A 72,089-nucleotide genomic window follows, 5' to 3' on the forward strand; every position below is an offset into this window, starting at 1 on the left:
AAGAAACGAATAAAATGAGAACATAGGTAGGATCATATATGATAAGCAAAGAAATCACAAATTCTTTGTTCTCTTCCATATGACTAAGCATAAGGATCAAATCAAGAATAGACAAAAAACACAAAAATGAGGAAAGACGTGAATGATAAGTCTATGTTCCCGAGCGCGAGTGTTGATAAGTGCCCAAGATTCTTCAACGAGCCCATAGCTTGGTTTCCCGCGAGGTAGAAGACTAGAATAATATGCTCATTAGCCTCAAATATTCAGTTGCATGCGATTTTCATAATGCGAAAGCCCTTCTTCCATAAGAAGAAGAAACTAGAGGCTAAAATTGAATATACAAATTAAAAAAGATAAATAAACTAAAGTCAAATCAAGAATTGAAAAGGAATTAACTGGTCAACAACTCTCATGGTCTCAAATTTTAAGAGCCAGCTTAAAAAAAATAGGAGGAAATTTATGTGGGCCTGCATAACAACACTTTGATCGAAATTACTTCATTATATGCATCCCAAACTTCAAAATGCTCGCACTCCCATTTGTATTATGCTTGAATTTATCAAAAACAACCTGATTTCTCCCTTACGTGTGTGGATTTACATCTCGTCCTGCTTCACCATCAAGCTAAGCCCCAATGCCATTGGTCAAGCTTGTCAATTGCATTCGCATGATTCCTTAGATATATCCTTATCATCAGAAGTCCTGATGCCTAAAGGAATAAGGAAAGATTTAGATCACAATGGAGCAAATCTTAATTCAGAATATTTAGGCGTGCCTCGATTCTTGTCATTCTTTCTTTCCTCTAAAAGATTCATTTGTGATCATAAATTGAATCATATCAATACTTTATTAACTAATTTTATTTCTTTGCATTTGTCCAAGCATTGAATCGGTGCCTATGATTGTCGTTTCTATACACTTTCACTTAACACTTGTGTTTATACTTCCCGAATAAAACCAAACCATCATACTAAACAAGAGGCACAAAAGAAACAAATAAAATGATTTAAACACAAGGGTAGACAATAAACACTAAAGAAAGGAAGGACGTGAGTGATAAGTCTATGTTTGGTAAGTGCCCAAAGTTCTTTAATGAACCCATATCTTGATATTCCGCAAGGTAGAAGACTAGAATAATATGCTCACTCGCCTTAAATATTTGGTTGCATGCGGTTTTCATAGTGTAAAAGCCTTCATTCCATAAGAAGAAGAAACCGAAAGCAAAATATGAATAAATAAATAAAGAAAGATGTATAAACTAAAGTTAAATCAAGAACTAGAGATCCCTTGTAGTCCCAAATTTTATAAGGTAGCTTAACAAAATAAGGAAAATCCGCATAGGCCTACCTAATAATACTTGGTCAAAATATTTCATTATATGCATCCCAAACATCAAAACTCATGCATTCTTGCTTGGATTAATCGAAAGCAACATGATTTCTCCTTATGCACAAATCTGCGTCTCATCTTGCTTGATCATCAAGTCACGCTCTAGTGCCGCAGATCAAGCTTGTCAATTGCATTCCATGATTCCTTATGCCAATCTTTGTGTCATCAGGAGTACTCATGCCTAGAGGAATAAAGAATAATGGATATCCCAATGGCGCAAATCCTAAATCGAAATATTGGGCAATGCCCCCATTCATGTCGTTCCCGCTTTCATCCAAAAGATTCGTCTGCTTTCATTTGGACAATGACATCAATACTCTATCAACTAATTTTCTTTCTGTGCATTTGTCTAGGCATTGGATCGGTGTCTATGATTGTAGGTTCCATGCACTTTCACTCAATACTCATGTTTATGCTCGCCAAATAAAATAAAATTATCATACTAGATAGAGATTAGAAAGAGATGCACAAGAAAATGAACAAAATGAGAATATAGGTAGGATTACTGATAAGTGTTATAAGCACTTACTTGTGAGTCTTATTTTATCTTGATTTCATCCTAAATTCAGTTTAATTTGTTTGGTAGAGTTTATTTTCAGTCCTTTTTAGGTACTTGGCAAAGCTTATATGACTAGAACAAGTTTTGGCATCAAAATACATGGAAATCAACCTAAGAAACACTTGTTTATTAGGAGATGGGAACCATACAGGCACAATACGAGAAGAACTTGCTCGTGTGGCCTTCTCGTGTGAAGTTCAGAAAGTGGCAGATTGAAGGAATTTGTCACACAAGAAGCACACGCCCGTGTGGGCTTTCCATGTGAGTTGTAAAAAATGGCAGTTTGTTCAAGGCACAACATGAGAGGAGGACATGCCCATATGATCTACCTAAGTGACCTAGAGGATTGTTTCAAGAGCGATTATAAGCTAAGGATGTCACACGGCCATGTGGTGCCCATGTAGCCCCCGTGTGGCAAATAGAAAGATACTATTTAAGGGGACTTGTGGGTTCTTTTGAAGGGGGTTCCATCACATTTTCATTTCTAAAGCAAGAAACACTTAAAAAATTCCTTTTCCTTTCATATTTAGGGTTTTGATTAGTTATTTCTCAAGGAAGAACATCATTTCCTTCATTACTTTCCACGATTAGAGATTCAAGATCGAAGGCTTTCATCTCTACTCTTTCATGAATAGTTTGAGATTTTCTTTCCCTAATCTTTATTTCTTTATTGTAATGTTTAGGAACTAATTTTCTTACTATTTGAATTTTGATGAACCCTAATTTGTTTTATATGGATTGATTCAAAGTTAATGCAATTAAATATTTTATATGAGTTGTTTTGTTCCTTTGATTGCTTAATTTATCTATTTCATTTGATAAGTAGACGTATTAATTGGGATTTATTTTCATAAACTGATTAAAGATAACTTTTTATGAATTGATCACATCTTAGGGATTGAAGATTGATTGGGATACTAGAGATGGATCTACAAGATCCTTTGGTTCAATGGTTCCTTAATCTTAATGCATGACCTAAGTGAATGTGTTTGAGAAGAGATTCCTCTACCTCCTCTTAGGAATTAGGGGTTTAATCACTTGAGACAGGTTTAAACCTAATTTTGTGTAATGCCAACTCAATTCATTAATTGAATTAATTATTATTTATTTCATGAAATACTTAACTTCTTAGAGGGATTCAATACCTAAATAGGCTTTTATCCTTGACAACTCTCATATTTCTAAATTTTAAGAGCTAACGTAACAAAAAGAAGGGAAAATTCGTGTGGCCCTACCTAATAACACTTTGAACCAAATTACTTATTATATGCATACCAAACATCAAAATGCTCGTATTCCCAAACATCTAAATCATCAACATACAATTCTTTTATATATTAAAATCCTATAAACTTAGAATCAACAGTTTTAAGAAGTGCATACCTTCAAGATAAAGCATCAGCAACCACATATTTCTTACCTTTCTTGTACTGGATCACGTATGGAAAGGTCTCAATGAATTCCACACCTTCGAGATTCAGCTTGTCTTGCCTTTTGAGATGCTTCAAAGATCCATGATTTGTGTGTATTACAAACTATTTGGGCCACAAATAATGTTGCCAAGTTGATAATGCACGAACCAATGCATATAGTTCCTTATTATATGTTGGGTACCTCAATGCTGACCCATTCAATTTTTCATTAAAGTAACATATGGGTCTTCCCTCTTGCATCAAAATAGCCCCAACTCCAATGCCACTAGCATCACACTCAATCTCAAAGGTCTTATCAGAGTTAGGTAAAATCAACAAAGGTGCATTACACAATTTATCTTTAAGTAAATTAAGTGTATGTTCTTGTGCATCACCCTAATGAAACCCAACATTCTTTTTCACTATCTTACTGAATGGTGCGGATAGCTACTAAAGTCTCTAATGAACTGCAAATAAAAGCTAGTCAAACCATGGAAAATTTTAACTTGGCTAATATTTTGAGGTGTCGGCTATTCTTTGATAGCTTTAATCTTTTCTTCATCAACCTCTAAACCATTAGAACTAACTACAGAGCCAAAAGCATGACTCGATCTAAACAAAAGATGCACTTTTTAAGATTAGCAAATAGTCTATCCTTCTGTAAGAACTTCTAAGACACATCTAACGTGAAAACATGATCATCAAGATTCCTAGAATAAATCAAGATGTCATCAAAATATACAACTATAAAGTTATTAAAAGATTCATGCAACACATGGTTCATTAATGTCATAAATGTACTTGGTGCATTTGTTAACCCAAATGACACTCATATAGCCATATTTGGTCTTGAAAGCCGTTCTCCATTCATCCCCAATTTTCATGCGAATTTGATAATACCCACTTTGCAAATGTATCTTAGTTAAAAGAGATGCACCATGCAGCTCATCAAGCATATAATCTAACCTACGGAGAGGGCGATGATACTTTACCATTATTTTGTTAATTGCACAGCAGTCTACACACATTCTCCACGTGCCATCCTTCTTTGGAACCAAAATTACTAGAAGTGCACAAAGACTCGAGCTCTCACGCATAATACCCTTTTTTCATTCGCTCATCTACTTGCGATTGAAGCTTCTTTCTTTCCTCGGAATTGTTTCAATAGGCTATTTTTTTGGTATGGCAGCCCTTGGCATGAAGTTGATTTGATGTTCTATACCCCTTTCTGGTGGTAAAACAATTGGCATATCTTTAGGGAAAACATCATCAGACTCTTGTAAAAGGTTAGCAAACATACTCAGCAAGGAAAGATCAAGATCAGCAGTGTTCAAATATACATCCTTGTAAGTAACCAAAAACACTACCTTGTCAGTATGCAATGCATGCCTAATCTTACCTTCCCTAGCCAATAAACTTCCACTTTTCAGTTTTAGGTTTCTCACTTGCTTGATTACCACTATCTTTACCATTCTTTTGTGGTTCAATAACACGCTTGGCATTTTTTAGTGTAAACCCTTTCTTTCTCTAATTTACTTTGGTCATCATACACTTCCTTGGGAGAAAGAACTGTCAATGTAACTTTCCTCCCTTCCTTCACAAGATTATACCTATTAAAAAAGCCATCATGATGAGCTTTGCTATCAAATTAACACTGATGATTGCTATCTATGCAGCTACAATCTAAGGCAGTGTACCTATCGATGCAGTCTAGCACTAATGGCGAGTATCAAGGTCGTATTCCTCGGGAAAGTGAAAGCCCAGAGTTACTCCTTTGTTCTTTGTTATATTAACCTAAAATGAATGATGAATAATTTCTAAACTAACTAATGGCTACAAGCTAAGTTCTAAGGGAGATGCAAGAGTAAATGGATAAATGAAACAACTAAGACAAGAAAGCAAACCCAAAGGGAACCTAAACTAGTTGGCAATCAAACAAAAGATAAAGGATTGATGACTCCAATTATGCTACCCATGGATGAATACTTAACTGAATTCGGTTTGTCTCTCTCGATAACCTAATTCCTAAACTTAATAACCTAAAGTAGGAATCTCTTCCTAATGATTGATTCTTAAATTAGCATTAAGCTTTAATCCGCCTCTATTAAGCTTTATTAATTCTTAATCCGACTAGTTAATTATCCTTATCTCTAAGTGATTATTAACTAGTTCTTACTATTCAAAATTCCAATTGCCAAATGGACTTCTCAATCACATAAAGCAATCTAAACACCATAATTCACAACGTCTCATAAATAATGCATTATCTTATTAATACTGAAAGCAAGAAGAATACAAAACTAACTCAAATAATCCAATAATATAACATTAAGCCAACATAGTAAAGAAATCCCAATGGATTAAATCAATCTAGCTAAACATGTTCATTATCAAAACCCATAAGAATTCAATTACAACAATGAGTAAAGGTAGAGAAACCCGATTACACCCTTGGATGAGAGTAAACAGCCCCAATTCCCCTTACTCGAATTGAATCGATTATTGTTCCTCTTGCTCAGATTGAAACTAATCAATGAACCTCACCCAATCTTCAATCTTTTAAAGGAATCTAATTGAAACCTTGGTCCAACTCTCCTTTTTCCTTGGTTTCAGCTCAGAAAACCCTTAGAGAGAGAAAAATTACGGTTTGGGATGTTCTCCCCCGCTTTTTTTTCCTCTTGCTCTTTCTTTTAATTAATTTGTCCTGTCGCTGTGAACATGGTCGTGTTGATGCCCTTGTTGGGAACACGGGCTGGTGTTGATGGGCGTGTTTGGAACACGGCCCCATGCTAATGCCCGTGTTTCTCTCTGTGGCCATGCTCCTTAACGTTTCTTTTTCTTTAATGTGAATGCACCCAACATGGCCCGTTTTGGTGCCCGTGTTGCGAACACGGCTAGTGTTAAAACCAACACGGCCATGTTCAGATTAGGGATGCGCAAACTCGACTAGTCTCGACAACTTTGACGTCCAATTCTGCTCCAAATCTTCCCTTTTTCACTCTTTGACTTCTTTTACTAAAGCACACAAATAAACGCATAAAGTGAGTGTTGGGACCAATTCATATCCAAATGTATATAAATTCTACGCACATCAAATAACCTCACACTCAGCTCATTGCTTGTCCTCAAGCAATCAAAAGTAAAATAAGGAAAATAAACCACTAAGGAACAACACTTAAACTGACGGACAAACTAGAGAGCTCCTACACATATCCTTAATAAGCATAAGTCAAGCAAAAAGAAATGAAGCAATCAATTTAATCATCACGACCAAGATGCTATTGATTCACAAAATACTATCTCAACAAAATTATTCAGAACCAACTCCTTACAAGATTCACTCTAAGTCATTCAAAGTGTTGAAAGGATAGTGTTAAATCGCTCAATGCATCAAATACTGCCTTACTTACTATATGCTTGCTCTTAAATCCTACTCCTACCACTTATGGAGAGTCAACAACCATGTCAAGAGGTCTTTATAAGGGTTGTAATGGGGATTAGGTAAGGGTAAGTAAATTTGGTAAGAGTTGAACCTATTGTGTTCTACAATGAGATAAATGACCTGCACACAAGCCACAATAATCACAAGGGGTAAACAATGGACAGTAGTCCAAGGTGGGAAATAGGAATCAAGTCAAAATGTAAACTCCGAAAAGCAATTAAATAATTAGCTTACTTACTTTCTTTCTTTTCATCACCCTTCCCTCTTATTCTTCTTACTATTTTTTCTTTTTCTTTTTCTTTTTTTTAATTTTTTTAATTTTTTTTTTATTATTATTATTATTTTGAATAAGGGAATAACATTCACATAATAGAGTGAATTTCTTTTAGATTGAAGGAAGCTGCTACAAGATTCTAATGCTATTCCCAAGAAAAAAAACTCCCAATAAAAACAACTCATATGCAAAATCATAACCCAAAGCAGAATAAAACTAAGTGGTAATGAAATATGATAAAAAATTTGGCGAAAGAGGGGGTTATCTGCAAAATCAATAAACGAATGAAGGCTATTTGGCTAGAATGAAAAAACTAAGTGCCTCTATCATACCAAAGTGTTAAACTCTCCTTGTGGCCCTCATAAGCATTATCGAGCAAGTTCTAAAAGTAAAGACAGTAATTGGCACTCTCAACAAGAAATAAATACAAGCATATAAAGTGTATGCTTACAATTTAGGCTCAATTTCTCACAAGTGTGCTTTTGAGTAGGTTCCAAACAAAAATCATCAAAACAGAATTAAATAAACCAAAGCAACTGAGTGCAAAACTCAAACTAATTATCTTACATTCTTTCGCAAGACTCAACACTATCAGTTTTACCCGATCAGATGGACATAAACAGGATTTCAAAAGCAAGTCAACAGTAAGAGCATCGAAACAAAGTGAAAAATTTTCAAAATATTAAAAAAATTGCACAAAGAATAAACAAATAACTGAGATGGGATAAATATCACCCACCCTACACTTGAAGGACACACTGTCCCCAGTGCAAAATAAAAAAAAATAATATAAGAAATGAAAAAGGAAAAAGAACTAATACTGCCCTGAGTATGGCTCCAGAGTGAAAAGAGGTGCATCATCAAGGATATTAGGGTGCTGGCTATTCTGTGGTAAAGGAGTGGCTGCAAATAATAAAATAAAGAATTAAAATCGAAACTGAAACAAAAATTAAATAAAATATGAAAACTAAAACTAATAAAATGTTTCAAAACAAAAGGTTAAAATATTAGAAATTAAAGATAGAAATTGGGGTGCCTCCCAAAAGCGCTTCTTTTTTATGTGATGAGTCTTCTTAGCTGGACTCATGATACAAAGCAAAAGGTGGGGATTAATGACCATCCATCCTTCTTCCAAGCAAATGGCTTCAAGTATCCGCTTAGAGGACTAATCGTCAAATTCCTCTTCCCGACGGTCAAGCAAGATGCCAGTATAATAGGCAAAACTCGCTCCTCATATATTTGCACGTAGTCATGATGCTCTAGAGGCTCTTCCAATTTGAAAGCTAGAGTTTCACTAATTGGAAGGATCGACGGCTGGGCAATTTCTTCAAGAATGTCGATGGTTTTCTCCAGTCCTTGGCTTTATTCACTTGCTAGAAGAAACTCGAGCTCCTCCAAGACTTCTTTATTGGATAACTCATGCTCATCTTCCATCATCGAAGGGACGTGTGGAAAATCCACCAAAAATTCCTCTAACTACAACTCAGCATCATCAACTGTACATTCCTGTTGGTAGTCTTTCAGAGGAATCATGTTTGCCTCTTCCTTTTTTGGTTCTATCTCCATGTTCAAGGAGTCGTCTTGCACATAAGCATCATCGTCAAACATAATAGATAAACCAGAAAAATTCTCACCTGAATGCAAAGTGACGGCACTCAAATGTTCATCGGATTTAGTAGCGTTTGATGGAGTTCCCAATTGCTCTTCAGCTAGTAACTCAAAGATCAAGCCTACTTGATGCTTTATGTTCTCAATCGAGACTTCTTGACCTTTAAGTATCCTTTCTATTTGTTGGAATCTATCCTCAAGACTTGTAAAGAACCTCATCATCAGCTCCTCTGACACTAACTCTTCATCTTGAGTTGAAGGTGCAAGTTTATGCTGCTGATGTGGTTGCTGAGATCCTGGTGGTTCTTGGCCATCTAAGCTCCATCCAAAGGGTGAATGAGTGCTCTACTCTTGATTGTAGGTGCTTTCATACGAGTCTTTTGGCCAACTTCCCGTATAATTCACCTGTTCACAATTATAAGAAGAATGAGTAAAATCATTGCATAATGGACAATCATTACTCAAATGTAAACCACAACAAAATTCATAAAAAACTTGAGATGAAAGGATAGGAGTGGAGAGTTGATCGTTAGCCCTTCAAAACGATTCCACTCGAGCTTCTAAAGATGCACTGGTATCCCACTTTTTAGCACTCTCTTGTTTCCTGATTCCATTTTCCAACATGTCATACAAAGAGTTTAAATTTAGTATTGAACCTCTTTATCATTCACTACTTGAATCATAAACTTAAACTAAATAGATATGTACAAATAAAATAAAATAAATAAATAAATAAATAAAAATAAAAACCATAAAATAATAAGAAAAAAAATGGCTAAATTAACAAATAGAAAATTTCACTCTAGTTTTCAAACAGTTTCCGGGCACAGCGCCAAAACACTTGATGATTGCTATCTGTGCAGCTACAATCTAAGGCAGTGTACCTATCGATGCAGTCTAGCACTAATGGCGAGTATCAAGGTCGTATTCCTCGGGAAAGTGAAAGCCCAGAGTTACTCCTTTATTCTTTGTTATATTAACCTAAAATGAATGATGAATAATTTCTAAACTAACTAATAGTTACAAGCTAAGTTCTAAGGGAGATGCAGGAGTAAATGGATAAATGAAACAACCAAGACAAGAAGCAAATCTAAAAGGGAACCTAAACTAGTTGGGAATCAAACAAAAGATAAAGGATTTATGACTCCAATTATGCTACCCATGGACGAATTCTTAACTAAATTCGATTTCTCTCTCGAGATAACCGAATTTCTAAACTTAATAACCTAAAGTTGGAATCTCTTCCTAACGATTGATTCTTAAATTAGCATTAAGCTTTAATCCGCCTCTATTAAGCTTTGTTAATTCTTAATCCGGCTAGTTAATTATCCTTATCTCTAAGTGATTATTAACCAGTTCTTGCTACTCAAAATTCCAATTGCCAAATGGACTTCTCAATCACATAAAGCAATCTAAACACCACAATTCACAACGTCTCATGAATAATGCATTATCTTATTAATACTGAAAGCAAGATGAATACAAAACTAACTCAAACAATCCAACAATATAACATTAAGCCAACATAGTAAAGAAGTTCCAATGGATTTAATCAATCTAGCTAAGCATGTTCATTATCAAAACCCATAAGAATTCAATTACAACAATGAGTAAAGGTAGAGAAACCTGATTATACCCTTGGATGAGAGTAAACAGTACAATAATCTACTTATTCACCTTAACTGCACCATAATTGTTAAGCCATAGCAATCTATATGGTCTAGGATGAGGTATCAAGTCTAATCCTAGTTTTTCAACCATTGTAACACTAGAAAAATTAATACAACTTCCATTATTAATGTTAAGGATATAAGTCTTACCTTGTACATAGCACCTGGTCTAGAAAACATTGTTCCTTTGCTGCTGCACATCACCTGCATCCTTCATTCACGCACTAAGTGTATGCCTAGCAACCAAAAGGTCACCCCTCATTGGCTTTTCAACACCATCATCATTGCAATCTCTTAATTATAGAATTTCATCCTCTTCATGGTCACTATCCTCACTTTCAGATTCAATCTCCCCATGCTATCTAACCATCATAGCTTGCCTATTTGGACATTTGGAAGTAATGTGTCCAATTCCCAAGCATTTAATGTCTCTGTTTTTGCTTTTGTTCAATTCAGGTTTAGTTTGTACTTTAGTGTCTGAACTCCTTTCTACTTTGTTATCCTACAAAATAGATTTATCATCATCTTGTTTACCTCTCTTCCAAGAGCAATTCCAATTCGGTTTGGAACTAAAACTGCTCTTGGCGTCATTCTTTGCTGGCCATCTCGGTTTGAGTTGTTTTTCTATTTTGATGACAATGTGCACCATCTCATCAATCTCCATAAAATATTGTAACTCAACCCTATCAATAAATTCTTTGTTCAAACCTCTAAGGAAACGTGCCATTATGGCTTCCCTATCCTCCCCTAATTCTAGCCTAGTCATCAACATCTCCATTTTCTTAAAGTAATCTTCAACACTCTTCGTACATTACCTTAAGTATTGAAGTTTTTGATGCGACTCTCTTTGATTATGCAAAGATACAAACCTCTTCTTTATGATATTCTTAAGAGCCACCCAACTATTTATTAGCTCTTCCTTATTTCTTCTCCTATTCATTGCCATCTGCTCATACGACATAATAGCATAGTCACTAAAATGACTAACCACCAATCTCATTTGGTTATCATTAAAAAACTTATGACAATCAAAGATATAATCAACCCATTTTTCCCACTCCAAATAGGCTTCAAGGTCATATTTACCGACAAAGTTGGGTATCCTAAGTTTCATACTACCTAGGTTTCAGACAACATCATTATTACCATATGAGTAAATTATATTAGGAGAATTACACTTATTACGGCTTTTTCAAATAAGTAGACTAAGTCCTTGAATAGAAGAATTGATATTTTAGCCTATGATCATGATTACAATTGGATGGAATTAGCACTCTTGAATTGGAAATTCGTTAAGATTGATTTTTATTCACTTTAATATTCAGCCTTCATTATTTTATGTTTATTTATAATTTTGATTCAAACATTCAAAATCCCCCCATTTTTATTTTACTTTGAGAAGCTATCCACATTGGTTCCCTTGGGATTCGACTTGGTTTCACTATTTCTACAAGTTAGTTTAGGAAAATCAACAATTTACTTTGAAGGGTTTCGACAACCCGTTCAGTTATCTTTTGTTTGATTGCCAACTAGTTTAGGTTCCCCTAACTTTCTTGTCTTGGTTGTTTCATTTATCCATTCATTCCTACATTTCACTTAGAACTCAGCTTGTAGTTATTAATAAATTTAGGAATCATTCATCATTTATTTCAGGCTAATATATCATAAAACAAAGTAGTAACTCTAGGCTTTCATTTTCCCGAGGGATACGACCTTAATACTCGCCATTAGTGCTAGACTGCATCGATAGGTTCATTGCCTTAGATTGTAGCTACATAAATAGCCTATCAAGCGATAATCATAGGCACCGATACAATGCTTGGACGAATGCGAAGAAGGAAAATTAGTTGATCGAGTATTGGTACCATTGTCAGAATGATCATAGATGAATCATTTAGAGGAAAGAGGGAACGATGAAAATCGAGACACCCTTAAATATTTGGATTCAGGATGTGCATCATTGGGATCTCCATCATTCCTTATTCCAGTATGCATGAGGACTCCTGCTGACACACAAATTAGTGTAAGGAATCATGGGAACATAATTGACAAGCTTAACCACTATATTGGGGCTTAGCTTGATAATCAAGCAGGATGAGACGTAAATCCATATGCGTAAGGGGAAATCATGTTATTTTCGATTAATCCAAGTGCAATACAAGTGGGAATGCGAGCATTTTGATGTCTGGAAAGTAATAATGATGTAATTTGGCTCGAACTTTTATTAAGTAGGCCCACGCGAATTTACCGTTCTCTTCGTTAAGCTGGCTCAAATAATTTGGGACTATGAGAGTTGTTGACCAGTCAACTCCTCTTTGGTTCTTGATTTAAATTTAATGTATGCATTTTTACATATTCATATTTAGCTTCTAGTTTCTTCCTCACATTGAATGAGGGCTTTCACACTATTAAAACTACATGCAACCGAATACTTGACGCTAGTGAGCATATTATTTCAGTTTTGTACCTGGCGGGAAATCAAATTATGGATTCTTTTAAGAACTTTGTGGACTTATCAACACTCAGGCTAGCAAACATAGACTATTGCTCAAGTCCTTCCTTTCCTTTATGTTCTTTGTTTATCCTTATGTTTAAACCAATTTGATTTAATTCTTACGCTTAGCTGTATGGAAGAGAACAAATAACTTCTAATTTATTTCCTTATCAGATTTGAAATCCTATCTATACAATCATTTTGTTTGTCTCTTTTGTGCTTCCATTTCTAATCTGTATATAGTATGATGGTTTGGTTTTATTTGCGGAGCATAAACACGAGTGTTGAGTGAAAGCACAAGGAAGCAGCAATCATAGGCACCAATCCAATGCTTGGAGAAATGTGAAGAAAGAAAATTAGTTGATAAAGTATTGATATCATTCTCTGGATGATCGCAAATGAATCTTTTAGAGGAAAAAATGAACGACGAGAATTGAGGCATGACCAAATATTACTATTCCATATTCCTCTAGGCACTTGGATTCTTGATGGCATAAGGATTAGCATAATATGGTGAAGTAGTTTGGGTTGAATGTTATTATGTAGACCTATGCGAATTTTCTGTTGTTTTCATTATGCTGGCTCTTATAATTTGGGACTACGAGTGTTGTTGAGCAGTCAACTAATCTCTAGTTCTTAATTTGAATTTAATTTATTCATCTTTCTTTATTTATATATTCATATTTAGCTTTTAGTTTCTTCTTCTTATGGAATAAGGGCTTTCATGTTAGATGTATGTCCTAAAAGCCAATTGGATTTTTGCTTTTTGGTTCATACATTGTGATATTATTATGTAATGAATATATTTTTATTTAATGGCACTAGTCTATCATTCATTATTGTAGTAATATAATTATTGAATGAGTCCAATAATATTTATTAAAGACTCCATTCTCAAGTGTTGAGAATATGAGTGACGGCTGATCTTTAGAATATATATAATAAAATAGTTCTTGGTCATAGGATTAAACATTGGACATCTTTAATCTAGAATACCAACATAATACGTTTAACCTATGATTAGTTTGAGATACTAATATATATAGGATGGTGAGTCTCATGCCATTTAGTATAACTTATTAAGTTAATCATTATGGGTCGCTTGTGAGACGAGTGGACTGAACATGATTGAAGAAATAATGAATCACATGGATGATTTACTTAAGTCACTGATTCATTATTAAGTTATGATGGTGTAACTAATCCTCAGACTTGAGGTTATAGAGTTGTCTCATGAATATGTAATTGGAATTTGCTTATGCTTTAGGTATCCGTTCATACCTAGAATGGGTAGTTGCAAATAGTGGCTCTAGTTGTATATGCATGCAGATAGGTGTTCATCAATAAGGAATCCATTACCTTGAGTAAATAAAGGGAATATCCTATGTGATCCGATAACATCTTGACTAAGGAATCCTTGGCTGAGGTAATTATGATTAATGGAAAAGGGGTTTTTGCATTAATCATATTTAGTCGAGATGTATCCTGGATTTGGTCATAAAATCAAGTTAGTAGATTTGACTATTCCATGATCCTTACTTGATCAGGATATTGTTCACACGGTAATCATAAATAAAAGGTTCATGGATAATCAATACCTTTATTATTAATTGAATAATTATAATATGTTGCTAGATCTCACTTATAATATATGGGATCGATGAAGGGACAATTGATTAATTATTCCCTTAGTTGACTAAAGTGTTTTTAATTAATATTAAAGAGTTTAATATTAAATTTCAATTGCCAATTAATAATGAACCTAGAAAGTCACACACATTAAGATCAACTCAAGCACGGCGATGGACTTGACTTGTACCTCGAGTAGGAACACTAGCATTTTTCGAAGTTAAAGTCCATCAATATCTAACTAATAATAATGTACAATATATAAGTGTTATATATTGAAGGAGATTGACACATGTCATCATAAAAGAGTTTGCAATGACATGTGTTTATGCAGCAGCTGGACACATGTCATCACAAAAAAGATTTTATGATGACATGTGTTAAGAAAGTAGCTTAACACGTGTCATCATAAAAGGATTTATGATGACATGTGTGGAGAAAGCATCTAGACATGTTTCATCACAAAAAGAATTTTATGATCACATGTGTTAGGGAAGCAATGTGACACGTGTCATCACAAAAAAAGGTTTTATGATGACATGTGTTAAGAATTAAGCTTGACACGTGGTCATCATAAAAGAGTTTTAGGATGACATGTGTTAATACTCCTTGAAACATGTCATCACAAAAGAGTTCTATAATGACATATTTTTCTACAACTGTGTTAAGGATTATGAATCCTTAACACTATATAAGAGAGTTTCTTAGTCCTATTATCATAAGAAGAATAAATATAATCGACATACTTACTATGATAACAAGGTTATTCTAGTAGGAAACTTGAAAGAGGAGAAGAAGTTCTTCTTTTTCAAGGATTGAGTAGCTTTGCTTGAGATTAGTTGTGTGAGATAATCTAGAAGATTTGCAATTGCGAATCTCTAGTTGATTATCTAACAGAAACATCATCAACAATCAAGAACCTTTTTCTTTTTGTTCTTCACGTTCATAAAAGAAAAGTTATTTCCTTTTTCAACTTAAATCATCAATTACAACTTGTAACCTTAATTTCTATGAGATGTGAAACGTTTAAAGCTTCCATTGCACCACTACATGTGTTTTTCCAAAATTTCGCACTGTAAAACCGCATGCAATCGAATATTTGAGGGTAGTGAGCACAATATTTCAGTTTTTTACCTTGAGGGAAATAAAGTTATGGATTCTTTAAAGAACTTTGCGGACTTATCAAGACTCGCAGTAACGAACATAGATTTATCGCTCACATACCTCCTTCCTTTTGTGTTCTTTATCTACCCTTATGTTTATAACAGTTCTATTTGATTCTTATGCTTAGTCATATGGAAGAGAACAAAGAACTTTTAATTTCTTTCCTTATTAAATATGAAATCCTATCTATGTTAGCATTATATTTGTTACTTTTGTTCCTCTTTGTCTAGTATGATGTTTTGACTTTATTTAGGGAGCATAAACACGACTATTGAGTGAAAGCACGTGGAAGCGGCAATCTTAGGCATCAATCCAATGAATGGATGAATGTGAAGAAAGAATATTACTTGATCTAGTATTGATATCATTCTCCATATGATTTCAGACGAATCATTTGGAGGAATGAGGGAATGATGAGAATTGAGGCACACCTAAATATTCCGATTCAGGATTTGCTCCATTGGGATCTCCATCATTCCTTATTCATCTAGGCACAAGGATTCCTAATGACATAAGGATTAGTGTAAAGAGTCATAGGAATACAATTTATAAGTTGGACCGATGGAATTGGGGCTTAGCTTGATGATAAAGGAGGACGAGATGTAAATTCATGCTCATATGGAAGAAATCATGTTGTTTTCAATTAATCCTAGGGTAATACAAGTGTTTTGATGTCTGAGATGCATATAATGAAATAATTTAGGTTATAGTGTTATTATGTATTCCGACGTGAGTTTCCCCTTTTTAAGTTGGCTCTTAAAATTTGGGACTATGAGAGTTGTTGACCAGTCAACTCCTCTCTAGTTTATTAATATGACTGTAGTTTATTCATCTATTCACATTTAGCTTCTATTTTCTTCTTCTTACGGAATAAGGGCTTTCGCACTATAAAAACCTCATGCAACCGAATACTTGAGGCTAGTGAGCATATTATTTCAGTTTTCTACCTTACAGGAAATCAAGTTATGGGTTTTTTCAAGAACTTTATGGATTTTTCAACACTCGTGCTAGTGAACATAGACATATCGTTCACGTCCTTCCTTTCTTTTGTGTTCTTTATCTACCATTGTGTTTAAATCAATTCCATTTGAACCTTATACTTAGCTGTATAGAAGAGAACCAAGAACTTGTGATTCTTTTCTTATCAGATTGAAAACCCTACTTGTGTTCTCATTTTGTTTGTTTCTTCTGTGTCACTATTTCTAATTTATGTCTAGTATGATGGTTTGGTTTTATTTAGAGAGCATAAACACAAGTCTTGAGTGAAAGCGCATGGAAGCGGCACTCTAATGCACTGATCCAATGCTTGGAAAAATATGAAAACATTGATATAATGCTCTAAATGATCACAAACGAATTTTTTAGAAGAAATAGGGAATGACGAGAATCGAGGCATGCCCAAATATTCTAATTCAAGAATTGCACCTTTGGGATCTCCATCATTCTTTGTTCCTCAAGGCACGAGGACTCTTAGTGGTATAAAGACTAGCATAGGAAATTATGGGAGTGCCATTGACAAGCTTGACGAGTGGTATTGGAGCTTAGTTTGATGATAAAAAAGGACGATATGGAAATCCACCCACATAAGGGAGAATTCATATTGCTTTATGTTAATCCAAGCAGGAATGACAACGTTTTAAAGTTTGGGAGGCATATAATGGAGTAAATTGGGCTGAAGTGTTAATCGGTATGCCCACTCGAATTTTCCCTTGTTTTCCTTAAGGAATCATGGGAACACAATTGACAACTTGACCGGTGGCATTGGGGCATGACTTGATGATCAAGCAGCACGAGATCTAAATCCATGCGCGTAAGGGAGAAATCATATTGCGTTCAATTAATACAAGCAAGAATGCGTGCGTTTTGATGATTGGGAAGAATATAACGAAGCATATTGGGTTGGAGTATTATTAACTATGCCATCGAATTTTCCCTTATTTTTGTTAAGAAGTCATGAGAACGTAATTGACAAGCTTCATCAGTGGTATTGTAGCATAACTTGATGATCAAGCAGGACGAGAAACATATCCAGACGCGTGATGGATAAAGCATGTTGTTTTCGTTTAATCTATGTGGGAATTTGCACATTTTGATGTTTGGGATGCATATAATGAAGTAATTTGGTCTAGAGTGTTATTAGGTATGGCCATGCGAATTTTTCCTTATTTTTGTTAAGCTGTCTCATAAAATTTGGGACTGCGAGAGTTATTGGCCAGTCAACTCCTATGCAGTTCTTGATTTGACTTTAGTTTATACATCTTTATTTATTTATTTTCTCATATTTAGCTTCTAGTTTCTTCTTCTTATGGAATGAGGGATTTCATACTATTAAAACTGCATGCAACTCAATACTTAAGGCTAATGAGCATATTATTTCAGTTTTCTACCTTGCAGGAAATCAAATTATGGACTTATCAACAATCGTGCTTGCGTACATAGACTTCACTCACGCCTTCCTTTCTTTTGTGTTCTTTGTCTACCATTGTGTTTAAATCAATTCGATGCTTATGCTTAGCCGTATGGAAGAGAACAAAGAACCTATGATTTTTTTCCTTATCAGATCGATAATCCTACCTATGTTCTCATTTTGTTCGTTTCTTTCTTTTTTAGGAGTATAAATAGGAGTGTTTAGTGAAAGCACGTGGAAGCGGCAATCGTAGGCATCGGTCCAATGCTTAAAAAATGCAAAGAAAGAAAATTAGTTGATCGAGTATTGATATCATTCTCTGAATGATCATAGACGAATTTTCTAGAGGAAAGAGGGAATAGGGAGAATCGGGACATGCTCCAATATTTCGATTCAGTTTTTGCTCCATTAGAATCTCCATCATTCCTTGTTTTTCTAATTTATTGTTCCTCTAGGCATGATGATTTTTTATGACACAAGGACTAATTTAAGGAATCATGGGAACACAATTGACAAGTTTTACTAGTGGCATTAGGCGTGACTTGATGATCAAGCAAGACGAGACCTAAATCCATGCGCGTAAAGGAGAAACCATGTTGCTTTATATTAATCCAAATATGAATGCGGGCATTTTAATATTTGGGAGACATATAATGAAGTAATTTGGGCTAGAGTGTTATTATATAGGCCCATGTGAATTTTCCCTCGTTTTCATTGAGCTCGCTCATAAAATTTAGGACTACGAGAGTTGTTGACCAGTCAACTCCTCTCTAGATCTTGATTTGACTTTAGTTTATTCATCTTTATTTATTTATTTATTCAAATTTATTTATAGTTTCTTCTTCTTGTGGAATGAGGTGTTTTGCACTATAAAAACTACATGCAACCGAATATTTGAGGCTAGTGAGCATATTATTTGATGCTTACACTTAGCCATATGCACGAGAATAAAGAACTTGTGAATTGTTTTCTTATTAGATCTGAAATCCTACCTATGTTCTCATTTTTTCATTTCTTTTGTTTGTCCCTTTCTAATCTATGTTTAGTATGATGGTTTGGTTTTATTTGGCGAGCATAAACATGAGTGTTGAGTCAAAGCGCGTGGAAGCAGTTCATAGGCACCGACCCAATGCTTAGACAAATGTGTTGAAAGAAAATTAATTGATTGAATATTAATAACATTCTTCGAATGCTCGTAGAGGAATCTTATGGAGGAAAGAGGGAACACCGAGTATTGAGGCATGCTTAAATATTATGATTTAGGATTTGCACAATTGGGATCACTATCATTCCTTGTTCCTCTAAGCTCTTGATGATGCAAGGATTGGCATAAAGAATTATGAGAGCACAATTGACAAGCTTGGCCGATGGCTTGGGGCGTGACTTGATGATCAAGCAGGACGAGACGTAAATCCACGCACGTAAGGGATAAATCATGTTGTTTTCAATTAATCCAAGCATAATACAAATAGGATTGTGAGCGTTTTGATGTTTGGAACGCATATAATGAAGTAATTTGGGTCAAAGTATTATTAGGTAGGCCCAAATGAATTTCCTCTTGATTTCATAAAGCTAGCTCATAAAATTTGGGACTATGAGAGTTGTTGACCAGTCAACTCCTCTCTGGTCTATGATTTGACTTTAATTTCTTCATCATTCTTTATTCATTTATTCATATTTAGCTTCTAGTTTCTTCTTCTTATGGAAATGAGGGCTTTCGCACTACAAAAACCTCATGTAACTGAATACTTGAGGCTAGTGAGCATATTATTTATGTTTCCTACCTTGTGGAAAATCAAATTTTGGGTTCATATAAGAACTTTGTAGACTGATCAAGACTCATGCCTGTAAACGTAGAGGAAAAAAGAATGATGGAGATCCCAATAGAGCAAATCCCGAGTCAAAATAATTAGGCGTGCCTCGATTCTTGTCTTTTCCTCTTTCCTCTAGAATATTCATCCGCGATCATACAGAGAATGATATTAATACTCGATCAACTGGTTTTCTTTCTTCCATAAACTTTCAATCAACACTTGTGTTTGTGCTCCACAAATAAAATCAAACCATCATACTAGACAGAGATAGAAAGAAAGGCACAAAAGAAATGAATAAAATGAGATCATAAGTAGGATTTTGGATCCGCAAGGAAAGAAATCACAAGTTGTTTGTTCTCTTCCACACGGCTAAGTATAAGGACAAAGAAAATAAAAGAAAGGAAGAACGTGATCGAGAAATCTATATTCACTGGCACGAGTGTTGATAGATCTGCAAAGTTCTTCAAAAAACTCATAGTTTGGTTCCCTACAAGGTAGAAGACTGGAATAATATACTCATTAGCCTAAAATTATTCGGTTGCATGCGATTTTCATAGTGCGACAGGCCTCATTCTATAAGAAGAAGGAACCAAAAGATAAATATGAATACATAAATAAAGAAAGATGAATAAACTAAAGTCAAATCAAGAACTAGAGAACCCCCGTAGTCTCAAATTTTATGAGGCGTCTTAACGAAATAAGAAAAATTCGCATGGGCCTACCTAATAACACTGTGGTCAAAGTACTTCATTATATACATCCCAAACATCAAACTCATGCATTCCCGCTTGGATTAATCAAAAGCAACATGATTTCTCCCATATGCGCAGATTTGCATCTCCTCCTGCTTGATCATCAAGTCATGCTCGAGTGCCGCCGATCAAGCTTGTCAAATACATTCCCATGATTCCTGATGCCAATCTTTGTGTCATTAGGAGTACTCATGCCTAGAGCAATAAAGAATAATAGAGACCCCAATGGTGCAAATCCTGAATCAGAATAATTGGGCATGCCTCCATTCATGTCATTCTCGCTTTCCTCTAAAAGATTTGCCTGTGATCATTCAAAGAATGATATCAATACTTCCTCAACTAATTTTCTTTCTTTACATTTGTCCAAGTATTAGATTTGTATCTATGATTGCCGCTTCCACACGTTTTCACTCAACACTCGTGTTTATGCTCCCCAAATAACCAAACTGTCATACTATACAAAGATTAGAAAGAGAGGCACGATAAAGACGAACAAAATGATTACATAGATAGGATCTCAGATCTGATAAGGAATAAAATCAAAAGTTCTTTGTTCTCTTCCATACGGCTACGTGTGAGAATCAAATCAAATTGATTTAAATGCAAATGTAAACAAAGAATACAAAAGATAGGAAGGACGTGAGTGATAAGTCTATGCTCGCTAGCGCGAGTGTTAATAACTCCACCCTTATGTTTAAATCAATTCGATTTGATCGTTACACTTGGTCGAATGGAAGAGAATAAAGAACTTGTGATTTTTTCTTATCGACTCGATAATCCTACCTATGTTCTCATTTTGCTAGTTCTTTTGTGTCTGTCTTTCTAATCTCTGTCTAGTAGGTTTGGTTTTTTTAGAGAGCATAAGCACAAGTGTTTAGTGAAAGCATGTGGAAGCGGCAATCATAGCCACTGATCCAATGCTTGGACAAATGTGAAGAAAGAAAATTGGTTGACTGAGTATTGATATTATTTTTCAAATGATCGCAGATGAATCTTTTGGAGGAAAAAAGGAACGACGAGAATCGTGGCACACTCCAATATTCTGATTTAAGGTTTGTACCATTAGAATCTCTATCATTCCTTGCTCCTCCCATTTCTAGTTCCTCTAGGCATGAGAATACTTGATGACACAAGGATTGGCGTAAGGAATCATGGGAACACAATTGACAAGTTTTATTGGTGGCATTAGGACATGATTTGATGATCAAGCAAGATGAGACCCAAATCCACACGAGTAAGGAAGAAACCATGTTGCTTTATATTAATCCAAGTGGGAATGCATGTGTTTTGATGTTTGGAACACATATAGTAAATTAATTTGATCTGAAGTATTATTAGATAGGACCATGCAAATTTTTAGTTATTTCTATTAAGCTCGACTCATAAGATTTAGGACTACGAGGATTGTTAACTAGTCAACTCCTCTTTAGTTCTTGATTTGACTTTAGTTTATTCATCTTTATTTATCTATTTATTCAAATTTAGCTTGTACTTTTTCTTCTTATGGAATGAGAGATTTTTCACTATGAAAACTGCATGCAAGCGAATATTTGAGGTTAGTGAGCATATTATTTGATCCTTACACTTAGCCGTATGGAAGAGAATAAAGAACATGTGATTTCTTTTCTTATTGGTTCTAAAATCCTACCTATGTTCTTATTTCTTCATTTCTTTTGTTCGTCCATTTCGAATCTAATTTTTGTCTGATGGTTTGGTTTTATTTGGCGAGCATAAACATGAGTGTTGAGTTAAAGCCTGTGGAAGCAGCAATCATAGGCACCGATCCAATGCTTAAACAAATGTGAAGAAAGAAAATTGGTTTATCGAGTACTGATATCATTCTCCGAATGATCATAGAGGAATCTTTTAAAGGAAGAGAGAACGCCAAGTATTGAGGCACATCTAAATATTCTGATTCAGGATTTTCACCATTTAGAGAAATCTTGTTGTTTTCAATTAATGCAAGCATAATAAAAGTGGGAATGCGAGCGTTTTGATGTTTGGAATACATATAATGAAGTAATTTGGGTCGGAGTATTATTAGGTAAGCCCACACAGATTTCCTCTTGGTTTTGTAAAACTGGCTCATAAAATTTGGGACTACGAGAGTTGTTGACCATTCAACTCTTTTCTATTCCATGATTTGACTTTAGTTTATTCATTATTCTTTATTTATTTATTCATATTTAGCTTCTAGTTTCTTCTTTTAATGGAATGAGGGCTTATACACTATAGAAACTGCATGCAACTGAATACTTTAGGCAAGTGAGCATATTATTTATGTTTTCTACCTTGTGGGGGATCAAGTTTTGGGTTCGTACAAGAACTTTGCAGAACGATCAAGACTCATGCTAGCAAACATAGAATTATCATGCTAGGAAATGAACAAATGAGAACATAGGTATGATTATGTATCCGATAAGGAAATAAATCACCAGTTCTTTATTCTTCTCCATGGCTAAGCGTAAGGATAAAATCAAATTGATTTAAACACAATGGTAGACAAAGAACCCAAAAGAACGGAAGGACGTGAGCGATAAGTCTAGTTCCGCTAGTGGGAGTCTTCATAAGTCCGCAAAGTTCTTGAAAGAACCTATAACTTAATTCTTTGCAAGGTAGAAAACTGAAATAATATGTTCACTAGCCTCAAATATTCGGTTGCATATAGTTTTTATAGTGCGAAATCCTCAGTCCATAAGAATAAAAAACTAGAAGCTAAATATGAATAAATAAATCAAGTAAGATGCATAAATTAAAGTCAAATAAAGAACTAGAGAGGAGTTGACTGGCCAACAACTCTCATAGTCCCAAATTCTATGAGCTAGCTTAAAGAAGAAAAAAGAGAAATTTATGTGTGTCTACCTAGTAACACTTCGGCTAGATTACTTCATCATATGTGTCCCAAATATCAAAAAGTAAGCATTCTCGCTTGGATTAATTGAAAGCAATATGATTTCTCCATCGCGCACGTGGATTTGCCTCTCATCCTGCTTGATCATCAAGTCATGGTCTAATGATACCGATGAAGCTTATCAATTACATTCTCATGATTCCTTAATGAAAATAAGAGGAAATTCGTATAAGCGTACCTAATCACACTCGAACCGGATATACTTTATTATATGCCTCACAAATATCAAAACACATAAATGGAGGTGAGTGATAAGTCTACACGTGCTAGCGCGAGGTAGAAAATTGAAATATTATGCTCACTAGCCTTAAGTATTTGACCGCATACGGTTTTATAGTGTGAAAGCCGCCATTCCATAAGAAGAAGAAACTAGAAGCTAAATATGAATAAATAAATAAAGAAAGATGAATAAACTAAAGTCAAATCAAGAACTAGAAAGGAGTTGACTAGTCAACAACTCTCGTAGTTCCAAATTTTAAGAGTCGGCGTAATGAAAACAAGAAAGAATTAGTGTGGCCCTACCTAATAACACTTAAAACCAAATTACTACATTATATGTGTTCCAAACATCAAAATGCTTGTAATCTTGATTGTTATTAAAGTGAAATCATGAACAAGAGAGGAGTTAACTGGTCAACAACTCTCGTAGCCCTAAATTTTATGAGCCGGCTTAATAGAAACAAGGAGAAATTCGTGCGGACCTACCTAATGACACTCCAACCCCAGATTACTTCATTATATGCATCCCAAACATCAAAACGCTCACATTACTACTAGTATTATGCTTGGATTAATTGAAAACAATATGATTTCTCCCTTACAACTGTGTATTTACGTCTCGTCCTACTTGATCATCAAACATACCACAATGCCAATGGTCAAGCTTGTCAATTGTGTTCCCATAATTCCTTATGCCAATCTTTATATCATTAGGACTCCTCCTACATAGAGGAAGAAGGAATAATGGAGATTCTAATGGTGCCGCCATTCTCGTTATTCCCTCTTTCCTCCAAAAGATTCATCTACGATCATTCAAAAAATGATATCTATACTCCATCAACTAATCTTTCTTTCTTCACATTTGTCCAAGCATTGAATCAGTGCGTATGATTGCCACTTCCATGTGCTTTAACTCAACACTCATGTTTATGCTCTTCAAATAAAACCAAACCATCATACTAGATAGAGATTAGAAGGAGAGGCACAAAAGAAACGAACAAAAAAAGAACATAGGCAGGATTTCAAATTCGATACAAAAAGAAATCACAAGTTCTTTATTCTCTTCCATACGGCTAAGCGTAAGATCAAATTGAATTGTTTTAAACACAAGGGTAGACAAAGAACAGAAAAGAAACGAAAGACGTGAGCGATAAGTCTATGTTCGCTATCACGAGTCTTGAAAAATTCTGTAAAGTTCTTAAGAGAACCTATAACTTAATTTCTCACAAGGTAGAAAACTGAAATAATATGCACTAGCCTCAAATATTCAGTTGCATGCAGTTTTATAGCGTGACAGACCTCATTCCATAAGAAGAAGAAACGTGAAGTTAAATATGAATCAAAAAATAAATAATAATGAATAAGCTAAAGTCAAATCATAAATGAGCTTACTTAATAATAGTCCGACCCAAATAATATGAATCCTACAAGCACAAGGAATCCTACTCTAACTAGGAATCCTACTTCCACTAGGAATCCTAGTCCCACGAGGAGTCCTACTCAAACTAGAAATCCTACTTCCACTAGGAATGCTAGTCCCATGAGAAGTCCTACTTCAACTAGGTATCCTAGTCCCGCAAGGAGTCCTACTCTAGCTAAAAATCCTAATCCAACTAGGATTATACACGAGCCACTCAAAAATAATGGACCAATGACTAAAGCTCGCATGAAGAAGTTCAAGGATGCTTTAAGAGTGTTCGTAAAGCAAGAGTTGAAGCTTAGGTTAGAGATCCAAAGTCCAAGTGAGACTGGGCTTAATCAAGACAATGGCCCTCAAGATAATCTTATCAAATTAATTCAACATATGGAGGCATGAATAAGTCAAAGTAGGCCCAAGATAAACAAGTCAAACTATTTAGAGTTCAATACTCAACCATGTGCTGCTTATTATATGTCACTTAAGCCCAAATGTTATGTTTATTTTATAGGCTAGGGTTGGACAAATTTTAAGAGTATCTGCTCATTTAAAGAAGTCTTTTAATATTTAAGAGTCTTATTTTAAGTTATCTTCTTAGTTTAGGAGTTCTATTCCTAGTCTTATTATTGGTTGCTTCATTATTATTATAGAATTAGTTTTTTCTAAGGCCTATATAAGATAGTACGAATTTCTATGTAAAGGTTGTTGAATATTGATTATTTTGGAGTTAATTCTCTTCTTTTGTTCTTTACGAACTTGGTGAATTTATCAAGTGAAAGCTTGGTATCTTACAAACTTAGTGTAATCTAAACCTTTACTTATATTAAACAGCCTTTAATTCCTTATAATTAAAGTTCTTAAGTACAAGTTATTTAAGGGTCTTATTGGGAGTTAGAGTTTCTTTACTTGATTAGGTGAATGATCCTTGGTGAAGACATCAACATTGAAGACAAGTTTGGCAATAGTTAGCCACGTTCCTTTGATTTGGTATCGATGCTTTGGCTTATCAATCAAGTACATATCCTTTATTTTTCAGTTGATTCATTTTCTTTAACTCGTCAGTCAAGTGCTTTGGTATCGGTGCTTTGGCTCATCAATCAAGCATATACAGGCGGGAATGCGAACATTTTCATGTTTAGGATGCACATAATGAAGTAATTTGGGTAGGAGTATTTTTAGGTAGGCCCGTTTGATATTTTTCTTATTTTTTCATTAAGCTAGCTCATATAATTTGGGACTACAAGAGTTATTGACCAGTCAACTCCTCTCCGATTCTTGATTTGACCTTAGTTTATTCATCTTTCTTTATTTATTTTTTCATATTTAGGTTCTAGTTTTTTCTTCTAGTAGAATGAGAGCATTCGCACTATAAGAACTACATGCAAATGAATACTTGAGGCTAGTGAGAATATTATTTCAGTTTTTTACCTTGCGAAAAATCAAGTTTGGGTTCTTTCAAGAATCTTATGGACTTATGAACACTCGTCCTAGCGAACATAGACTTATTGCATCACGTCCTTTCTTTCTTTTGTGTTCTTTGTCTACCCTTATATTTAAATCAATTCAGTTTGATCCCTACGCTTAGCCGTATGGAAGAGAACAAAGAACTTGTGATTTTTTTCCTTATCCGATCGAAAACCTACCTATGTTCTCATTTTGTTTGTTTCTTTTGTATCTTTCTTTCTAATCTCTGTCTAGTATGATGGGTTGCTTTTATTTAGGGAGCATAAACATGAGTCTTGAGTGAAAGGGATATGGAACCTCCACAACTAAGCTTGAGAATCCTTTTTGAATTGCGGACCCCCAGCACATTAATATGAACAACCCAAGGACCAATTCGGCTCAACCTTTAAGAAATGTTAGAAAATATATTACTTAGAAAGATGATCAAGAATCAGAACCTAAGGAAAACTAAGTCCCTTAAACCACAATTCCAAGTACGCCACAAGGATAGATCAACTCCTTGATAAGTAAGATTTGCATTCAAACAAGAACACAAAGATAAAGCAAACAAACTTTAAGGTAAAAATACTAATTATCATTCAAATTCAACTTCAACTTTACATCAAAATTCCTACTAGCCTCATATAGTCCTTAGAAAACCCTATATCTTAACTAATAAGATTTACATCTCATCTAGGATAAAGATAACCTTCCTAACTAAAAGAGATAACTTAAACATAATCCTAATTAGGTTAAAATACATGTGTGGCTGCCCATAATAAGCCATAAAACCCTAATTTACATAAGTCATATAGATGATCCTTATAACATAAGCCAAGTTAGGCCCAAAGTCTTCATATGCTCCAATTTAGCTTTTTTAGTCTTTTTAAGCCCAATTAGATTCATTGAAGCCCAATATACTGAATTAGATTAATGAACCTTGAACTTAAATCCAATTATGTGTCCTTAGCCTAAATGTCTTGGATAAGATCATTGACTTGTAATTTGAATCAAACTGGGACTCCTAGTTAAATTAGGATTCCTTTTGTTGCTTGAACTCCTAATATCATCAGGACTCCTTGCTGGATTAGGATTCCTAGTTGAGTTAAGACTCCCAATTGGATTAGGATTCCTTAAGCTAGTAGGATTTGCATCATCAAGACTCTTTCTTAGAGTAGGATTCGTTGTGCTAGTTTGGTTCGTATCAGCGCTAGTGAGCATAAAATTATTGCTCACGTCCATGTGCGTGTTTTGATATTTGTGGGGCATATAATGAAGTAAATATGGTTCGAGTGTGATTAGGTATGCCCATGCGAATTTCTCCTTATTTTTATTAAAGAATTATTGGAACGTAATTAATAAGCTTCATCTGTGTCATTGGACCATGACTTGATGATCAAGCATGACGAGAGGCAAATCCACGCTTGTGATAGACAAATCATATTCCTTTGATTAATCTAAGCGGGACTGCGTACATTTTAATATTTAGGACACAGATGATGAAGTAATTTGGCTAGAGTGTTATTAGGTAGACCCACGTGAATTTCTCTTTTTTTTTCGTTAAGCTGGCTCACAAACTTTGGGACTACCAGAATTGTTAGCCAGTCAACTCCTCACTACTTCTTTATTTGACTTTAGTTTGTTATCTTACTTGATTTATTTATTCATATTTAGCTTCTAGTTTCTTCTTCTTATGGACTGAGGGCTTTTGCATTATGAGAAGTTCATGCAACCGAATATTTAAGGCTAGTAGGCATATTATTTCAATTTTCTACCTTGTAGAGAATTAGTATATAATCAAAATAAATAACAACAAACCTTTCTAAGAATACACACAAAACATACAAAAGGCATAACTAACCACTCATATAAACCATATTTTCTTTTAAAAGTGGTTTTCATTCATCACCCTCTTTCATCCTAATTTGGTGATAACCCCTCTTAAGATCAACCTTAGAAAATATACATGCACTATGCTATTCATCAAGCATATCATCTAAATGAGGAAAGGGATGTTGATACTTTACCGTTATTTTATTCATAGCGCTATAATCAATACACATCCTCCAAGTTCCATCCTTCTTGGACACTAATAAAACGGGCACGGCACATGGACTCATACTCTCATGAATCAAGCCTTTATCCATTAGCTCCTCCACTACCATTGTAACTCCTTTTTCTCCTCAGGATTACTTCGATAAGGCAGTCTATTTGGAATTTTCAAACTCGGAATGAAGTCAATTTGGTACTCAGTCCCTTTTAAAGGTGGTAAACCTTTTGAAACTTCCTCGAAAAATAGATCTTCATATTCCTTCAAAAGAGACAAATATACTAGGCAAAGAGTTGTCAAGATTGTTAGTAGTAAAACATGCCTTTTTGTATAAAATTACATAGGCATGTTAGAAAAATGAGTTCTCTAAACATTACTCTTTTTTGCATAAAAGCTCACTTTTCGATAAGGCTAGTGGCCAGACTTACTATAGACAAGTATATCATCAAAATAAACAACATAAAATTTTTCTAAGAATACACGCAAAACATGGTTCATTATTCTCGTAAAAGTACTAGGTGCATTAGTTAATCCAAAAGGCATAACTAACCACTCTTAAGATCAATCTTAGAAAATTATACATGCACCATGCTACTCATCAAGTATGCAATCTAAACGATGAATAAGATGTCGATACTTTAATATTATTTTATTCACAGCACTACAATCAATGCACATCCTCCAAGTTCTATCCTTCTTAGGCACCAATAAAACAGGCACGACATATAGGCTCATGCTCTCACGAATCAAGCCTTTATCCATTAGCTCCTTCACTTGCCATTGTAATTCCTTTGTCTCCTCGAGATTACTTCGATAAGGCAGTCTACTTGGAATTTGTGAACCCGGAATGAAATCAATTTGGTGCTCAATCCCTCTTAAAGGTGGTAAACCTTTTGAAACTTCCTCAGGAAATAGATCTTCATATTCCTTCAAAAGAGAAACAAACACACTACGCAAAGAGTTGTCAAGACTGTTAGTAGTAAAACATGCCTCTTTGTATAAAAGTACAATCATAGGTGTTAGAAAAGTAAGCTCTCTTAACATCACTCCCTTTTGCATAAAAGCTCATTTTTTTCTTTTTCCCCTCAATCTCTCCTTTTGCGTGCACCTCTTCTCTCTTTTGCGCATCCACTATTTACTCTCCTTTTTCCACTCTTTGCTCACATCTCTCATTATTTTTCATACAACTCTCCTTTTGACGCGCATCCTTTTCTTTTTCTCTCACATGCGTGTGTTCTCTCTCTCAAAATTTTTTGATCATGATTCACTTCCTTTGGTGATAAAAGTGAAAGTACAATATTTTTCCATTCATTATAAAAGAATACCTATTAGAGTATCCATCATACTTTACCCTCCTATCAAATTGCCATGGACGACCCAAAAATACAAGACTAGCTTGTATGGGTACAACATCACAAATAACTTCATCAACATATTTACCTATAGAGAAAGAAACTAGACATTGTTTGGTAACTCTAACCTCCCAACTATCATTTAACCATTGCAAATTATATGGCCTAGGATGCTTAAATGTAGGCAAGTTAAGTTTTTCCACCAAATAAGTGCTACAAGCATTAGTACAACTCCCACTATCAGTGATTAAGCAACATTCCTTATCTTGAATTTGACACCTTTGATGAAAGATATTGTCACATTGCTCATCCTCTTCTTCCTCCTTTGCTTGCACACTTAAAGAATGCCTTGCAACTAGAAATTTTATTTCATCAACTTCCTTTAAGTCATCTTCTTGTCGCTTGCATCTTCAATAGGTGGCATCTCATCCTCCTCATCTTCACTATTATACTCTCTATTAACAAGAATCATGGTCTTCTTGATTGGACAATCTCATTGCATATGCCCTCTCTCTTTGCACTTGAAACACTCAATGCTGCTTGTCTTGGGTTTAGGTGTCTCAAATTGCTTTACATTCCCTCCTTTCTTGCCCCCTTTATTATTATCAAATTTAGGCTTGAAGGTGCTTTTGTCTCCACTTTTCCAATTTTGCTTCCAATTAGATGTTGTAGTAGACGAACTAGCTTGGAAGGTCTTTCCTTCAATTGCCTTTCCACTTTAAGTGTCATATGGTACATGTCTTCTAACTCCACATATAGATGTAATTCCACAATATTAGAAATTCCTTGTTTAGCCCACTCAAGAAAGGAGCCATGGTTTGCTCATGGTCTTCCTCAATCTTAGTAAGGATGAACATCATTTCGACCTCTTGAAAATACTCAACACTTCGCGAACCTTATGTAAACCTTTAAAGTTGGTTGTGCAAATCTCTATAGTAGTGATTCGACATAAACCTTTCCCACATGACATTCTTCATCACTCGTGTTTTACTTAATTAGGCTTTTACCCCTCTAGTGAACTTACCTCTCGCCTTTCATCAGTCAATCACTACTCTTTGGTTCTTATAAAGGCTAAGATAATAAATTATCAAACAACTAGAATTGTAACTATTCAATAACCAATAAATCAAATTTAAAACACACACAAGAACACCGAAATAAGAAAACTAAACTAGACTTGATGAACAAGATTAAGCATATACACAATGAAAGACACAAGAACAAAGGTAATAAAAGACTAACTAAGCTTAATAAGTGAAGAAAACAAAAGGCAGAAATTTATTTTTTGAGCACCAGTCATAGAGCCGATTGAGGATGGTAACTTTTTTTTATTTGATTTTTTTCTTGGCTCTTTTTCCTGTTCTTTTTGTTTTTTTGAAGGCACTTAAGTAAAGAATTTGGAACAAGTAAAAATGTGATTAGAATAATTAATCACAAACAATCATAAAACATATTTAAATAAGATCACAAGAATGAAACTGATTTATTTTTTTTAATTTGAATGAGATTTGGATAGAGAAGAATGACAAAAGAAAATAACAAAAAGAATATGCACAAATTAAAGATATCTAACCTGATTTAGAAGCCAAACTCTGATACCAAATGATATGAACCTAACCTATATTAAAGGATTAAACCTGTATGCAAGTTTGATTTTATTGCCTAGATCAATCTAGAACTAGATCAATAGAAACCTTAGACGCTTATTAAACTATCAAACCTAAGGTATTGAAGGTAGAAGATGTCGCAATTTAGTTTGGATTCTAAATTGATAAGTTAGATTTGAACACCACAAATAATGAATTGCTTGATAAGTTTGAATTAGCTCTAAACAAGAACTAAGAATAGAGTATAAACTCACAAAATATATTAATCATCAATCAATGAACTTGAAAATATGTACTAGGCTTTTATAGCCTTTAGAAAACACTAATTCTAAGCGATTAAGGAATTACAACTTTATATGCATAGTTTTAAACATATTTGCTGATATATTATTGCGAATTTTCTTAGCATTTATTGTGTTTTTATTCTAAGATTACCCGTATTTTGTGTCCTTTCATGTTTTAGGAGATTTTATAGGTCCATCTTCAATGCTTTAGCAATTTTAGATCAATTTCGGGCGAAAACGGATGGAATCAGAAGCTTTTTGACCTTGGATTGACTTTTAGGAAGTCAACACAGCCTGTGTTGGAGCCCATGCAGAAATTCCAGGCAGTGTAGCTTAAGCACTTTGAAGCAGCACATTTTCCGAGGGTACCACACCCTAGAGCATGACCCGTGTTGGTTAACACAGGTCAAAACACGACCCGTGTTTGCTAACACAGGCAAGAACACGGCCATGCTCAATTCAGTTCATTCTGTCAATTGAAGTCCAACACGACTCGTATTGGGGGACACGGGCTGGAACACGCTCATATTTGCATAATGAATAAAATAAATGAGCCAAAAAGAGAAAAAGAGAGTTTCGAATTGGCGATTTTGTCTCTTCATCTTTCGTCGTAATTTTGCTGGACTTATTGTTAGGCATTTCAAGGGGCTTCTAGAAAACTGATTCCATCTTGGAACATCAAATTCATGATCTGGGTTTTGGATTAAGATTGAGGAGGAGTTTTGGAGCAAATCAAGAAGTAATTTTGGAGATCGACTGCAGTGTAGATCAAGACTTTGAGCTGTTCATCCAATTCTAGGAAAAGGGTACGTATGTTTCGATTTCTTTATTCTTTCATTGTAATTGAATTCCTATTTGCTTTAGACATGAACATGTGTAGATAGATTGCTTGAACCCATTGGGGTACCTTGCTATATTGGCTTTGTACTGAATTGTTGAGATTGGTTGAGTTTACTTTCTTGTATTCTTTTTGCAATTAATAACATAAATCTAGTCTTTGTTACATTGATTGTATGGATTACTATTGTAGAACTCTTTTAGCAATTGAGAAATTCTAATTGAGTTCGAAAATTTAATTGCAAGAACAGGTTAATTGATGTGCGTAAAATACACACATCTAAATGGGGTTTTTAAGATCGATTTTATAGATATTTGGATGTGAATTGGTACCAACACTCATCCTATGCGTATGTTAATGTGCATTAGGTCCAAAAGAAGTCAAAGAATGAAAAAGGAAAGAATTGGAGCATAATTGGACGTCAAAGCTGCCGAAACGAGCTAAGTATGCCCATGCGGAAGGTTAACACGGCCTTGTTGGATTCAACACTGGCCGTATTACCAACACGGCAACCAACACAGCCGTGTTGCATGCGTCAAACATGAAAGAAAAAGAAGCTTTTAGGGAGCACGACCAGGGGGGTATTAATTAAAAGAACGAAGAGAGGAAAAGGAGGAGGCGGCTAGGGTTAAAACATCAAAAACTCATCTTTTTCTTTGTCTAAGGGTTTTCTGAGTTGAAACTAAAGGAAAAGGAGACTTGGATCAAGGTTTCAATCGGATTCTCTTCAGAAAAAGAAGAGAGCGGGGGAGAACATCCCAAACCCTAATTTTTCTCTCCCTAAGGGTTTTCTAAGCTGAAACCAAGGGAAAAGGAGACTTGGATCAAGGTTTCAATCGGATTCCCTTGAAGGAACGAAGATTGGGTGAGGTTCGTTGATTGATTTTCAAACCGAGCAAGAGGAACAAGAATCGATTCAATTGGAGCAAAAGGATTTGGGGCTATTTAGTCTCATCCAAGGGTGTAATCGGGTTTTCTCTACCTTTACTCATTGTTGTAATTGAATTCTTGTGTATTTTGATAATGAACATGATTAGCTAGATGGATTAAATCTATTAGGATTTCTTTACTATGTTGGCTTAGTATAATATTGTTGGATTGTTTGGATTAGTTTTGTATTCTTCTTGCTTTCAGTATTAATAAGATAATGCATTATTCATGAGACGTTGTGAATTGTGTGGTTAGATTGCTTTGTGTGATTGACAAGTCCATTTGGCAATTGGAATTTTGAATAGCAAGAACTGGTTAATAATCGCTTAGGGATAAGGATAATTAACTAGCCGGATTAAGAATTAACAAAGCTTAATAGAGGCGGATTAAAGCTTAATGCTAATTTAAGAATCAATCGTTAGGAAGAGATTCCAACTTTAGGTTATTAGGTTTAGGAATTCGGTTATCTCGAGAGAGAAACCGAATTCGGTTAAGAATTCATCCACGGGTAGCATAATTAGACTCACCGATCCTTTATCTTTTGTTTGATTGCCAACTAGTTTAGATTCCCTTTGGGTTTGTCTTCTTGTCTTGATTATTTCGTTTATCAATCACTCTTGCATCTCTCTTAGAACTTAGCTTGTATCTATTAGTTAGTTTAGAAATTATTTATCGCTAATTTTAGGTTAATATAACAAAGAACAAAGGAGTAACTCTGGGCTTTCACTTTCCCGAGGAATACGACCTTGATACTCGCCATTAGTGCTAGACTGCATCGATAGGTACACTGCCTTAGATTGTAGCTAACACGAAGTAGCACGCATCATTAATTTTCACTTAAAGGTAAGGTTAATTAATTTCCCAGATTAAGAATTAACAAAGCTTAATAAAGGTGGATTAAAGCTTAAGGCTTACTTAATAATCAATTATTAGGAAGAGATTCCAACTTTAGGTTCTTAGGTTTAGGAATTCGGTTGTCTTGAGAGAGAAACCGAATTTAGTTTAGAATTTGTCCACGGGTAGCATAATCGGACTCAATAATCTATTATCTTTTATTTGATAGCCAACTAGTCTAGATCCTCTTTAGGTTTCCTTTCTTGTCTTGATTATTCTCTTTACTCATTCATTCTCGCATTACACTCAGAATTTAGTTTTTAGTAAATCTAGAAACTTCCATTATTAATTTTAGGCTAGAAAACAAGGAACAAAGTAATAACTCTAGGATTTCACTTTCTCGAGGGATATGATATTTTAATACTTGTCATTATGCTAGGCGGCACTGATAGGTTCACTGCCTTAGTTGTAGTTGCATAAGCATATGCGCATCAAGTTCTTGGCGCTGTTGCTGGGGAATCTTTGTTTGAAAACTAGAGTGAGATTTGCTATTTGTTACTTTAGCCATTTTTCTTTTCTGTTTTTGCCATTTACTTTTTATTCATTTATTTGTTTGGTTTGTTGCTGCCTTGTTCATTTCAGGTAGTTTATGACCAGGAGTTCTAATTCTACACCAGTAGACCCTCTTCCTGAACTAGACAATCCCTCAGGTAGCTAAGGAAGTGATTAGACATGGAGGCGGAGGAGCAGATTGAGATTCTTGTCCATCCACCAGTAGACATGAGAGACGGTAACAACAATGTCGCTAAAGCGAACATGATGATGTATGAGTTTGCTAGACCTTCCTTGGAGGGGACGCACACTAGTATATTGAGGCCACCTATTGCAGCGAACAATTTCAAAATTAAGCCAAATTTCATTCAGATGGTGCAACAAAGTGTACAATTTGGGGCTTGCCTAGTGAAGATCTTAGTGCCCACATCGCGAATTTCTTGGAGATTTGTGATACCTTCAAGATAAATGGGACTACCGATGATGCCATTCGGCTTAGGCTGTTCCCATTTTCCTTGAGGGATAGAGCAAAGAGATAGCTAGAGTCCCTACCAACTAACACTATCACCACTTGGAGTTCTTTGGCTGAGAAATTTCTTTATAAGTACTTTCCTCCTACTAAGACTACAAAGATGCATAATGATATTTCTTCTTTTGTGCAGTTTGATGATGAGAGCATGTATGATGCGTGGGAGAGTTACAAGAACTTGTTGAGATATTGCCCGCACCACGATTTGCCATTATGGATGTAGATGCAAACTTTTTACATTAATTTGAACTTAGCCACGAGGCAGATGGTAGATGCAGCTGCAGGTGGGGCCATCAACAATAAGATGCCAGAGCAGGCCCATAATTTAATTTAGAAGATGGCCATGAACACATATCAGTGGCAGTCTTCTAAGAGTAGGCCAGGAAGGCAAGGAGTGGTGAACCAGGTAGATCTACATCAGCCTTGGCAGCTTAGGTGGAGCTTTTAGCCAAAAAGATCGACCAGCTCCAGATGCCAATCCAAGCAGCATAGCTTGGCTGTAACTTTTATAGTGGCCCGCACTATAGTGCAAACTGTAATGCGGGACGTATGTTTGCTTCTTCTTCATCTTCTTCTTCCACTGACCATGAACAGGTTGATTATATAGGAAATGCACCTAGGCAGCGTAATAACCCGTAACAGTAACACATACAACCCAGGGTGGAGAAACCATCCCAACTTTGGGTGGCAAAATAACAATACCTAGGGTCCACCAGGATTTCAGCGGTTGCACCAACAGCAACCCCAACAGCAAACTGTTCTCCCTCAACTACCTCAAAACCAAGAGAAGACGCCCAACTTAGAAGAGTTGATGATGAAGTTTGTGTCCATTCATAGAACAGGTTTCATCAGATGGACACAGCTCTTAAAAATTAGCAGGTCTCTACATCGAATTCGGAGAATCAGGTAGGCTAGGTTTTTAAGATGTTGGCTGAGAGATAGCCAGGGATGCTCCCCAGTACTATAGAGTCAAACCCAAGGGAGCATGTCAAGGCTATCACCTCGAGATTAGGAAAGCAGTTAGCTAGCTCTTCACCTATGGCTGATGATGATGTTGTGCAGGATGAGCTAGCCAGGAAGGAGCTAGAGCCTAGGTGAAAGAGCCTGCGCGAACTGAGGATAAGAAGAAGAGTCCTGTGAGAAAATACTAGTCACCAATTCCATATCCTGCCAGGTTGAAGCAAGAAAAGGTTCATCAGCAATTTTGGTAAGTTTTTGGATTTATTTAAGCAGCTGAGGATTAATGATATGAACTTGAACCGGATATGTTCAAACACCAAGATGAGTAATGGTGAGAAACTCAAACTGATAAACGCTCTCCCTATTTAAGAGGAAGCACCCTTACCAATAAGTTCGAATTGTCGCCCCAAAATCTAACTTGAAAGTTTGCAATTGATTATAGAACTAATAAACTTAGCAATAGAACTACTAAGCCCTTTAGTTATAAATAGATGAAGAATGTTCAAACAACCTAAGAAACTAATAAAAAGTTAATTGATTGATTAAACATGTAGATGTGAAACTAAACTAAACAAGTTATTTTAATCTCAAGAAATTCAAGAGTTAATAACTCAAGGAAAATAAACTTCATTCAAAATGATATATTGATCTTATTCCTTTGGCCGAAATACATAGCTCTATTTATAGAGTCTTGAAATGATTATAATCCTAAAAAGGACTAAGAGATAAGGAATAAAAATCAAACCCTAAAAGACTCCTAATATGCGGCTAATCTTATCCCTATAAGGAAGGATAAGATAAAGAGTAATCTAACCCTAATTAAAATCTTAAATTCATGGGAGAAAGTTCTCTTTATCCAATACTTCCAAAAATAGAGGAAATTAACTAAAAATGGGTCCACTGCGAATTTATCTTAAAAAATTCGAAGCTCTTTTTGCAGGTTCCAGCAGCTCATAAATTGTAAGGCTTGGTCATGCCTTATTGATAATGATCTTCTGCCCTCATTTTGTATAGCTCACAAGTTGTAAGGCGTGGTCACGCCTTATTAAAGATGAGCTTCTACCTCAATTTTCATTAATAGCAATTACTGTCACTATCTTCAAGGCATTGTTATCATCATCAAAAGCATCATCATTAGCCATCTTCAAAACATGGTCCAAGTAAGAATTTAAGGCTTGCTTGAACTTCTTACTCCTTGCTCGTGTCATTGGTCCTCCATAGGCTAGTGGATCCATGCTAGTTGACTTAGATGCATTCTTGGTTGCATCATTCCCCCCCCCCCCCCACTCTTCAAAAGGATTCGACCTCGAATCAACGCCTTCATCAAAATCAAAAGGAGACAAATCAACAACATTAAAAGTAGCACTAACATTATACTCACCAGGTAAGTCAACTTTGTATGCATTATCGTTGATGCGCTCTATCACTTGAAATGGACCATCACCATGTGGCATCAACTTTGATTTCCTTTGATTGGGAAACCTTTCCTTCCTGAAATGAACCCAAACCCAATCACTAACTTCAAACACCACCCTTTTGCGGCCCTTATTGAATGTTTGGTGATTTGTTCATTGCGCCTTTCCAAGTTTGCACGCACTTGTTCATGCAACTTCAACACAAATTTAGCCTTCTTTGCGCCATCTAAATTCACTTGTTGACTCAAAGGTAAAGCAATCAAATCTAAAGGACTCAAAGGAATAAAGCCATAGACAATCTCAAATGGGCAAAATTGAGTAGAAGAATGCATACTACGATTATATGCAAATTCAACATGCAGCAAACAATCTTCCCATGTTTTCAAGTTTCGTTTAACCATGGTCCTAAGTAATTATGACAAAGTTCTATTCACTACCTCGGTTTGACCATCGGTTTGGGGATGACATGTAGTAGAAAAAAGCAATTTCGTTCCCAATTTACCCCATAAGTTCTTCCAAAAATAGCTCAAAAACTTAGTGTCCCTATTACTATCAATAGTTCTAGGCATACCATGTAAACGTACAATCTCTCTAAAGAACAATTCAGCAACATGTTGTGCATCATCGGTTTTCCTACATGCAATAGAGTGTGACACCTTTGAAAACCTATCCACCACAATAAAAATACCATCATGCCCATGCTTAGACCTAGGTAATCCAAGCACAAAATCCATAGATATGTCAATCCAAGGAGAATTAGGTATGGGCAAAGGCATGTACAACCCATTAGGTTGTGATTTAGACTTAGCCTGCTTGCATACAATATAGTTAGCACATAATCTATTCACATCCGATTTCATCTTAGGGCAATAGAAATGATCATACAAAATATCTAAAGTCTTTTGAACACCAAAGTGTCCCATCAAACCACCTTCATGTGACTCTCTCACAAGCAATTCACGCATAGAACACATAGGAATGCATAGACATTTTTCTTTGAACAGAAATCCATCATGTCTATAAAATTTATCAATAGCACCATGTTCACAAGCATGAAAAATAGAACCAAAATCGTGGTCATCAACATACAAGTCTTTGATATACTTAAAACCAAGCAATTTTATTTCTAAAGAAGCAAGTAAAGCATACCTTATAAATAGTGCATCGGCAACTATATTTTCTTTACCTTGCTTGTACTTAATGACATAAGGAAACACTTCATTGCATTCACTCCACTTAGCATGGCGTTTATTCAACTTGTTCTGTCCCTTCAAGTGCTTCAATGCTTCATGATCTGTGTGAATCACAAACTCCTTAGGTAGCAAATAATGCTGCCAAACATCGAGTGCACCCACAACAACATAAAATTCCTTGTCATAAGTTGGATACTTCAGGCTAGCTCCATTCAACTTTTCACTAAAATAGGCTATTGGCTTCCCATCTTGCATTAAAACAGCTCCAATACCTACACCAGAAGCATCACAATCAATTTCAAAAGTATTGGAAAAATCTGGAAGTGAAAGAATGGGAGATGAAGTTTGTCCTTTAGCATATAAATGCTTTTTCTTATTGTTCTCCCTAATGAAACTTCACGTTCTTCTTTGCAAGCTCATTGAGTGGTGCGGCAAGGGTACTGAAGTCCTTGACAAACCTCCTATAAAAGCTTACAAGCCCATGAAAGCTCCTCAGGTCACTAACATTCTTTGGTGTTGGCCACTCCTTAATTGCTTTCACCTTGTCTTCATTAACCTGAATTCCATTTGCACTAACAACAAAACCAAGAAACACAAGTTTATTTGTGCAAAAATCACACTTAGCAAGGTTAGCATATAAATAATTCTCATGCAAAACCATCAATACCATTCGAACATGTTCAACATGATCATTCAAGCTCTTACTATAAATTAGAATATCATCAAAGTATACTACCATAAATTTTCCAATTTACGCACGCAAAAAATGGTTCATTAGTCTCATAAAAGTACTTGGTGCGTTAGTTAAGCCAAAAGGCATGACCAACCACTCATACAAACCAAATTTAGTTTTGAATGTTGTTTTCCACTCATCACCTATATTCATTCTAATTTTGTGATAGCCACTTCTCAAATCAATTTTAGTAAAGATAACACTACCATGCAATTCATCTAACATATCATCTAATCTAGGAATAGGATGATGATATTTAATGGTAATCTTGTTAATTGCATGACAATCAACACACATACGCCAAGACCCATCTTTCTTAGGGACTAACAAAACAGGAACAACACATGGGCTAACATAACCTTTACTTAGTAATTCCTTAACTTAGCATTGCAACTCTTTGGTCTCCTCGGGATTGACTCTATAGGCTGCTCTATTTGGAATGGATGACCCCGGCACAAAGTCAATTTGGTGCTCTATCCCCCTTAGTGGTGGCAACGCACTAGGTAACTCCTCGGGAAACACATTGTCAAACTCCTGCAAAACACTTACAAACACACTAGGCAGAGAAGAGTTAAGATTACTAGTGTTAAATAAAGTTTCCTTATACATATGTACAAGTACTTGCCTATTTTCACTCAAAGCCTTTCTCATATCTCGCTCTCTAACTAAGAAAGTCACTTTTTTCTCACTTGCCTCCCTTTTTCTTGTGCCTTACACATTCTTTTGCTCACATTCTTGCGCAAACCCTCACTAAACTCTCCTTTTACCACTCTTTGCTCTCGCCCTTCATTATTTTCCACACAACTCCCCTTTTGCATTCGGTCCTTTACAACTTTTTGTAATTGACAAACTTCTTTAGGACTTAATGGTGCCAAAACATACGGTTTTCCATCCATTACAAGAGAATAAGCATTGGTTCGACCATTATGAATTACAGATCTATCATATAACCATGGTCTACCTAGCAACATATGACATGCATGTATGGGAACAACATCACATAGTACCTCATCATGATACTTCTTTATACTAAATGCAACCCGTACTTGCTTAGTAACTCTAATTCCACTTTGATCATTGAGACATTGCAAGGTGTATGGCTTAGGGTGCTTAATAGTTGGAAGCTTAAGTTTATCAACCATCATAGCACTTGCTACATTAGTACAACTACCCCCATTAATGATTAAACTACAATTAGCATCATGGTTTTGTACTTTACATGTAGTATGGAATATGTTTTCCCTTTGAGCATCATCATCAACTGGTTGTAAATTAAGAGCTCTAAAGGTTAAAAGTACATTACTAACCTCACCCAATTGCAGATCATCACAATCCTCCAACTCAGGCATGTCTAGGTAATCCTTCTCACCAGGTTTGGATTCTTCATCACTCTCAAAGACCACTTCACCACTTCGAATTGCCATGGTTTGCTTGTTTGGACATTGGGAAGATATATGCCCATAACCCAAACACTTGAAGCATTGCACTTTCTTTGATTTGAGGTCACTTTGCGTCATTGGCTTAGTGTTAACATCAACTTTAGGGGCTGCCTTGATGTCCTTTGATGCCTTACGACCCTTTGTTAGGGGCTGGTTGCTCCCTTTCCATGTGTTACTCCATTTTGAGCTAGGGGCAGCACTTCTGCTCTTATTTTTAATTACTTTTCCACCTTTACGGCCATGTACAACATGTCCTCCATCTCTACATAATGCTGCAATTCAATTATGTTAGCAATATCATGGTTCGAACCAGGCAGAAATCTTGCCATTATGGCTTCCCTATCCTCATCTATATTGGCTCTAATCATAGCTATCTCCATAGATTGCCAATACTCCTCAAAACTCTTACTACCTTGTACTAAATTTTATAACTTGTTGTACAAATCCCTTTAGTAGTGCGATGGCACAAACCTTTTACGCATAAAGCGTTTAACCTCATCCCATGAACCAACTTCGGGTTCCCTATAATGCCTACGACCACTCACCAATTGATCCCACCAAATGGCAGCATAATCATAAAATTTAACAACAACAAGTTTAACATTTTTAGACTCACTATAGTTATGACATTCAAAAACCCTTTCAACCTTCTTTTCCCACTCCAAATAAGCTTTGGGGTCACTCATACCATGAAAAGATGGTATTTTCATCTTAATACTACCCAAATTAGTGTCAATTTTGGGTTGGAAATTATGTCTAGACCCTTTAGACTTACTTTCTAGGTCATTATCAAAACCATCCCCTTTAGACGTTTAGGCATATCATTCAATAACCTAGTTAATTTGTCATCTTGTTTTTGAAATTGTCTTTGCATATGTTCTACTACATCTCTTAATGTAGAAGCTAAATTTTCCAAAGTCAATGGATGTTCAAATCACACGGTTAACCCAAAAGACTAGAAAAGAAAACAAAAAAAAGACATGATCAAGTGTTATACTCTACAGGCTTCTTATAGTCAAAGGTAAAACAAGAAAAGATCACTCCCTCACGTGTTTCACTCACAAAGAATTGAATTCCTTATAGAAATTAAATCAAATTGTTCTAGTTATCACCAAAATAAGTTTTTCACAACCTTTTAACGTTTATTAATTCTAAAGTTCAATAGAACACTCGTGAATTAATAAAACGAATTATAAGCGTGTGAACAAAACAAGCTTACAACTAATCGAACAAGACTCAATTAACTCAAAAGAAAAGCTTTTTAAGAGAAAACAAAAAAATTACCCAAATCAAAATTTCAAGAGTAAAGATCAGCTCCAATCAATTATGAAGAATTGTAGAATGAATCAATCAAGAATCAATTCTTCAAGAACTACCCAACACAAACGGTTAGGGTTAGTTTTCCGTTCCTTTTTTCTTTTTAGAAATCTGCCTTGGTATGCGGGCAGCAATAAAAATAGTATACTTTTCTTTTTATAATGATGCGAACAGAAATTGAGATGAAATAGAAGACAGAACCTTAATTGAAAAGAAAGTAAACCAAACTTACAAGTTTGGCTCTGATACCAAATGATACGAACTCGAACCGGATACGTTCAAACACCAAGATGAGCAGCGGTGAGAAACTCAAACTGATAAATGCTCTCCCTATTTAAGAGAAAGCACCCTTACCAATAAGTTCGAATTGTCGCCCCAAAACCTAACTTGAAAGTTTGCAATTGATTATGGAACTAACAAACTTAGCAATAGAACTACTAAGCCCTTTAGTTATAAATAGATGAAGAATGTTCAAACAACCCAAGAAACTAATAAAAAGTTAATTGATTGATCAAACATGTAGATGTGAAACTAAACTAAACAAGTTAATTTAATCTCAAGAAATTCAAGAGTTAACAACTCAAGGAAAATAAACTTCATTCAAAATGATATATTGATCTTATTCCTTTGGCCGAAATACATAGCTTTATTTATAGAGTCTTGAAATGATTCTAACCCTAAAAAGGACTAAGAGATAAGGAATAAAAATCAAACCCTGAAAGACTCCTAATATGCGGCTAATCTTATCCCTATAAGGAAGGATAAGATAAAGAGTAATCTAACCCTAATTAAAATCCTAAACTCTTGGGAGAAAGTTCTCTTTATCCAATACTTCCAAAAATAGAGGAAATTAACTAAAAATGGGTCCACTATGAATTTATCTTGAAAAATTCGAAGCTCTTTTTATAGGTTCCAGCAGCTCATAAATTGTAAGGCGTGGTCATGCCTTATTGACAATGATCTTCTGCCCTCATTTTGCGTAGCTCACAAGTTATAAGGCATGGTCACGTCTTATTGAAGATGAGCTTCTGCCTCAATTTTCATTAATAGCAATTACTGTCACTATCTTCAAGGCATTGTTATCATCATTAAAAGCACCATCATTAGCCATCTTCAAAACATGGTCCAAGTAAGAATTTAAGGCTTGCTTGAACTTCTTACTCCTTGCTCGTGTCATTGGTCCTCCATAGGTTAGTGGATCCATGCTAGTTGACTTAGATGCATCCTTGGTTGCATCAATTAACCTATCTTTTGTTGAGGCTATATCACAAATGCCCAGGTATGCGAGATTCCTAAAAGAGATTCTAAGCAATAAAAGGAAGTTGGAGGACTTGGGACTAGTGACAATAAATAAGGAGTGCTTAGCCATTCTTCAAAACAAGCTGCCAGTAAAGAGGCATGATCCAGGAGATTTATTGTTCCATGTATTATTGGTGATTTGCATATTAATAATGCTTTAGCTGATTTAGGAGCTAGAATCAATTTAATGCCTAATAGTTTGTTTGGAAAATTAGGTTTGAGTGAGCCAAAACCTACTAGGATGAGCATACAATTAGCGGATAGGATTGTGAAATTTCCTAGGGGAATAGTTGAGGATGTACTTGTTAAGGTAGACAAGTTTTTATTTCTTATTAGTTTTATTATTATGGATATGGAGGGTGAAGTACCGTACCTTTAATCCTAGGTAGACCTTTCCTTGCAATATTTAGGGTTGTTATAGATGTGTATGATGGGAAGTTATAGCTTAGAGTAGGTGATGAGACTATTACCTTTGACCTTAGCACTTCTATATGACATTCACTTAACCATGATGATACTATAGATTTTGTGGATGTTTTGGATGATATTGTGGGGTCTCAATTGCAGGAGATATTACTTGATGATACTTTGCAGGTGGCATTATAAGGTGAGGATGAGAAGGAGTTGTCCAACAAGGATGTGTTGGAACAACTTGCTTGTTTGCTAGCTAGTAAATTCAGCAGGTGTGCTGACCATTTTGTTGATATTGACAAGTCAGGGGTGCAAAAATTGAGACCATCACTTGAGGAACCACCAGCCCTAGAATTGAAGGAGTTACCTAAGTACTTGACCTATGCCTATCTGGATGAGGAGGAGGAGCTATCGGTGATCATTACAACTAATTTGACTCCTGAGGATAGGGAGATGACTTTAGCCTTTCTCAGGAAGTACTCTGAGGCCTTTGCATACAAGATTGCATACATTCTTGGAATCAATCCCAGCTATTATTCGCATAAGATCTTGATGGAGGATAGTTATAGGCCAGTGGTATAGCCATAGCGACGGTGAGCCTCAACATGAAGGAAGTAGTCAAGAAGGAGGTAATTAAACTTCTGGATGCAGGTTTGATTTAGGCACGGGTAGCAAGATTGGTAATTTATAAAATCAACCTTAGAATTCCATCACTTAGGTCCCCTTTGGGTTTGCTTATTTTGTTGTGATTGTCTTTCGATTGTCAGTTGCTATTTATTCCTTTATTTGCATTCATAATCATTAGTTAATTAATTTAGACTTCTCACACTATATTTCAGACTAGATAACATAGTGAACAATAGTAACTCTAGGTTCACCCGATCTCTAGGGATACGACCTTGATACTCACTAGTGCTAGGCCGCATCGATAGGTTCACTGCCTTAGGTGTAGGTTGCAAAAGTAGCCCATCAAGTTTTTGGCATCGTTGCCGGGGATTAAATAACGGTGAACTAGAGTGAATTTTTTTTATGTTAATTTAGTCATTATCTGTTTATTTAATTATTTTTTATTCTTTAGTTAATTATTTTTTGTTGATTGGTGGTTGTTTGGTTGTCGGTTTCAGGTAGTTTATGACTAGGAGCTCTAACCCTGACCTCATAGAACCCTTATCTGACCAGGAGGGCTCTCTCAGATTATTGAGACGACATTTGCAGGCAGTTGAGGAGGAGGACAGAGTTATAGTTCAGGTTCAAGGAGCGGACGTGATCGAGAACCACAACCCCCATATCGATGACGATCAGAGGACGATGTACGAGTTTGCTCGACCATCTTTGGATGGGATGAAAACTACTATAGTCAGACCTGTTGTAGCAGCCAACAACTTTGAAATAAAAGCCAATGTTATCCAGATGATCCGACAGAGCATGCAGTTTAGAGGATTGCCCAGTGAGGATCCCAATGCTCATATCTTCAACTTTCTGGAGATTTGTAATACGTTCAAAATAAATGGAACAACCGATGACGACATTCGACTGAGATTGTTTTCATTTTCCTTGAGGGACAGAGCCAAGAGATGGTTGCAATCTCTTCCACAGCAGACAATTACTACCTGGAAGGCGTTGGCCGAAAAAATTTTATATAAGTATTTTCCTCCCGCTAAAACTGCTAAACTTAGAAATGACATATCTTCTTTTGTGCAGTTTGATGATGAAAGCATGTACGATGCATGGGAGAGGTTTAAGGACCTTTTGAGATGCTGCCCACATCACGAATTGCAAGTGTGGATGCAGGTTCAAACTTTCTACAGTGGGTTGAACCTTACGATGAGGCAGATGGTGGACGCTGCAGCAGGTGGAGCGCTAAATAGTAAGAAGCCCGAGCAGGCTCAGAATTTGATAGAGAAAATGGCCATGAACAATTATCAGTGGCAATCCTCTAGGAGCCGACCAGGAAGACAAGGAGTGGTTAACCAAGTAGATTCTACACCTGCCTTGGCAGCTCAGGTGGAGCTTCTGACCAAGAAGATTAACCAACTCTAGATGCCGGTTCATGCAGCGAACATTAGCCGCGAGTTTTGTGGTGGCCCGCACTACAGTGCGAACTGTACTACGGGAGGTATGTTTGCTTCATCTTTCTCTTTTTTTCCATCTATTTCTGCTGTGTCTTCTGATGTTGAGCAGGTTGACTATATGGGGAATGCCCCAAGGCAGCAGAACGATCCTTACAGCAACACATACAACCTTGGGTGGCGCAATCATCCCAACTTCAGTTGGAGGAACAATAATGCTTAGGGTCCACCTGGTTTTCAGAGACTTCATCAGCAGCTGCAGCAACAGCCAACTAGGCCTGCACAAGTTCCTCCTCCACTAGAAAAGAAGTCAAATTTAGAGGAGCTTATGATGAAGTTTGTACCGTCTTCGGAGATGAGGTTCCAATAAATTGATAGTCACTTAGGAACCAGCAGGCCTCGATCCAGAACTTGGAGACCCAGATTGGCCAAATCTCTAAGATGTTGTCTGAGAGGCAACAAGGAGCGCTCCCTAGCACCATTGAGTCTAACCCGAGGGAGCACGTGAATGCCATCACTTTGCGTTCAGGTAAGTTAGTTTCAGCTCCTTCTAAGCCTATTTTTTACGACTCCACTATTGATGTGCAGGTTGAGGCGAGCAGCAAGGTTAGGGAACCTAAGGGATAAAAAGTGAAATCAATTCCAGTCAAGGAATATCAACCTAAGACTCCTTATCCTGCTAGAGTCAAACAGGTAGAGGCGCAAGAGCAGTCAGTAAGTTTTTAGATATTTTTAGACAACTACATATTAACTTACCTTTTATTGATGCATTAGAGCAGATGTCGAAGTATGCCAAGTTCTTAAAGGACATACTTAGCAGAAAAAGGAAGTTGGAGAAGGTAGCCTATGTTCAGCTTAACAAGAAGTGCTCAGTGGTGTTTTAGAGCAAGTTTCCAAAGAAACGTCACAATCCACGAAGTTTCACTATTCCTTGCACTTTAGGTAATTTGTGTGTTGATGATGCATTAGCTAATTTGGGGGCTAGCATAAATGTCATGCCCACTATTTTATTCAATAAGCTAGGTTTGGGGGAGGCAAAATCCACTAGGATGTGCATTCAATTAGCTGACCGTTCTGTTAAGCTTCCTAGGGGAATTGTGGAGAATGTGCTAGTCAAGGTAGATAAGTTCATATTTCCTGTGGACTTTGTGGTTATGGATATGGATAATGAGCATGGTGTACCATTGATTTTAGGGAGACCTTTCCTTGCCACAGCTAGAGCTAAAATAGACGTATTTGAAGGAAAGTTAGAACTTAATGTAGGGGAGCGGACAATTCTGAAGAAATGATAAGATATGGGTAAGAGTTCTTGTAGATCTCCCTACAAAGTAGAAATGAAAAATAGGAATTATCCCAAGGTATGCTATAATAAAAGAACTTTCTTGAATTGGCTTTCTATAGGCACTTGCCCCTGACTCTTGACCTAGCTCTATTACGAGCGCTATGATATTATATTACTATTCTTTATCCCCCATTTGATAGTTCTTCCACCGACCATGTTCATGCCATTTGTAATATTGATGGAATTGGTCCTGCATGTAATAAACAACCACAGGACGTACAAATGGATGATACTATACGTGTTTCTTTCCTTGTTGATATGTGTTATTTATCTGAAGAAAACAACTTGTATCAATTTGATACTTTATGCTATGATAGACCTAAGAAGGGTAGTTGCAAGTTTGTTTTTGACAGGTCACTTAGCCAGAATTCAGAGTGGATGAATGGGCATCCTGACTCGATGCGGAGAGCACCTCCTTGGTCATCTACCGCACACATCGGGCCCCAGCTTACATTGAGCCCACCTTCTCAATTTGCCTGCGATGCAGGAATACTGCTGCAGAGTCCAGCTAGACGACTCGAATAAAAAGAAGCGCCTTCGGGAGGCATTCCCGAATCTATTTATGTTTTTTGAGTTTTTCTTTAGACATCTTTTATTATTTATTTATTTCTCTAGTTTGATATCTCAGTTTAATATTAATTTGTTTTATTTTGAGACGATTTTAGTTTATTGAACCTTTTTACTAGATGTTGCTTGGAATGTGTAATTCTTGAGTTTTGCAGAAGTTAACCTACTCGACGCTCATACGCAATTTGGAGGACTAACATATCTTAAAGTGTTAAAGCACAGATCAAGGTAGGAAGCTCGGTGACCCGATATGGCAAAGGAAACTCTGAAAACCTCCCCTTCACCATGGTTTCCGTGGCCATCACAGGCTGCAACACCAGGCCGTGCCCATCAGCACGGCCTGAGTCAAGCCCGTGATGAAAGACACATGAAGATTTGGGGAATTTTGGCCATTCAGTACGGCTTTCGAAGGCATCACGGATGGCAATACCAGGCCATGCTGATGGGCACGGCCGTGCCCCCGCCCGTGCCAAATTAGTGAAAATCAAAGCATAAGGGCTCGTACGGTGAGTCGGTAGTGCCGATCGGCCTGACCATGCACTTCTATCGACCCCGCACCTATATGAAGAAGGCCTCAAAAAAGTTTTTGCCACCCCTTTTCTAAAGCTCCAAGGTGTGGTTTTCTTCTATTTCTCTCATCCTCCCTATTTTTTTCGACAATTCCAAGTAAGTATCTTCACTTTTTGCTTTTGTTTGTTTTTAATTTAGTTTTTCTTTTATGCATATACTTTATTTAGGACATGCTAGTATGTTTTAGTAGTTTTTATGTTGTTGCACTGCTTTAAAATGACCTCAATTAGATTTAATCTATATTAGTTGTTATGATTACTTTGAAGTTGATTATGAAATTGATAAGTGTAGGGTTTGCTTAATTAAAGTTTGTTATGGTATTCCATTATGAATAAGTGTTTTTGTGTTAGTTGGTGCACGATAAAGTAGTTTACAATGTATGGGTTAGTTAGTTTATGCAGGAGATTAAGGCTTTAGTCTTTCATTAAGTCTAAAGTTTTCTGTTAGTCAAATCATAGCCGTTATACTGTCCAATTTTCAGTAGAAATTTTGATTAACTTAATTTCTTGTACAAATAACTAATGATTCATTGCATCAGGCAATATGATGAACCGTGATCAATCCCGTTGGAAGCAGCCAAATCGAGTTCCTACCAACAAGCGATCGCCTGCCAAATGAACATCTTCCTCCACAGCACCAGAACCAGCACTAGTACAAGCACCAGAACCAGCCCCAGCACCGCAAGAGCAACTAGTCCGAGCTCGAAGAGCACCTGCTGTGAACCCACCTACACCTGGTCATCATCCATTGTGGACATTTCCTAATGCAGAAAATGAGAGTCGGTTCCAAGTCATGAGGTGGAAGCAAGTGATGGTGGGTCGTTGCATCGACTTCGCATCCCTGGATAGAGTGGGATTGGTTTAGGATGTACGCACTCTGTTCGAGACTCTGTCGTATGTGTGATTCTTTGATATCATTGAACCAACCTACCGTGAGCTTACAATTGAGTTCCTCAGGACCTTCTTCCTGCAGTAACAAATCACAAACTGGCATCAGCCTGATGCAGTTTATTTCAGACTTGGGGGAAGAGAGTTCTCAATGTCAGTCCCGCAATTCGGCATGAATTTGGGATTATAGATTGAAGAGGAGATTTCAGGGGAGGAGTATCAGGGATGCCTCTACATCCACCCAATTTCCCACGACACCATGTGGGACTCATTGGTACTTAGGCCGGAGACGTACTACCTAAGCAGGTCTAAGGCGTCTAGCCTTCCAGATCATCTTTGATATCTTCATACCTTATTAGCCTACACCATTACAGGCAGAGGAGATAGTTTTGGAGCAGTGACACAGACCGATGTCTTCATCCTCTGGGCTATTGATGTGCGTAAAATACACACATCTAAATGGGGTTTTTAAGATTGATTTTATGGACATTTGGATGTGAATTGGTCTCAACACTCACCTTATACATATGTTTGTGTGCATTAGGTCCAAAAGAGGTCAAAGGATGAAAAAGGAAAGAATTGGAGCATAATTGGACGTCAAAGTCAAAACGAGCTAAGTACGAGCATGAGGAAGGCCGAACATGGCCGTGTTGATCAGTTCTCAACACGTCTAAACATGGGCCGTGTTACCAACACGGGGACAAACACGGCCGTGTTGGACATCAAAGAAGAAGTAGATTTTAGGGAGCATGGCCACAGAGAGTAACACGGCCAGGAACACCATCCCGTGTTGAGAACACGGCCAGGAACACGGCCGTGTTGGAAGCGTGGGGGGTATTAATTAAAAGAACGAAAAGAAGAGAAAAAGAGGAGGCTAGGGTTAGAACGTCCCAAAACCCTAATTTTTCTCTCCCTAAGGGTTTTCCGAAAGTACGAAACCAAGGGAAAAGGAGACTTGGATCAAGGTTTCAATCGGATTTCCTTGAAGGATCGAAGATTGGGCAAGGTTCGTTGATTGATTTTCAAATCGAGCAAGAGGAACAAGAATCGATTCAATTAGATAAAAGGATTTGGGGCTGTTTACTCTCATCCAAGGGTGTAATCCGGTTTTCTCTACCTTTGCTTATTGTTGTAATTGAATTCTTGTATATTTTGAGAATGAACATGATTAGCTAGATTGATTTAATCCATTGGGATTTCTTTACTATGTTGGCTTGATATTATATTGTTGGATTGTTCGAGTTGGTTTTGTATTCTTCTTGTTTTCAGTATTAATAAGATTATGCATTATTCATGAGACGTTGTGAATTGTGATGTTTAGATTGCTTTATGAGATTGAGAAATCCGTTTGGCAATTGGAATTTTGAATAACAAGAACTGGTTAATAATCGCTTAGAGATAAGGATAATTAACTAGCCGGATTAAGAATTAACAAAGCTTAATAGAGGCGGATTAAAGCTTAATGCTAATTTAAGAATCAATCGTTAGGAAGAGATTCCAACTTTAGGTTATTAGGTTTAGGAATTCGGTTATCTCGAGAGAAACCGAATTGATTAAGAATTCATCCATGGGTAGCATAATTAGACTCACTGATCCTTTATCTTTTGTTTGATTGCCAACTAGTTTAGATTCCCTTTGGGTTTGTCTTCTTGTCTTGATTATTTCACTTATCAATTACTCTTGCATCTCCCTTAGAACTTAGCTCGTAGTTAATAGTTAGTTTAGAATTTATTCATCTTCCATTTTAGGTTAATATAACAAAGAACAAAGGAGTAACTCGGGCTTTCGCTTTCCGAGGAATCGACCTTGATACTCGCCATTAGTGCTAGGCGCATCGATAGGTACACTTGCCTTAGATTGTAGCTAACACGAGTAGCACCATCAAGTTTTGGCGGCCGTTCTTGGGAATTATATGAAAACTATAGTGAAATTTGCTATTTGTTAATTTAGCCATTTTTTTCTTTCTTATTATTTAATGATTTTTTTTATTTATTTATTTTATTTTATTTGTACATATTTATTTAGTTTAAGTTTATGATTCAGATAGTGAATGATAAGGAGGTTCAATGATAAACTCAAACTCTTTGTGTGACGCATTGGAAAATGGGATTAGGAACCAAGAGAGTGCTAAAAATTGGGATACCCGTGCATCTTTAGAAGCTCGAGTGGAATCGTTTTGCGAGACTCACGATCAACTCTCCACTCCTATCCTTTCATCTCAAGTTTTTTATGAATTTTGTTGTGGTTTACATTTGAGTAATGATTGTCCATTGTGCGGTGATTTTACTCCTTATTCTTATAGCTGTGAGCGAATTGAATTATACGGGCAATTGGCCAAGTGACTCGTATGGAAGCACCTATAATCAAGAGTGGAGTACTCATTCACCCTATGGATGGAGCTTAGATGGCCCGGAACCACGGAATCTGACAACCACATTACTCTTGCCCTTTAACTCAAGATGAAGAGTTAGTATCGGAGGAGGCGATGATGAGGTTCATTACAAGTTTGATGATAGATTCCAATAAGCGGAGAGGATACTTGAAGATCAACAAGCCTCGATTAATAACATAGAGCATCAAGTAGGCTTAATCTTCAAGTTACTAGGCCGAAGAGCAATCGAGAACTCTATCAAACGCTCTTGAATCCGAGGAACATTTGGTAGCCGTCACTGCGTTCGGGTGAGAATTTTTCTGGTTTATCTATTATGTTTGACGATGATGCTTATGTGCGGGACGATTTCTTGAACATGGAGATGGAACCCGAGGAAAGGAAGAGGCAAACATAATTCCTCCGAAAGACTATCAGCGGGAATGTCTGATTGATGATCTTTGAGTTGCGATTAGAGGAATTGTTGGTAGATTTTCCACAAGTCCCTTGATGATGGAAGATGAGCACGAGTTATCCAATGAAGAAGTCTTGGAGGAGCTCGAGTTTCTTCTAGCAAGTGAACCAAGCCGGGGGTGAGAAAACCATTAACACTCTGAAGAGATTGCCCGACCATCGATCCTTCCAATTATTGAAACTCCGACTTTCAAATTGGAAGAGCCCTGAAACATCATGACTACGTTCAATTATCACGAGGGCGAGTCTTGCCCATCATCTTGGCGACTTGCTTGATAGTCGGGAAGAGGAAATCGATGATTATCCCTCTAGCGGATACTTGAAGCCATTTGCTTGGAGGAAGGATGGATGGTCGTCAATCCCCACCATTTGCTTTTCACCATGACTCCGGTAAGAAGACTCATCATATCAAAAGAAGCGCTTTTGGGAGGCACCCCAAATTCTATTTTCAATTTGAATACTTTACCCTTGCATTGTGAACTTAGTTGATTAGGTTTTATAGTTGGTTTTTGTTAAGTTTTATTTATGTTGAGTGTATGAGTTGAGGACTTATTGGTTTTGCAGGTGAGAATGAGTGAGAAAGTGCTGAGAATCGCAACTTTTACATTTCCTGGAGAGCAACACGGGCGTGTTCAAGACCGTGTTAGTGAACACGTCCCGTGTTCTAATTGAAGAAAATCAAACTAAGATGAACACGTCCACAGAAGCTAACATGGTAATTTATGCCCTGCCGTGTCCATAACACGTCCCTGTGTCCAAGACCATGTCCATGACACGGGCGTGTTCTCAGAAGTGGTAAGTCAGCACGTTTTAATTCGCTTAACACGGCCTGATATCCTGACCGTGTTCATGAACACGTCCCCTGTTGGAGAACACGGGCGTGTTCCGCACACTGCTTATATATACCACTTCATTCAAAATCTTCAAAAAGAAAAAAAATTTGCGCTCCCCTTAGTTTGGCAATTATCTCCTCTCTTACTCTTTCACTTCTTATTTCTCATTTCGAAGGCTTTGGATATTGCGTTTGTCAAGTAAGTACCCTCCAACTTCATTTTTTATTATTTTATTTTGATATTAGTTCGAATTTATATTTTCTTTGTGTTGGAATTTTGTGTTTCAATTTTTTTTTTTATTTCCTTATTTTATTATTTGGTGTATGCATTTACATTCATGTTTGTGCTTAATTTTCTTTTATTTTCTTTAATATAGTTTATATACTTAACTTGCTCATATTTTCCGTTTTTCTTTTCTACCATTATTTATGATTGTGATTAATTCCTTATTTTTCTCTTTATTATTATTGTCGGTCACTAAACAATAGGCTCTGTCATAGATAGTCAACTCTGTTTGTGTCTGTTTTATATTAGCATGTTGGTTTGCCTTGTGATGGATTATGGCGAAGTAAACTCCATATGGATGAATTGCAAATTTAATTGGTTAGCATCGGTTGGCAGTGTTGTGGATTAAATTTTCTTTGCAGGACATTGAGCAGTTTAATTTTATCGAGTTAAATCATTTGGTTTATCCATTTTATGCCGTTATCTTTTGAATTTTGTTGATCCTTAGTACTAAAAGTTTCCTTTTTCGGTACCATGTCCACGGACGAGGATCGGGGAGTTTACAAGAGGAGGCGGACCGATGGTTCCTCTTCCTCTCGATCATCAGGCGTTGCACCGACTAGTTCAGGCCAAATTAGACCACCGCAGCGCCATTAATTCCTACTTTTCCAAGGGCAGCCCACCTTTGAGTAGAGATATCAATCGATGAGGCACAAAGATTTGGGAAAGGCGTGGGATAGGCCAGCGGCGCCTTGGAGGCTATCGGACTTGCAGTGCGATCATGATATCTTGAGACGCCCCCATTTCAACATTTCTTTGACATTGTTGAACCAACATATAGGGAGTTGTTGTGGAGTTTGCCAGTACTTTCTTTCTGCAAAGCCAATTCGCGAGACTTCCAACAACCGGATGCGATCGATTTCGGACTAGCAAGGCAGACTTTCACGATGAGTGTCACAGTTTAGGGTACACTTAGGCTTGTGGGTGAGGAGGATGCGGTGGAGAGGTTTATAGTCATTTGTATACACATGCACGGTGTGTCATATCCGCAGATGTGGTGAGATTTCGATGACCAGGGTTCTGATGCCAGTCAGGCGTCTAACTTGCATGAGGGTACGGTACTTGCATGCATTCTTGGCTAGGACCATCAATTTGGCGGGGGAGATAGTGGTGGTGTAGTTACCCGGTAAACTGTTTATACTTTCGGCATGCACGGCACGGTCTGTCGACATGGGTATTTATTGGCGGACGGTCGGTGCCTGCAATAACTCAAAGAAGGTATTTTTCTGTTTTGGGACTTACATTACTCATTGGCTAGGAGCTTAGGAGTTTTGGAGGAAGCGATACCACATTTGGCGAGTACGGGGGTGATGGAAACGTTGGGACTTCCCGGATGGTTAGTATGGGGATGGTGACTCGTAGGCGGTCCGTAGGACCGAGTATAGGCCCGAGGAATGCTCTCTTGGCGGCCTTTCGAGAGGGTGAGCGCCCCACGAGCCCATGGTACACAGGATGTCCCACCTTCTTCCGATATTCCGAGTCTTCCTCCAGGACCGTCTACTTGACTCCTTCTAGGTCTTCTTGTTGTTTTAGGAGTCTCCCCAATTGAGTTTAGAGAGCTGCGGCTTAGAGTGCGAAGTTGGCGGAGGAGTAGCGGCATTTCATTCGACAAGAGGCTTTTCAACGGGACATTTCTGACATCAGTCGAGTTTGAGCCGGATGATGGCTCGGTTGAGAGGCGGAGGGCTATGCTTCAAGCCCCGATTGAAAGGCGGGGAGGTAGGTTAGAGGCCTCTATGGCCAATGACATGTTCGATGATATTTTTGCTACAGACTTTGCACTGCCTGTCCACGAGCCGGGTTCCGAGCGAGCCATTTTGACATCCCTCTAGCGGATGATCTAGGTAGCCCTCCCTCTTGTTGAGCACCCTTCAACACGGCTGACTGACGAGCCTCCTATTGGCCAGCTGCCCTGCTGATCCACTAGCTCCTGCATGTGACACTACTTAGATCCTCGGAGAGCGGCCACTCCTCCACCCACAGACCGGCCGTACGATATACCGATGCACCTCTTTTCACTCCGGAGCCATAATCAGTGCAGTATTAGTTTCTTTTTCCTTTTTCATTTCATATATTTTGTACACTGAGGACAGTGTGTCCTTCAAGTGTGGGGTGGTGATATCAATATATACTTACTTTCATGTTCTATTATTTTGTATATGAAATTTAGTTCCTTTTCTAGTGTATATATCGCATTTCATTTATTCCATCTCAATTATTTGTTTATTCTTTGTGTAATTTTTTTGTAAAATTTTGAAAAATTTTCACTTTGTTTCGATGCTCTTACTGTTGACTTGCTTTTGAAATCCTGTTTATGTCCATGTGATCGGGTAAAACCGATAGTGTTGAGTCTTGCGGAAGAATGTAAGATAATTAGTTTGAGTTTTGCACTAAGTTGCTTTGGTCTATTTAATTCTGTTTTGATGATTTTTATTTGGAACCTACTCAAAAAGCACATTTGTGAGAAATTGAGCCTAAATTGTAAGCATACACGTTATATGCTTTTATTTATTTCTTGTTGAGAGTGCCAATTACTATTTTTACTTTTAGAACTTGCTCGGTAATGCTTATGAGGGCCACAATGAGAGTTTAACACTTTGGTATGATAGAGGCACTTAGGTTTTTCATTCTAGCCAAATAGCCTTCATTCGTTTATTGATTCTGTAGATAACCCCCTCTTTCACCATTTTCTATCATATTTCATTGCCACTTAGTTTTATTCTGCTTTGGGTTATGATTTTGCACATGAGTTATTTTTATTGGGAATTTTTATCTTGGGAATAGCTTTGGAATCTTGTAGCAGCTTACTTCAATCCAAAAAGAAATTCACTCTATTATGTGAATGTTCTTCCCTTATGAAAAAAAAAAAAGAATAAGAGGGAAAGGTGATGAAAAGAAAGAAAGTAAGTGAGCTAAACATTTTGACTTGATTCCTATTTCCCACCTTGGACTACTATCCATTGTTTACCCCTTGTGATCATTGTGACTTGTGTGCATGTTATGTATTTCATTGCAGAACACCATAGGTTCAACTCTGACCAAATTTACCTACCCTTACCTAATCCCCATTACAACCCTTATAAAGACCTCTTCACATGGTTGTTGACTCTCCATAAGTGGTAGGAGTAGGATTTAAGAGCAAGCATATAGTAAGTAAGGCAGTAGTTGATGCATTGAGCGATTAAACACTACCCTTTAAACACTTTGAGTGATTTAGAGTGAATCTGGTGAGGAGATGGTTCTGAATAATTTCATAGAGACAGTATTTTGTGAATTATTGGCATCTTGGTTGTGATACTTAAATTGATTGCTTCGTTTCTTTTTGTTTGACTTGTGCTTGTTAAGGATATGTGCAGGAACTCTCTAGCTTGTTTGTCAGTTTAAGTATTGTTCCTTAGTGGTTTATTTTCCTTATTTTACTTTTGATTGCTTGAGGACAAGCAATGAGCTAAGTGTGGGGTTATTTGATGTGCGTAAAATACACACATCTAAATGGGGTTTTTAAGATTGATTTTATGGACATTTGGATGTGAATTGGTCTCAACACTCACCTTATACATATGTTTGTGTGCATTAGGTCCAAAAGAGGTCAAAGGATGAAAAAGGAAAGAATTGGAGCATAATTGGACGTCAAAGCTGCCGAAACGAGCTAAGTACGAGCATGAGGAAGCTAAACATGGCCGTGTTGATCTCGACCGGCCGTGTTCTCAACACGGTCACAAACATGGGCCGTGTTACCAACACGGGGACAAACACGGTCGTGTTGGACATCAAAGAAGAAGTAGATTTTAGGGAGCACGGCGACAGAGAGTAACACGGCCAGGAACACCATCCCGTGTTGAGAACACGGCCAGGAACACGGCCGTGTTGGAGGCGACAGGGGGTATTAATTAAAAGAACGAAAAGAAGAGAAAAAGAGGAGGCTAGGGTTAGAACGTCCCAAAACCCTAATTTTTCTCTCCCTAAGGGTTTTCTGAGCTAAAACCAAGGGAAAAGGAGACTTGGATCAAGGTTTCAATTAGATTTCCTTAAAGGATCGAAGATTGGGCAAGGTTCGTTGATTGATTTTCAAATCGAGCAAGAGGAACAAGAATCGATTCAATTGGAGTAAAAGGATTTGGGGCTGTTTACTCTCATCCAAGGGTGTAATCGGGTTTTCTCTACCTTTGCTTATTGTTGTAATTGAATTCTTGTATATTTTGAGAATGAACATGATTAGCTAGATTGATTTAATCCATTGGGATTTCTTTACTATGTTGGCTTGATATTATATTGTTGGATTGTTCGAGTTGGTTTTGTATTCTTCTTGTTTTCAGTATTAATAAGATTATGCATTATTCATGAGACGTTGTGAATTGTGATGTTTAGATTGCTTTATGAGATTGAGAAATCCGTTTGGCAATTGGAATTTTGAATAACAAGAACTGGTTAATAATCGCTTAGAGATAAGGATAATTAACTAGCCGGATTAAGAATTAACAAAGCTTAATAGAGGCGGATTAAAGCTTAATGCTAATTTAAGAATCAATCGTTAGGAAGAGATTCCAACTTTAGGTTATTAGGTTTAGGAATTCGGTTATCTCGAGAGAGAAACCGAATTGATTAAGAATAGTCCACGGGTAGCATAATTAGACTCACTGATCCTTTATCTTTTGTTTGATTGCCAACTAGTTTAGATTCCCTTTGGGTTTGTCTTCTTGTCTTGATTATTTCACTTATCAATTACTCATGCATCTCCCTTAGAACTTAGCTCATAGTTAATAGTTAGTTTAGAATTTATTCATCATCCATTTTAGGTTAATATAACAAAGAACAAAGGAGTAACTCTAGGCTTTCGCTTTCCCGAGGAATACGACCTTGATACTCGCCATTAGTGCTAGACTGCATCGATAGGTACACTGCCTTAGATTGTAGCTAACACGAGTAGCCCCCATCAGCTATGCAACATCAGAAGAAGTTGGACTTGGGATATTTGTTGGCTCGTCAAGTCCGATCATTTATAGTAGACGCCCAGAAGAAGATGCACTGTTGTTTTGGCCCGTACGTGACTAGGTTAGCCAAGAGAATGGACGTATTAGACGATTGTCTGTCAGAGCTTTCAATTATTGGTGACATGAAAGCACTAGGGATCAGACAAATGATCAACATGTAGATGATCACGACTACTAGACACCCACATGGTATAGAGTACAGGCTTGTGAACACCATAGTTAGGGAGGCTAGAGAGGCAGCGGCTAGAGGAGCCCAAGATCTGTCGGCTAGGATCCCGGATGTCAAGATCCCCAACCTAGCTAGAGTGTTTATGCCTCCATCTAGAGCCTCATCCTCTTATTCTGCAGGGACATCGAATGCTCAGATTAGTGCTTTGGCTGGCCGACTAGATCGAGTCTATGATCTACAACAGCAGCACCATACTCAGTTTGTGCAGTTTCAAGAGGAGACTAGGGCACAGCTTGGCGGAATGAACACCATGGTTCAGCAGCTTATGAACGAGTTAGAGGGGCAAGCCACCCAGTTGGACTTCCTAGTGAAGCAAATGAAAAAGTTGATGGACGCTAGAGCACAAATCAGCGACTCATCGATGAGATGGAGTTCGATCTGGCAGGCTGCTTCATAGACCCTGATCCACCGCAGCCCTCTGTTCCTCATCTTCAAGCAAGTCCAAGCAGTGACAATACACCATCAGCCGATTCCTAGCAAAAAAAAATTGTGCAAACTTTTCTTTTTCCTTTTTCTTTTTATTTTCTTTCCTTTAATTTAATTTATTTTATTTTATTTTTTTTTCTTGCTTTTGTATGCTGAATTTTATGTTATTTCCTTTCATTTGTCTATGTTATGTTAAGTTATTTTAGCAAAATACTATGCTTCCCAACCTGAAAACTATGCATGATCTTCAATAACTATGATAGTCATATGCTTACCCAGTTTTAATCTTTCTAACATTGTGGACAGTGTTATACTTAAGTGTGGGGTAGGCACCTTAGTTTGTTATTATCTTGAGTTTTGTTTTAATCAAGTAGTTAATGATTTTCCTCTTTTGAATAGATACCCTTATAACTTTTATCGAATCTTGTTGGAAGAAGGAAATGAACGAATCTCTTAATTTCACTCGAGCTAGGTAAAACTGGTGTTTTTCCTCAATTTTTCCATTTTACTTTATCTCAGAAATAGAAAACTATTAATATTGCTGCTTGTTATTATGATTGATTATTTAAACTTTGATTTGAGAATTCATGCAATTTTGACCCACTCAAATGGTGACGTTTTGAGCCAAATTGGGCGTCTTTTTTTTTTATGCTCCTTTTCTTGTTGTTTAGTGAGCATTGCACAGAATCTTTGTTTCTAGAACTTGCTTTGTGATTCCTTTTGAGATTACATGAATTTTTTATAGTCATGAGATGATTTGGGCACTTAGGATTTACATAATTTGGCCAAAAGCCTAACCCTGTTTTCCCCATAGTGAACCAATTTTGAGCCTTAGCCTTTTCCTTTGTTGTGATTCACCTTTGACACTCACTTTATCACTTCCATTCATTTTACCATTCTTTCTATCGTTGTTGCTGGAAATTATGTAAGTTTATACTGCATTTCATTTTGGATCAAATTGCATTCCTTTTAGATATAATCACTAAGTTGCTAGAACTTTCATAGATGATCCCTTCAATCCAAATTGGATATTCATTCTTATTGCTTATGTCAATAACCACAGTAGCTCCTATATAAGTTGCTGTAATATTGATGTGCATAAAATACACACATCTAAATGGGGTTCTTAAGATTGATTTTATGGACATTTGGATGTGAATTGGTCTCAACACTCACCCTATATGTATGTTTGTGTGCATTAGGTCCAAAAGAGGTCAAAGGATGATAAAGGAAAGAATTGGAGCATAATTGGATGTCAAAGCTGCCGAAACGAGCTAAGTACGATCATGAGGAAGCGGAACATGGTCGTGTTGGTTTCAACACTGGCCGTGTTCCCAACACGGGCACCAACACGGCCGTGTTGGGTGTCATCAAACTTAAAAGAAAAATAAGTTCTTAGCGAGCACGGCCACAGAGAGTGACACGGCCAGGAACACCAGACCGTGTCCCCAACACGGCCAAGAACACGGCCGTGTTGGAGGCGACAGGGGTATTAATTAAAAGAACGAAGAGAGGAAAGGAGGCGGCTAGGGTTAGAACGTCCCAAACCCTAATATTTCTCTCTCTAAGGGTTTTCTGAGCTGAAACCAAGAGAAAAGGAGACTTGGATCAAGGTTTCAATCAGATTCCCTTTAAAGATTGAAGATTGGGTGAGGTTCGTTGATTGGTTTTCAAATCGAGCAAGAGAAACAAGGATCGATTCAAGATTGAGCAAGAGGAATTAGGGCTATTTACTCTCATCCAAGGGAGTAATCGGGTTTTCTCTACCTTTTTACTCATTGTTGTAATTGAATTCTTGTGGATTTTGATAATAAACATGATTAGCTAGATTGATTTAATCCATTGGGATTTCTTTACTATGTTGGCTTGATATTATATTGTTGGATTGCTTGGGTTAATTTTGTATTCTTCTTGTTTTCAGTATTAATAAGATAATGCATTATTCATGAGACGTTGTGAATTGTGTGTTTAGATTGCTTTGTGTGATTGAGAAGTCCATTTGGCAATTGGAATTTTGAATAGCAAGAACTGGTTAATAATCGCTTAGAGATAAGGATAATTAACTAGCCGGATTAAGAATTAACAAAGCTTAATAGAGGCGGATTAAAGCTTAATGCTAATTTAAGAATCAATCGTTAGGAAGAGATTCCAACTTTAGGTTATTAGATTTAGGAATTCGGTTATCTCGAGAGAGAAACCGAATTTGATTAAGAATTCGTCCACGGGTAGCATGATTAGATTCAACAATCCTTTATCTTTTGTTTGATTGCCAACTAGTTTAGGTTCCCTTTGGGTTTGCTCTCTTGCCTTAGTTATTTTAGTTATCAATTACTCTTGCATCTCCCTTAGAACTTAGATTGTAGCTATTAGTTGGTTTAGAAAGTATTCATCACTCATTTTAGGTTAATATAACAAAGAACAAAGGAGTAACTCTAGGCTTTCACTTTCCCGAGGAATACGACCTTGATACTCGCCATTAGTGCTAGACTGCATCGATAGGTACACTGCCTTAGATTGTAGCTAACACGAGTGGCACGCATCAAATATATATACACAGTATATATCAAAAAAAAAAAGAAATGAAAAAAGAAAAAAAAAAAAGAGAATTAAGTATTCCTTTAGTTCATTTCGAGCATCATCTTATTGTTGGAGCAACTTAGTGTTCATTTTTGGTACAACATTTGATCCTGGGCTATTTTCTTACATTACCTGCATAGTTTTCCAGCAACTTTTAGCCTACTTTCCATATTTCTCCATAGCCTACCTTAATCCCATTACAACCTGGCTCAAGACTCTTTAATCATGATTATTGATTATTTCACAATAGTGGAGATTGGATCTATAAGAAAGCCTATGGTAAGCACTTTTTTCTATATTTTTGCGTTGAGAGCTTGGCGATCCTTTTTTACCAATATACACTTGTGTGTTTTCGAGTGACATCTTGTGAGGCATGTTTCTCAATTTCTCAGATTGAATGGTTTATCATTTTAATTTTAGTAGTTTTATTAGTTTTGTTCTCTCTCTTAAGGATTTAGTGATTTGGGGATTTGTGAAAATTCATTACAGAGTTTTGAGATTTGTTTTGAGCTAACTTTCTGCGAAGTATTTGATTGAGTTATTTGGTATTTATTTGAGGAGTGAGTTATTAATTGCTTGAGGATAAGCAAAAGCTTAAATGTGGGGTGGTTTGATAGGCATCATACTACACATGTTTTCATGCCCAATTGTTTACATTTTTATGCATGATTATCCTGTTTTATGCTAGAATCACTTGTCTTTTATTTCCTTTCTCGTTTCAGGTCATTTTCGAAGGACACTATCAACAATCGAGGGAAATACGCGCGATTACGAACCAAAATCCATCAAATTGGGCGAGGACTAGCACCCCGAGGGTTGAGCACGGCCTGGATTCCGGCCGTGCTGAATTGTCAACTAGTTGCCTTCCAAGAGTGCCTTTTGGCATGGTTTTCGTAGCCACCGCGGCCTCCACCACGGCCCGTGGTGGCCAGCACTGGCTTAGGAATGGCCTGGAAGAGGTTAACACAATGGAACCCTAGGGATCAGCATGGCCTGGACTCTGCCCGTGCTGACCAGCACAGGCTTGACCAGGCCGTGCTGAAGAGAGTATATAAGCAAAAGTTCAATTTTCTTAGAGGGGCTTGATTTTCTCTAACCTAATTCGAGTATACACTCAATTCACTTATTTTCTAGACCTCAATTGTCGACCTTGGGAGATCAAATTCATCAATTGAGGGAGGATTACACTTGTTTTCAACATCGATTTGAGGATCAAAATAACATTTTGGGAGCATTCATGAGGCAATCTAGGGTTTGATATTTTGGATTGGAAAATTAGGGTTTCTAATCCAACTTGAAAGAGAAGAGTGTACATGCCTTCAATTTTCTTTTCCTTATTTGTTCCTTATTATGCTTTAATTATGAACATGAGTAGCTAGATCTTTTGAACCCATTGGGGTCTTTATTGTGATGGATTGTGCTTAGTTGTTAGATTTGTAAATTCTATTCTTGTAATCTTTTTTGCTATTCAGTAATACAGTTTGATTCAGTTAGTTTGAGACGTTGAATTAATTGTCTTGTGGGTTGTTTCTTGACATTGAGAAATGCTTGTTACAAATGGAAATTGAATAGTAAGAACTGGTAGTTAACACTTAGAGATAAGGTTAATTCACTCGCCGGATTAAGAATTAACAACTCTTAATAGATCTAAATCACGCTTAATGCTAATCTATAATAATCTGATAGGAAGAGATTCCATTAGGTTAGTGCAGATTTAGGAACTCGGTGAACTCGAAAGAGGAGTCGAGTTCGATTCAGGATTTAGGCACGGGTAGCAAGATTGGTAATTTATAAAATCAACCTTAGAATTCCATCACTTAGGTTCCCTTTGGGTTTGCTTATTTTGTTGTGATTGTCTTTCGATTATCAGTTGCTATTTATTTCTTTATTTGCATTCATAATCATTAGTTAATTAATTTAGACTTCTCACACTCTATTTCAAACTAGATAACACAGTGAACAGTAGTAACTCTAGGTTCACTCGATCTCCAGGGATACGACCTTGATACTCACTAGTGCTAGGCCGCATCGATAGGTTCACTGCCTTAGGTGTAGGTTGCAAAAGTAGCCCATCACCTACCCATAACCTAGTACCGGTCACGAGCACACAGATCGGGTCGTGACATAAATTATCTTGAAACCCTAAATATACCCAAATATAATATTTATTTTCCTCTTTACCTCTCAAAACATACATCTATTTAACATACATAGCCATGTTATTGATCTAGAACTTTCTTTTAGGATTTATTCAAAGATTTATTTTTAGAATTTATTATTTCTTTATAATTATCAATAATGCATGTTCAAGTATGCTTCTAAGTTATGAAAAATGGAGATTGAACTTCAAGTTCATGGCTTTCTATGCATCACTTAAATTTAGGGGAGTGTTCTATCTTTTCCCCCCTTCTTGCTCTTTATTTTTATATATGCAATGACATTGAGGATAATGTCAAATTTAAGTGTGTGGGAGGAAAATAGAATATTTCTTCAATTGTATTTTAATATGCTATGTGAATTAGCAACTTTGATTAATTTTTATAATATTTTAAGTTTTTCTACTTAGCTTTTTGTTATTATTCTATATAAGAGTCAATGAAAGAATGTTATTATGTCAAGTTTCTTAAACTCTTAAGTTAGTTTTTGACATGTATATGTGAACTCATGAGTTTAGATGCACTTAAATGGTCAAGTATCCATTCTTTGCATACGGACATAATGAATAGTTTGATAAATTTGAGTTGGATATAATTAGAAGTGTATCATTTAGATTATGATTTTTCTGTTATTAAATTGGCTTGCCTAAATTTGTGAGATATGATATGGGCAAGTAAAGGCTATAAGTTTAATAATTCTAAGCTCTAAGTTTAATAATTCTACTCCGCTAATTTTAGTTGCTTATTAACCGAAAATCTTAATGACCAATGTTGATTTTTATCGTAAAAAAGCGATTGAGATTATGAGTATGCAAAGCATCTTGATATATGTTTTGTTGAGTAAACAGGTGCATTTATTACTCATGTTTGTATTCGCATAAAAAGATATAACATCTGAAGAAAGAAAAAAATACTCCAAGTATCAAGTTTAAATCCAATAGGTGTAAAGAAAAGAAAAAAATATAAGAGCTTGAAAAGCAAGTGAAAAATATAAATGCTTATTGATCTCTTGTTTATGAATAAAGGTTTTGCCTCTTGAATAAGGTTATGATGATTTGAGTTATGCATCATACTTGTATCTTTGAGGATGAGTTATACTATTTGTTTTGAAACATGTGTGAAGGATTGGATGCTTGAGTCTTTTGATTAACAATGATTGAGTTAATGTTTTAAAAAAATTTTGATGGCTCAAATTGTTCTTGAATTGATATGATCTTTGCATTAGTGAGATTTTTTGAGTAATATCTTTAAGTTGAGTATGAATATTCTTCATTATTTTTGTAAAGGTTAAATTTTAAATTGCTATTTACTTAAGAATAAGTAAAAGTTTAAGTGGTGGTAGTATTTGAATGGTCCATATTATATATATATATATATATATTTAGGATATTTTAGTACTTTAATAGTATATTTATATATATATAGTATGGTGAAAAATAAGTGCTTGTACCTGACTTAAGTTTCATTGTCTAAATTCAGATAATATTAGGCAAAGAGAGAAATATGGAGCAAAATACTCGAAAATAGGCTTAAATAGGATAGCTACTGTCAAAGACCCAAGATTAAGACATATGAACTTGCTATTTGTTGTGCTAGCCAAATTATACAAGATCCAAGGAAGGCATTTTTGTCATTTTATATTATTATTAGAATTTATATCAAGAATTATTTATGGAATGATATTTGATGAAGATATTTATATTGGTATATTTATCTTTAAAGATACTTATTTAGAAGAGGACTCTTCTCTATATATATTTTTACAAACCTAGTTCTAAAAGGAGGAGGAGAGGTTTCTCCTATCTGCTCTTTGCTACATCTTCCACGTGCATTTGTCGACCATTTTTCTCTTTGCAATTCTCTATAGTTTTTTATAAACACTTTAGTTTTAATTTTCATTGGTCTTTTAGATCTAAGAAACTTTTCAAGAAGTGGAGAGTGAGGACCAATTATCTTCGTACCTTAAAGAATTCTTGGATTTCGAGAGAGCTTTTATTTTCTGCTTTATTTTTTATATCTTCTATTTAATTACAATGGCTATTGAATTAAATATGTTAGGCTAATTTTTATAAGTGTTTAATTTTATTTTTTACTTATGTATCAACTTTGTTATTTATTTATTTAATCAATGATTTTCTTATCTTTATATCTTTATTAGTTCCAACTATTATTGTTGGTTGACCATCATATCAATTTAATAATAATACTTGTTATGAAAATATGTAGATTGATGTATTAAAGACACTATCTTTACTTCAATCTATGTTGGTAGAAAAAACTTTAGTTGCATCATTAGTTTGAGTGGCTAAAGGAAAAGGCACATCACTATATCATTCATTAGATCTAGGTTTAAGGTAAAACAAGGAGATTACTAAGTAATTGACTAGGCTAAATACTATTTTCATCATATAGTTTTAAATCATAAGCATTTGCATTGCATATTTATTTATTATTTGGTTACTTCAATTTATAAATATCATGTTCTTTTAAAAAATTGATTTAGAGTGTTTAGATTTACTGTTATTATTTTGTGTTGATAATTAGTCTATATAATAAGTGCCTCATAGTTTTTTGAGAGATCGACCTCGTGGTGAATTTACCGCTTTACTATAAGTACGGTTCGTGCACTTGCAAGTATTGACTTAGACACATCAACCACCAACTACCAGCTACATTAATCAGCCGAACCAAACAGATTCTAGCAAACATACATTTCGGCAAAGATGGTTAGTTAATTCCTTAGCAAAAATACATACCAATAGGGTAAAAGAGATTAATATAAATTATTAATCCCTTAATTATTAATCTCCTTTAACTCTCGACGAAACATAAATGATAGGGGGAGGTTTAATTCTTATTGTGTAGTTCACTACTTATGTTCTATAAATTGTAATTAATTTTTTATATAAATTTATAGTATATCTTTTTACCAAATTAAAATACTTTCTAAATTAAATTAATATCGCATAGAATTATTAAGAGTCTGAATCAGCTGTGAACCAGTCCTGAATTATCGATTCACAGTTCATTTTAGAGATTAAATCTTAAACCAGCTTCTAGTCCATAGTTAATGGTCAAACGATTCAAGATCAGTCTACATTTTAGGTTTATTATGATTTTGCTACAGTTAGATTTGGCTTAAATAGGAAAAGAATTAAAATTTTAAATTAAACGAATTATGAAATCTATAATTTTTTTTAAAACAATTAAATTCATCACATCTTTTAAGTTATTTATTTTATATTTTTATAAAATTTATTAATAATAATTATATATTTCATAATTATTAAGTATGATGATATAATTTAGTTATCTTTTTAATGTTAATTAAATTTAAATTTAACTAAATATTTTAATAATATCAAGTAATATATTTATGTATATTTAATATTTATATAAATTGTAAGTGGATTAAATGTAAACCTACAAATTTAAATTTAATTTTTAGATTAATATTTTCATTTAATGTTTGTTAAGATTGAACTAGTCTAAAGGTGGTTTAACTTCAGATTCATCATGACGTTGAAACCATCCCTTACCTCTTGAGGTTTGGGGCCATTGATTAAGTACCAATTTCAATTTTGACTGCTCTGATTCCGGTTCGATTCACAGTTTGAACCAGCAGTTGGCCACGTCTAGGCATAACGAACATTGTGGTGAGTTTTCCTTTCAATTCTTCTCTAATTCTAGATATATTATTATATTGGTCTTATAAAAAGAAAAAGGTTTTTTTTTTGAGTAGACTGCTATAGGCCGCATATTTTGCTATTTTAGGCGATGGTCATGATTTTAGGGTCCAAGATTCTCTCGACAAGCGTGAGGAACAAGACTGCATAGTCCAGATAGCTTTTACATGTATTACCATGGAAATGACCTTGAAGATATCTCTTAACGGTCATAAATGCATGTGCCATGGAATCAGTCAATTCTTTTCTCTCTCTCTCTCTCTCTCTCTCTTTTTCTTCTTCTTCTTCTTTTATTTGTTGCTTATTCACTATATTGAATTACTGTTAAAATTTTAATTTTGATTTATAATAAAGAAAGAAAAATAAATTGAAATTATTACAATTTAATGTATTAATATATTAAATTAAAATCTTTAATATTTAAAAGTAAAAACTTGATTTAACTTGAAATTTATTAAACTAATATCAAATTTAAGTTTTTAATATTAATTCTTGGCAATATCCTATAATTTAATAAATTTATGTTATAATAAAGATTAAAAATGATTATAAGTATAATATATAAATTTTTTGGTTTACAACATCATGACAAGTATAATATATATTAAAACTGGAAAAAGGAATGTTCTAAAAACCCTCTTAATGAAAGACTTGAACAACCTTTGAATATTATACATTAAACAGTCCATGGTAATTGCATGGATAGATATATCACTTAAATGTTTCTAATAATCAAATCTTTTACTAGCTATATATTCAAAGTTCCCACTCTTGTCTTGGTATTTACATTATATATAGTTTACAGATACTCGACAAATGGGACTAAGACCTTCGTTTAATTTAACGGTGTTGATAATGACAGGACAATCACAACCACATAATAAATAATAATCATAATAACAATAAAATAATAATAATAGTAAATAATAATACTAATGGAGAATAATAAAATCATGCCCATTTGCTCCTTTCCTTAATAGTATAGTAAACAAATGGTGAAAGAAGAAAATTATTGACCACCGTGAGCCTATCACATTCACTAATTGATAATTAAAAATAATAAAATTATATTATTCATCTATCTTTAATATTTATATATATGAAAATATATAAAGTTTAACACAATAGTAATATTACGATTGTATTTTTATAAAGTTTAGAGATAATATTGCGAGCCAATTATCATATACTATAATTACTCAAAAAGAAAAATTTATCATATACTATAAATTAATACATTTTTTTGATAGAATAAATTAAATAAATCTTAATAGTTGATTTAGAGGAGGACCACTTATTTGTAAAATTAAAATATCCCACGTAATGGAAGTATTGCTCCCTTGTATTTTACTTCAAGAATAAAACCTTAGTCAAGATTATATTATTAGTTAATATTATATGATGAAATATACAAGGAATTGGAGGTATAGGTAAGTTGGACCGAGTAGACATTCTAGTTTTGCAGTAAGTTTGGGATTCTAAGTTGCAGAACCGGTCATATACTTGGAATCAGAGTAAGTCAACATTCTCAAGGAAAACTACAGTTTTGTGATGTCTCAGTTGGAGGTGCAATGTTATATAAAGACGAGAGGGAGAGTTACTCACAGTTTACATTTTGCCCATATTATTGAAAAATGACTTACCTTCATAATTTCTCATTCTTGTTTGCCTTGGGTTTGTTGGTGACAAATGCCAATGGAGCTTCAAAAACAGCAGTGATGAAGGGCATTTCTGGTGCATTTGTAGATTGCAATTCAAGAATCGGTAAAGAGCAGAAAGTGGCAATGCAGATGGCAATCAAAGATTTTAATGATAACATAAATCATAGTTTTGCTCTTCACATTGAAGACACTCATGGAGAACCCTTCCAGGCAGCTCTTGCAGGTAAGCTTTTTTACATATTAAATTAACTTCATCACCTCATCCATGATCATATTTAAAAGCTTAAACTATTACATAGTTGCAATACTAATCTTTTTTCTTTTTTTTTTATCTCTAGCAGAATTTCTTTTGTTATAATTTTAATATATAAAGATTTAAGAAAGTTTCAATAAATGATACACGCGTTAGAGATATAAAATTATTCTTAGGCTTTCATTTAATAGTTTAGATTTTTGAGTTGAATGGTTTTTCTAGTATGGTATCATAATTTTTATAATTAAAAAATCTAGAACTTATCATCGATTATTTTTATATAATTAATTACATATTTTAATATAAGATTAAATAAGCCTCTATTTATTTATAATTCAAATCCAATAGATATTTATATATAATAATGTATTAAAAGTTAATTATAACTGTCTCGATGACTAATCTAACAGCTTAATTTTTTTGAATTGAATTGCTCTCTTCGGACATGAATTATATATTTTTTAAAGTTGAATAATTTTTTATTAATATGAAATATATAAAATCTCAGACACCGGATATAGCTAATAAGATTAAATAAAAATGATATTATTGAAAAAAATTAGAAAATGCTATTTATTCCAACTATTTTACCAGCTCAAAAGTTTCATCTAATATTGTATTGTTTGATTTGTCATAATTCATACTAATATTTCTACGTCAAGACCATATGAATCTCTTTACTACTACAATCTCATCTGGTTGACCCGACAATTCAATGTTTGAAAATCTAAACAATTTCTAGGAAATTTTTTTTTTAATTCATTTATGGAAAGACCAACTGACCATAAATTATATAATAGAAAAAATAGTTATATTTTATAGGCAAAGAAGCTCCTCTTGCTCCTAAAAATAAATACTCTTATTGCTTGAGTTAAGCCTCAATTGCTCTAGTAATTGTTTTCTAGCAATAAAGAAATACAATCTGGATTCCTTTTAGGCAAGTTTTATTTTTGAATTCATCATTGGCCTGAGTACGAGAATAGTCACACAACAATAAGTTAAAATTTTGTCATATTTTTTCTTGCAAATATGTAATATTTTTATGACTTTTTAATATCTAAACTTCAATTTTGCTTTTAGATAAGAATTGTTAAAAAGAATTTGTTGTATAATTTGCAATCAAAGGAAAAGAAAATACTCAAAGTATATATCCTCCAGGTTTTATGTCATCATTCTTTCTAAAATATAATACCATTTAAAAAAATATGATTAAATTTAGGTACAATTTGCAAAAGTTCACTTTTATATTAATTGTATTTTTACCCAAATCTTTCTTTTTCTTTCTGCTCTTAAATATTCCCTTTCCATCTCTTTAAATAGGAAAAAAGAAGATTTGCAGCTAATTTGCATTCTGTCAATTTGCAGCAAGGGAATTTATTGATAAGCAAGTGCAAGCTATATTAGGACCACAAAGATGGGAAGAAGCATCACTAGTTGCAGAAATTACAAGCCGAGCTGGTTTGCCCATGATTTCTTTAGCTGATGCAACTCCGGAATGGGCAATGAAGAAATGGCCTTTCTTAGTTCAAGCTTCATCTAACCAGCACCTGCAAATGAGAGCTATTGCTGCCATTGTTCAGTCATGGGAATGGCATCAGGTCGTTATAATTTATGAAGATGATGATTCTTCAATGGCTGGAGACATACCTTTTCTCTTAAGTTCCCTGAGAGAAGTAAGTGTAGCAGTAAGCCATATTCTACCGCTCCCATCTTCTGATTCTTCAATGGTAGAGGAAGTGCTCGAGAAGATTAAACAAGATCAATGTAGAGTCTTTCTGGTTCATCTGTCGTTGCCATTGGCGACTCGACTATTCGAAAGAGCAAAGAAAATGGAGATGATGGAAGAGGAGTACGTATGGATAACTACAAATGTCTTTGCCAATCTTATACATTCCATTAACACTTCAACCTTATCCTCAATGCAAGGCATTTTAGGAGTCAAGAGCTATTTCCCTGACAACGAGCAACCTTTTCAGGAGTTCGATAAGAGATTCCGCTCCAAGTTTGCTTCAGAATATGGAGAAGAAGATGATAATCATGAGCCTGGAATTCACGCTGTGCAAGCATATGATGCCACATGGAGAATATGCTTGGCAATGAAGGACAGCAACGACAGGAAAGGCCAAGACTTATTTAATAAAATTTTGACAAGCGATTTTCCTGGACTAAGTGGGAAAGTACAGTTTATTGACAAGAAGTTAGATCCAGCTGATAAGTTTCAGATCATCAATGTGGTAGGAAGGAGTTACAACGAACTTGGGTTTTGGTCAGAAAGATTAGGGTTCTCCAAGACCATTAATGAAAGTGCTAAAAACAGCTCTTCTATGAAGAATTTGGGGTATGTTCTGTGGCCAGGAGCTCCAAGGAG

The 72,089-nt window shown here is 35.7% G+C and overlaps 1 protein-coding gene and 2 non-coding genes across 3 annotated transcripts in view; 1 reads left to right on the plus strand and 2 right to left on the minus strand.

Moving 5' to 3' along the window:
- Positions 1 to 35,681: 35,681 nt before the first annotated feature.
- Positions 35,682 to 35,787, minus strand: LOC112534756. Its single transcript, XR_003079017.1, has one exon. It is a non-coding gene; the product is annotated as a small nucleolar RNA R71 (small nucleolar RNA).
- A 10,228-nt stretch (positions 35,788 to 46,015) lies between these two features.
- On the minus strand, positions 46,016 to 46,122 carry LOC112534755. Its single transcript, XR_003079016.1, has one exon. It is a non-coding gene; the product is annotated as a small nucleolar RNA R71 (small nucleolar RNA).
- Positions 46,123 to 69,399: 23,277 nt separating this feature from the next.
- Positions 69,400 to 72,089, plus strand: part of LOC8277931 (glutamate receptor 2.8-like) — a 5,009-nt gene continuing 2,319 nt past the window's right edge. The window contains exons 1-2 of the mRNA XM_048379498.1: positions 69,400 to 69,691; positions 71,087 to 72,089. The exon at positions 71,087 to 72,089 is cut by the window's right edge and continues 244 nt beyond it. Of these exons, the coding sequence (XP_048235455.1) occupies positions 69,442 to 69,691; positions 71,087 to 72,089 (1,253 nt within the window). The 5' untranslated portion in view covers positions 69,400 to 69,441. The remainder of the gene's footprint in view (positions 69,692 to 71,086) is intronic.

The sequence above is a fragment of the Ricinus communis genome, chromosome 9 (assembly GCF_019578655.1).
Source record: "Ricinus communis isolate WT05 ecotype wild-type chromosome 9, ASM1957865v1, whole genome shotgun sequence".
In the NCBI taxonomy this organism is placed as follows: domain Eukaryota; kingdom Viridiplantae; phylum Streptophyta; class Magnoliopsida; order Malpighiales; family Euphorbiaceae; genus Ricinus; species Ricinus communis.